The following is a 65,715-nucleotide window of genomic DNA, read 5'->3' on the forward strand; positions in this document are numbered from 1 at the left end:
ACAATGTTAAGAAAAATGGTTAATTGTGAAATTGTACTTAATAAATGCCAGGGACTATTTAAATAACTTTACCTGTATTAAATAACTTTACATATATTTAACTCACTTAATTATAAAAATAAATGAAATGTGGTGAGCACTGTACTGGATAACATTTCCTCAGTAGAAAATCTTGGGAAATCACTCCTGGATTACCACAAATGCATTCATCAGGCTGATCTGTTCTTTTTAATTTCAATGACTTATATTTACCACCATTTGCTTTCATTTGACAATCCCAACCATTCCCCTTTACTGAGATATCACAGTAAATTCTCCCACCCTCAGGCACAATCCAGTACAGCAGAATTTAAACAGATGATTTCAACTCAATTGAAGTTGTCCTTTCCACTATGATAAATTAACCACAGTGGCAACTAGAAAAAATTGTGCCCACAAGAAACCCTTTCAGTGGGATAGAAATGTCCCTTATTTTGATTATAGCAGCAGTTACATGATGAATATGTTTGTCAAAACTCACAGCTATAGGGCTGGGTGTGGTGGCACATGCCTATAATCTTAGCACTCAGAGGCTGAGGGAGGAGGATCACTTTTAAATTCAAAACCAGCCTGAGCTACATAGTGAGTTCAAGGCCAGCCTGGACTGCATAGCTAGACACCCACCACCCACCCCCGCCCCTGTCTCAAAAAAAAAAAATCCATAGTTGTATAACTAAGCCTAAAAAGGATATATTTTACTACATATAAATTATATACAAACCTACATACAAACCTGTTTTTTTAAAAAAAAAAACAGCTGCACCCAAAAATTCTGTCTTCTCCTTGATTTTATAAGTGAAAAAGAATGGACCATAAAACAACAAATCTTTCAGTAAATTTTTAGAGAGAAAAACTTTGTTCAAGACCAGGTAAAAGCCTTTGCCCTTAAAACTCCCTATCTGGAAAAAAAGAAAAAATAAATAAAAGGAATTAATTGGCATGCTTGAATCCCACGTCTGTATTAATCTTGGGTCTCTTGATCAAATTACTAAAAATGAATCCAAATGTATTTGGGTCCTTAAATGTCCAATGCCTCAGAGCTGTGCTAATATAGCAGCCACTAGCTACATGTGGCTATTGAAATTAATTAAAATTTAAAATTAACTTTCTCCAGTGCAAAAGCCACATTTTAAGTGCTTAATCACAACATTTAGCTGATGGCCACCATGTTGGATTGCACAGATGTTAAGTATTTCCATCATCTCTGAAGTGTCTACTGGATGGTAATGCCTCAGAGACCAACCAGGTAGAGCCCTGCACCACTTAATGATGGAGATATGCCCTGAGAACTGCATGGTTAGTTGCTCTTGTGCTGTGGACACTGACTGATATGGCTATGGGGTGTCTCCAGGCAACATAATCTTATGGGGCCACCACTATATATTCAGTCCTTTGTTGAAGGAAATATTATATATATAGAACATGGGAGTTAATGATTTCAGTACAAATTATATGATTATTCTTTTTTTTTTTTGGTACCAGGGATCAAACTCGGGTCTTTGCTCTTGCGTAGCAGGCGGGGAAACCAATGAGCTAAATCCCCAGCTGATTATTCTCAATTATATGATTGTGTACAAATTATATGGCATGTGTCCCTGAGAATCCAACTGAGGAAGAGATGTAAGAAATCAAAATCATCTGAAGATGATACATACTGTAACTGCCCTAGTGGTGCCCTAACAAGGCCACTGGCCTTTTCAGATATCCAGACACCTTCAGGGGCAGGAATATCAACAGAGGTAACCCATGCAGTCATGAAGGGAAGGGGCTGCTATGGCATAGGCATGAGCTCTAGGTGCCTGCCATGGCTTCCAAATACTTCAAGAGAACCCTGGTAAGAGGTTCAACAGCAAGACAAAATAATGGGCTACTTTGGGGGGACTCCTGCTATAATGCTTCATCTAGGGTACTGGCCTCTAGGCCATTATTAGTTGGTTAATTACATTGAAACTCCCTCCCATCAAACCAAAAACTTTGACCTAAAAAAATGGTTTTTCAGCAAATTATGAGACTACTTTACTGTTAAAAGCAGCCACTACAGAACCCCCCTTTTCTGGATCTTCCCCCAAGAAACTACTCTGAGACATGGTGCTATGGTGTGGTTCCTAGGGTGGAAAGTCAATCCTCAATGCAACAGTTTGAGAGATGGGGTGACCTGTCAAGTGATGATGAGCTTGTAAGGCCTCTGCCTTCATGAATGAATTAATGCCATTATGACACACCAAATTCCTCATATATGAGTGAGTTCTCTTTCCTTCTCTCCGTGGAAACCTTCCACCACAACTCTGGAAAACACTCGGCTGTTGCAGTTCAAAAGTGCTGTGGGCTAGTGAGGCACAAGGCTTCCTCGACAGATATGGCCCCTCCGTTTCGGACTTCCCAGCCTCCAGAAGCATGAACATAAATTTCTGTTTGTTGTAAATTATCCTGTCCTGGTACTGTGATATAGCCACACAAAATGCACTGAGCCATTTGGTATAGGAGAATACTAGCTGCTCTCAAACATCTGTAATCCCATGACTCCTTAATAGAACTTTCTATTTTAACTGGGACATACCGACTTCCAGAATAAGTACTAATCTCCCCATCTCCTTTCCAGTTACTTAACTGAACTGATTTGTGTAACTTGCTATATAATGGATTGCTTCTATTTCCCCTTCTTTTCTGCTGCCTGGAATGCAGACATGAAAGTTGGAACTCAAGCAGTCATACAGGACCTGAAAGGAAAGATCTTTGTGAGCCTGATAGAACAACGTAGAAGAAGGAGCCTAGCCAGGTGTGGTGGTGCACGCCTGTAACTACTACACTCAGTGTAGCTACTACACTCAGGAGGCTGAGGCAGGAGAATTACCAGTTTGAGGCCAGCCTGGGCAATTTAGAAGAACCTTGTCTCAAAAAGTCAAAAGGCTTGGGGATACCTAGGGTGTAGCTCAGTGGTAGGGCATTTGTCTGGTCTGCAAGTTCAACTTCAATCCCCAGGATTGCAAAAGTTCTGGAAATACAGCTTAGTGGTAGAGCACCCCTGGCTTTAATGCCCAGTACAGAGACAGAGACAAAGACAGAGAGAGCCCTTGAGCCCAAACCCATGACACTTAGACCCCAGACCAGTGCTGTCTATGGGAGGGGAAAAATAAACTTCTACCTCTGTCAAGTCTCTACTGTTTTCAGTTTTCTTTTTCCCCTTACATGGCTAAGTCTAATGCCAATCAAACAGATCAAATGCTGGGCCTGGTGGTGATCCCAGCACTCAGGAGGCCGAGGCAGGAAGATTGCTGCAAGTTCAAGGCCAGCCTGGGCTACATAGTGAGACCTGTCTCAAAAAACAAAAAGAAACAAAAAAAAAAAAACCATCTTAAGAGTAGACTTTAAAATATAAAAAGGAGCTTGAACGTGTGCTTCACCAGGCTCTAGATGCAGTGACGTGATGCGCCGGCTCCCTTCAGGCTCCCTCCAGCAGCTCCGCACAAGCTGCTTCCCTTCTTGGTAACCAGGTCACCCGAGGCGCCCTTTCCCACCACTCACTGCCATGCGTTCTTAGTGAGAAGCCTCAGGACTCTCTCCATCCATCCGGTCAGGGAGCCCCTGATCTAAACTAACGAGACAGAGAAGGAGCAGGAGACATCACAGTATGTGTCAGTAAGGCTCTCACTGAGTTCAGGGCCATCTCTCAGGACTTCAGAAATAACCTGCATACATCTATTCTCAGGACTAAGCCAGGAGTTTCCCATGATTCTGCCGGGTCCAAGACAGTACTTCCAAAGCATCTGGAGCTGCTACAAACAGCACAGTGGTGATGACCTTTCTACAGCTAGGTGGCGCCATATTGTTACCGTGTCCCCCAGCCATAGAAAACTGGGTCTTGCTGGAGATTTAGCTCAGTCTGCCTTGTAAACTCAAGGTCCTGAGTTCGATCCCAGGTATGGGGCCAGGAGGGCCATGGATGGCTCGATGACCAGGACAGGCCAACCAGACTGCGCTCCAGGAGCCTGAACCGGGAATCCAGAGACCCGGAGGTCCAGAGCATCTCTGCCAAGCGGGGTTCACAGCTGAACTCCAGGAACCAAACACATGAACCCCTGGCTTCCCCAGAAGGGCTTTCCCCTTTCCCCAGTGAGTCATCTCTTCCTTTGAATTCTGAGAAACCACAATATCCTTACAATAAAATTTTTTAGAACTTTGTTATGAATCAGACCTTGCTATTAGAAAACCAAAAAAATTAAGAAGTATGGAGTGTTGACAGCACTCAGGTCAGAAATGTAAAGGGGCCTGACATGGCCCAGAAGCCAGTGTGACAGAAAAACCAAGTGTGAACACAGGACTGAGGGGGCGTGGTCAGCTCCCTCCCCTCCAGTCCCCAGCAAATGATGACACTGAAGGAGGAATCGTCCACTTATGGAGCAAGTGTCCTCCCACTTTGCAGATGAGGAAACCAGTGCTACTGTGCCACCCAGTAAGAAGAAAGATAACCCTGGGAAACTGAATGAAGAAGAAGCCCTTGTTAGAACTATGGAGTGGCCAGGTGTGGTGACACACACCTGTAATCCCAAGGCTTGGGAGGCTGAGACAGGAGGATCACTTCGAGTTCAAGGCCATCCTATACTACACAGTGAGACCCTGACTCAAAAAAAACAGAAAGAAAAAAAAAGAACTGTAGAGGGGCCTCCTGACAGCTAATGTCAATACCATCCTTGGCACTGAGCCTGCACAGTGCTACCAAACCTAGATCATCTGCCACTCACAGTTTTTTGTGCTTTTTTTTTAATCGGACTCCCTCTGTCCCCAGGATTCCAATAAATATAATCTCCCATCTCTGTAAGCCTTATATATCTAGAAAGTGTTTATTAGTTTGGGGGTTTCATTTGCTTCCATACATTTGCAGTTCTGAAAAGTAAAGAAAACCTACAGGTATTAATAAAAATAGCCACAACCGAAAGGTGACAAAGTTGTAAGAAATCTCTCCCGCACATGCAGTCAGGGCCCTGTACAGAGGAAGTGGGAGACCGGAACATGAGCTTTATAAGACTTGCCAGGGTGCCCACCATGCCTTTATCCATCTGCCTATGTCTCAGGAGCGAAAAGGACTTCAGCCTGGAGGTAAGATTCCACTAATAGGAAGAGAGGACAGCGGAAAGAAAACACAGTAACCTGACAGGTTCCCGCCACCCAGGGGAGGCAGGAGTCACCCTGGCTCTCACTGTGGCTGAAAACTGCACATCACATGGCCGCCTGGGGTGGCCCTGAAGGCTGTGACCCTACTGATGTCCCTGTCCGTCATTCAGGAACGAGTGGGACAGGTCTCCCCTGCTCATTTTAGGAGTGGCCGTTCCCAGGAAACTGCTCTAAAGATGAGAACGAAGATTACAGAAAGCCAGGGGTGACTTCTGCTCTTTCCAACAGGCTCGGGACTCTCTGAACCTAGGAAGAAGCCCGCGTGTGGCTCTGACAGTCCTTGCCGACTGCACCAAACTTGAGGAACAGGGGCCCCAGCCCTTCCGCCGCGGCAACTTCTCTCTGAGGCTGCAGGAGCCTGGCTGGGCCTGCCTTCTCTCCGCCCCACCCCCACCCGCTCCGCCCATCCCAAACTGCAAATCCCAGCAAGCCACGCGGCCAAGGGAGGGGGCTGCCCGTGGCCTCCTGGGTGTGCAGCATTCCCAGGGGTAGGGACAGTGACTTAAGCTAAGGCGTCTAGACGTACACGTCATTTCTTTTTTCTTTTCTTTTTTTTACTGCAACTCAGGGGTGCCAAAAATAGCAAGCCAAAGCTCGGCAGCGCTGCGCGGTTAGGAGGCCCGGGAACATCCCCTGTGGGATCTCGCTGCCCTCCCCTCCTCTCAGCCACGAAGACCATCTGCTGGCTGTGGGACGCGTCCTGTCCCGTCCAACTGAGTCCAATCGGATCAGGCATTGCAGCACAGTTCTGTCGTTTCGATCGCCTTCTCAGGCACCCCAATGACTTCCTTCTACGTTTGGGGTTCAAGTTAAACTCCCCTGAGAAGCAGTCAAGACGTTTCAGACCCCACCGCGTCCAACAAGAGCTTGTTCTGCCCCAACCCAAAGGAGTTCCCCAACGCCTCTGCCTGGGAGAGCAGATGATGCGGCCCCGAGGCCTAACTGACCTCTGCGAGCACAGGGAGAGAAACAGCAGGCTGTTCCTCCCCCTGCAATGTGCAGGCATGCTGGCAGGGTGCAAGTTCCGGGGCGGGACACAGCTGAGAGCTGGATGTTTACCTGGGTGCCTGCTGTAGGTAACAGGAGGCAGATGACTCTCCCACTAACCTAATGCTTGCTCGCGTGTCTAACCGAGTAAAAGTGAGGTGAGCCAAAAGCTCAGGGCTCTTTGTCCACTAGAGGCAAGAGCCCCCTGGTCCCCTCACTCTAAGTTATTTCTGTCTCTGTGTCTTTAATCCCCGCTTGTCCCCTCTGGTCTCCTCCAAGCGGGTTGGTCTCCTCCATCTGCCTTTCTCTCTCTCTTTTTTAAAAACTCCCCCATTTCTTTCCTTTTTGCTGCCTCTCTGCTTGAGCTAGGGGCCCAGTTAGAAGCCTCCGTGACCCACAAGCCTCTGGAGCCTCTGCCAATGCCCCAGGGCAGGGCACCAGCGCTACCCACGCCAGCCTCACCCGAGACTCCCACCTCCGGAAGCTCCCTCCCAACTCCTCCTGGGAGTCGGATCCCAGCTTTCCAGAGGGAGGGGAGGGAGACGTCAGCTGCAAGGAGCGGGCTGTGGTCCTGGTGCCGCTGCAGCCTGGCACAGAATCCTCCATAAGCTGCTCCGCGGGGTCGGCTGGCCCAGTAGCTGACCGGGCTCTTGTGGATTGGCCTGGGGACCCAACCGCCGGCTGTAAATGTTATGTGACTAATGCAATCAATGTTTCCGTGGAGAAAAGCCTTCTGAGCCCAGCGCGTCCGACCAAGTGACCTCTGCGCTCTGGGGCGACCTCTGTGGTTTGGCACCGACTGGGGAGACAGCGAAACCGCAGCTCCGGGGCTGGGAGCGGGCGCGAGGCCGGGGCAGGGGAGGAGCTGGACCGAGGCGGGGCCTGAGCGACCCCGGGAGCCGCGCCCCCCGCCGGATCCGGACCGCGGAGGGGCTTCCTCCTCACTCGGCCTCCTTCCGGGCGGGCGGGAGTAGCAACGAGGGCTGGAGGGGGAGAGGACGGCGGGAGGGGTTCGGGGGCCCGAGGGGCCGGGTTGCCCCGCCTGCCCCGTGGCGGACCCAGGTCCCGGCGCCGGGCGGCAGCAGGGGGCGGCAGAGGCAGGAAGAGGCGCCGCGCGCAGCTGAGGTCCCTGCGCCGGGGTCTCCTGCACCCCGGCCGGAGTCGGGTTGGCTCCCGGGGATCAGCAGGAACAGGCCCGAGCGCCCGCTTTAGACCTCGGGACGGCACGTCCGCGCTGCGGTCGGGAGTCCCGGGGGAAGGGGCGGCCTGCGGGACCCGGCCCTGGAGCAGCGTTAGCGGCCAACTCCCGGGCCTGGGGGAGCCGGGCCTCGCTGCGGGAACTCGGGAGGCGCGGGGAGGCCGCCCGGACCGGACAGGACGGGGACCTGACCCGGAGGAGATGGGCGAGGGCTGTGAATATTCGAAGAATGCGGACCCGAATGAACACGAGTGGGCAGCCGGGCTTTTCATGAAGGGACATGAGCGCGAGGGAAGGGGCACGGTGGGCAGAGGTGCAGCAAAGGTCCTGCGGAGGTGGGCTTCACAGCGGCAAGTCTAGGCCGGACCCCCTAAAGTTCCTTCTGGCCCAAGCTCCTTGGGCGTCGTATGGGGGCGGAATCGGGATGCGCACACCCAGCCCCCCTTCTGCACCGGTGTCAGGACCCTGGCCAGCGGGACTCAGCCCGCGCGTGAAGTCACCGGGCATGGGTTTGTGATTCCGCCTCTACCCAGGTGTATGCGCTCTGGGCTGTTCAGGGTTAGGCCTGAGCCGTCCATTCCCAGCAACAGCTCAGCTGAGAAGGGGAGCTGGGTGGGTCTGGAGACACTGAAATGACAACACGAGTACCGAGGCGCACACCGGAGCAAACAATCACATTGTTCAGCCATCAGTCCGCGGGACACTGGGCGTGGGGCCAGGCAGGCTCCTGGTGTCCCCTTCCACCCTTCAGGCACACGTCACCCTTTAATTGTAGGACCAGGGAAGGACGGGGTCCAGAGGAGGGCCTGGGGTGACCAGGATGACAATGAGACCCCCAAGGAGCTCAGGCCCGCGATGCCCCAGCCCGTACGGAAGAACCTCAGCATTTCAAGAACCCGCTGAGTACAGGCCCTCCTACTCCAGGCCTTCTCGGAGGGCGCGGCTGGGTCCAGGAGCAGCCAGGTCCTGCCAGACCCAGGCAGTGCCAGGACAGCAGGTACCGGGTCGGGGAGCCAAGCCCTGGCAGGCTGGGATGAGGGAGCCCCAAGCTGGGGAGTCAGAGCCCTGAGGAGACGTCTGTCCCAGGGTTCACAGTGGGTGCTACTGGGGGTGAGGGAGGTGGGGTTCATCCGGACACCCACAGTCAGAGGAAGGCCCTGAGGCAGAGACGGGTGCAGGCCCACCCTCGGAGAGCATGATTCCAGCATGTGCCGACTTCTGTTGGCGTGTCTCTCTTTATCCTTTCTGTTATATTGTTTTCCACTCTTTAAATAATTAATATAATTACTTTTAAATACAAAATACACAGTGTCCTTTCTCTTCTCTTCCACTTGTTTGGGTGATTGGCAGGCGAGTTTCAAATAAGGCTCTCAGCTCTCTAACGGGGCACAGGCTCCAGTGGGAGGGCCAGGAGCCCCCATGCCACCCCTCCCCAGGGGTGTCCCCAGCACCCAGAGGCATCCTCCCCTGATGGCCCCGACTGGCCCACGGCCCAGGTGGTGAGGAGCCCCGGCGGGAGGTGGTGTGGAGCCGAAGCTGCGCGACGCCGGGTGGGCCTGCGGTGACGGACAGGTCAGACAGAGAAGGTCCTAGCCCATGAAGCAGACTGGGCCCAGCAGCACCCCTCCCCGCCTCGGGGGGGCCCCCAGGTCTGAGAAGGAGGCATCCAGCACCGGCAGCTGCTCCAGCACCGGGGTGCGGACCTCCAGCACCCTGCGGCCATGCTGTGTCTTCAAGGGGAGACGGGGGAGGCAGGAATGAGCACCAGTGCAGCCCCAAACCCAGTGCCAGGCTTGACTTCTCTGAGCACCTTGACTACCCTGACTCGGGATGCACAGACTGGGTGTCAGTGCGCCCCCCTGAGAGTGCAGGTGAGTGCCATGCTGGGGTCTGCACAGCTCACCCTGTGTGACCCTGCACACCCAGGCCAGCCCATCCAGCTCCAGCTCCAGAAGCCTGTCCCCCCCTCCCACCTGCTGCCTCTCGGGAGACCTCCCTCTGGAGGCTGGTTCCTCCCTGCAGTTCCAGGCGCCTCCCCACCTCCTTCCTGCAGCCCGAGGCTGGGGTCCCCCTCCCTGGCTCTCCCGGCTCCCACCTGACAGCCGTCTCTGAATTCCTTGACATAGGGGCTGGTCCCGGGGCTCAGCTCATCCTCATTGGCCCCCCGGAGTCTCAGGGGGCTGTCGAGGGGCGCTTTAGAGCAGGGGTAGGAGACGTCCTGGTGGGCCGAGACACTGAGCAGGCGCAGGAAGGTGAGCTGGACCACACCTACCGGGGAGCCCTCTGAGTCCACGTAGGAGAACTGGAAAGGGACGAGTGCTGAGGCTCACAGATGCTCGGGGTGCAGCTACAGAGCCGGGGCTGCTGAGCCAGCTCATGAGCACAGCACGGGTGGGAGCCAGGTGGCAAGTGTGTGTCCTGAGCCCTCAAGGGAAGGAGACAGTGAGCCTCCCAGGGCAGGTGAGGAGGAGGGAGTGAGGGGCAACGGCCAGGGACCTTGTCACTTAGACCCAGACGGCCCAGGCCCTGAGGGGAACGTGCTAGGGCAGGGCAGGGGCAGTCAGGGCCACCTCTCACCTGGGTGACATCATCCCTGGGTGTCACACACGTCTCCCCGCCCGCGGTAAAGTTGCAGAAGACCCGGAAGGCATCCCGGGGACAGCCCTGATTGGGGTCCACCCAGTACTCTCCTGTTGGGAAGGGTCAGGGGTCAAGGCCAGCGAGCTCTGTGCTCCCAGATGCTTGGCACCACCTGCCCCTCCCTCCCTCTACGCCAAAGCCCCCAGCCCTGCCCACCATCCGCCCACCCTGCCTCCGCTTCCCTCATCACTGGGCCCTGGAGGCTGGCACCCTGCCCAGCAGCATCGCCAGGCCTCCCGAGTGGAGGCGTGTGACATCCCCACACCGGGCGCCCAGCGTGTGTGGCCTAGTGTGGCCGCACATACACACGTGTGTGTCCATCTACTGTGGACACGGCTGGGAGAGCAGGCGGGTGCTGGCAGGGCCAGGTCAGCTGCGCGTGATGAAGGGCTTCCGAGCTGGGGAGCCCTCGGCCTTCAGCCCAGCCCAAGCTCCCGGGAGCCCTCAGCACTCGCTCTGCTCACCCAGCGCCCACCCTGAGGCTGCTCTCACCATCAGGCAGCTCCGGGCGACACAGCTTCAGGTCCTGGCAGGTGCGCGCCGGGCTGGCCTGGGTCCCTGTCGGCCGCCTCATCTGCTCGATCTCCTCCCGCAGGGAGTCCAGCGAGCCGAAGATCTCCTCCAGCCCCCCGGGACTGCCCGGGGCGCCCCCGCTCGGCAGGGCCTCGTCCTCCTGCATCAGGCGGCTGCCGTCCACTGAGCGGCGCACCTTCTTGGGCATCTGGATGGGCAGTGGCTGGATCACCTCGCCCGGAGGGCCCTGCGTGGGGAGGCGGAGGGGAGAGCGCCATGCAGGGACAGCGGCGGCGGCCCGGCCCGCACGGAGCCAGAGAAGCAGGGTCCGCCTCACAACTCACCGGGTGTCCTGGGGGGCCCTGCGCGCCCTTCTCTCCCTTGGGTCCGGCTGGGCCCTGACAAAGGAGTTATGAGGTCAGGAGGGGTCCAGGTCAAGAAGGGTCAAGTGGGTCCCCTGGCTGGGGGAGCAAAGGTCAGGGCTGACGGGGTCACTCACTGTGGCTCCTTTGGCTCCTTTGGGGCCAGCAGGTCCCTGCGAAATGAGGAACAAAGGGAATGGTCAGGGGAAGGACAGGACACCGAGGCATGGAGAGGCAAGGTCACTGTGCACAGGACCCGTGCAGGAGGGGCACGAGGTCGATGGGGACATTGGGAGACCCGGACACAGGGAGGGAAGCGCCGGGGACACCAGGGCTGCTGCGAGGCTGGCAGCTGAACAGAAGTCACAGCGGGGTTCAGGGACAGTGGGGCTTGGCGGTTAGAAGAGGAACAGCAGGGCACTCACGGGGAGGCCGGGAGGCCCTCCGGGACCGACGGGGCCGGACGCTCCTGTGACACCCTGGGGTGTGGAGGGCCTGGGTCAGCTCCATTCCCCACCTGGCCCCCGAGTCCCGAGCCCACCCCAATTCCCGCCCTCCCCCAGACCCAGGGGCATTCCCTCTACCCACCGTCTCTCCCTTCTGTCCAGGGGAGCCCTGAGGGCCGGGCAGTCCCCGGTCACCCTTCTCCCCTTGCTCTCCAGGGGGGCCAATCAGTCCAATGAGACCTGGGTGGCCCTGGAGAAGGCACAGTGGTCACCGAGAGGAGTCCCATGGGTGGGGAGAATGGTCAATGGGCCGGGCTCTAGCTGGGTGGCAGAGCGCAGGCTTAGTGTGTGTGAGCCCACAAGCTTTATCCCAACACCAAAAACGATGGCCGAGAAGACAGAGGAGCAGGGCACAGGGTCGGGGAGTGAGCAGCAGCTGTGAACTGTCCCCGAGTCAGGACCCCAAGGACTGGACGCTGGCCGGCCCCATAGGGTTCAGGCGCGAGGGTGTCGGGAGAGACCCGGCCACAGGTCTCTGTCACTCACCTTCTCCCCCTTGGCTCCAGCATCACCCCGGAGGCCAGGAAGCCCTGGGGGTCCCTGTGGGAGACAGGAAGTCACTCTCCAGAGTGCTGGGAGCAAGCTCTCCCCGTGGCCACCCACTTCTGCCCACTGCCCCGGGCTGCGGCCCAGCCCAGTCACTCACCACAGGACCCGGGGGCCCAGCCTGGCCTGTGGCTCCAGGACGGCCCTGCTGACCCTGCCGATTGGGGAGAGCCCCGGTCAGGAGGAGCACCCCACCCTGCCCCTCCCATGGGCCTTCACCCTGCCCTGCACCCGAGACTCACCACCGAGCCCGGGAGCCCTCGTAGCCCATCAGGGCCGGGTTTTCCTGCCGGACCAGCAGGACCCACAGGGCCTGTCTTCCCCGGGGCACCCACTGCACCAGGATCCCCCTGAAACACAAGAAGTGTGTCCAAAAGAGCAGAGGGAGAGACAGACGGGAAGGAGGGGCCAAACCTCAGGAGGCCTGGAGCAGGAGCAAGTGCAGAGCCCCCCCCCCCGAAGGGCCCAAGTGGGAGAGGTGGCCGGGCAGGCTCTGGGGCGGGAGTGCGAGGGCAGAGGTGGAGGGAGGGGATGATCCAGCCCTGGGGCCGCCCTCACCTTGGCTCCCTTCTCTCCCTGTCGCCCCTCCGGACCAGGCGTGCCGGCAGGACCCTGCGTGGGGCGGGAAGCGGATGAGGCCCTGGGCAGCTGGGCTGAGCTCCCGCTGGCGCCTGTCCTCCTGCACACTCTTGTGCACACACGCATGGGCACACTCACGCGTGGACGTACACAGGCACACACGCACAGGGCCAGGTGACAGGTAAGCACAGGCACCGCTGCACCAGTCAGAGAGAGCTAATACTGAGCAAGCAGCTCTGCACAGTTGCTGGACAGCCTCGCGCCCACATCCCAGTTCCTGTCCCAGCGACTTGGAGCCGAAGCCCTGGCCCCACAGGGACCCCTAGAAAAGCCAGCCCCTCCTCCAGTGTCCACTCTGATTGGCCATAGGTGCCACCTCCCCCCCGCAAGAACACGGAGACCAAAGCCCGGGAGCAGACGCGAGGTTCAGAGGACGAGAACGTGTGCCCCAGCCAGGGCCAACCCAGCACCCGCCACTGTCCGGCCCGCAGCTGCCCCCCGAGGCGTCGGCTCACTCACTCGCTTCCCAAGGGGTCCAGGTGGCCCATTCTCCCCAGTGGGACCAGGGGAGCCCTAGGGAGGGAGCAACGGGGCGGATGAGTGGCCTCCGGCCAGGAAGCCCTGCTCAGGAGCACAGGGAGGGGAAGGAGGCCGCGGGCACTCACGGGCTGGCCTGGCTCGCCGTCCTCTCCTCGGTCACCCTTGGCACCATCCTGGCCCTGCGGGGAGGAAGCCAGGTCAGGGCGGCTCCCAACGCGGCTCCAGTCACCCCGAAGCTGCCGTCCTCCTGGCCCAGCCCCTCCAAGGAAGCCCCGGCCACTTTGCTCCTGGCCAGACTCACCCGAGGGCCGACTTCTCCAGGGGGGCCGGGGTCGCCAGGGAAACCCACGGGACCCTAGGCCAGAGCGAAAACAAGGGTCAGGGCCACCACAGACGAAGCCACCAGGGCAGCACAGATGCCCGGCGGGCTGCACCCTCAGGAGAGGCCCCCGAGTCCTCCCAGCCACCCCGGCCCTGCCGGCCTCCTCAGGCTCCGGGTGCTGACCAGAGGGCGGGCAGGCCTCGCTCTCTCCGCATCTTAGACCCCGCGACCCCTCCCGGGTGGCCCCATTCCCTCCCAGGCACCCCCCACGCTTGGGCACCCGCCCTCCGAGGTCTACACACGCACACGCACACGCACAGGCACGCACACGCACACGCACAGGCACGCACACACGCACGCACGCACGCACGCGCACCAGAACGCCCAGGGCCTCCATTCACAGGCCCCTTCCCCCCCAGCCCCGACTCACAGGGCTGCCCTTGGGGCCATCGCCGCCTGCGGGCCCTTTGGGGCCGGGTGGCCCAGCCTCTCCCGCCTGCCCTGTCTCTCCTTTCTCCCCACGCTCCCCTCGAAGACCCTGGAGAACAAGTGGAGGGTACAGGGGTCTCAAGGGGGTCTGGGAGTTCAGCGGTGCGGCCCTCGGGGACAACGTGACACCCAGCGAGAGTCAGGGGGCAGCAGGGCAGCCAGGGACGGGAGAGGGGCCCTCTGCCCGGCGAGGACCGGACAGCAGGCTCACTCAGGCCGGGGCTCGGGCTGGAGACGCAGCCCAGCTCAGAGGGGTCACAGAGGGGGACAGGTTAGGGAGCCAGGCCCTGGACCTTCACTCACCTTGACGCCTGGCTCACCCTGGACCCCTGGGGATCCTGCTTCTCCTGGCTCCCCCTGAAAAAACAGTGATTGGGGTCAAACCGTCGCCTCTTTCAGTCACTACGCTCCCCACATCTTTCTCTTCTGTACCCCCAAATGACACAGGAAGAAATCCAACCCCACCCCCAAGGCTGACCCATCAGCCCCTTCCCAGCCACCTTCTCTCCAGGGGGACCGAGGTTGCCAACACCTCCGGGGGGGCCTTGGGGTCCCTGAAAAGGGAACAGAAGGAAAAGTCACGGCCTAGCAGAGGCAGAAGCCCGGGTGAGACCCAAGTCAGAGGAACGAGGCAGCCGGGCCAGGGGCAGAGGCTGCAGGGACTCACATCAGCACCGTTGGGTCCAGCTGGGCCTCGAGGTCCTGGGGGGCCGGGGGGTCCCTAGGAGGGAACAGACACATCAGAGACAGGAAGGGGAAGCGTGAGAGGAGCTCCCAGCTCAAGCGTGGATGGGGGCAGGTGAGGGGCAGCAGGCCAGGCCCGGGGTGCTCAGGGGGGCCTCAGTGGGGCTGGGGGGACGGGGTGAGCAGCAGGAAGCGCTGGGGTCGGTAGGGGTCGGACTCACCATAGGCCCCACATCTCCTGTTTCTCCTTTCTCCCCAGAGGGGCCTGGTAAGCCCTGCAGAGGAGTCCAAAGCACAGACCGGGTGACCAAGCCACCAACGCATGGGCCTGGGCAGACAGGTGCCCACAGACCCCCCCCCCAGGGTCCCACCTGCCTCCCCAGGCCCCTGGCCCCGCCCGAGTCCCCACCCACGGGCTGCACACCCACCCCTCGGCCCCTGTCCCATCCCCGCTCACCTGTAGGCCAATGGGTCCTGGGGGTCCGTTGAATCCTCTTGTCCCTTCATCACCTTTGGCTCCAAAGTGTCCCTGGGGCCCCCTAGCTCCAGGCTCCCCATCAGCTCCCTGACGAGGGACAGGGACAAGGACACAGGTCAGGTGTTCTTTATCCGCAAACCCACACAGAGTGGGTGTCAGGCCCAGAGCTCCCGCTCCCAGGCTCAACCCCAAGGGCAGATGAGAGACCGCTGGGGATCGAGAGGGGACAGAGGGGTACTCACCGCGGCTCCGGGCTGCCCCACAGGACCGATGGGGCCAGGAGGGCCAGGAGGGCCCTGGGGAAGAAAGAAGGGTCAGAGGCTCCAATACAGGAAGAGGAAACAGGAGGGAAGGAGGTCAAAGGCTGTGGGGCGGGAAGAGGCTCAGTGGAGAGCACTCGATGGCCCTGGGTGAGGCCTCCCGGGTGTGCGTGCACCCACACCCCCACACCCACACCCACACCCACACCCACACCCCCACAGGCCAGCTCACGGACACTTACGTGTTCACCCTTGTTCCCCTTGGAGCCCTTCTGTCCGGGGTCTCCCACCTCACCCTGGGCGGAGAAGGCAGAGATGTCAGGGGAGGAGACGGTGGAGCAGCGAGCACCTGGCCGGGGACCAGGAAGTCACCCCACGTCGCCCATTCCATCGGCAGAGGGGTCGGCCAGCTCTGGGGTCCCCTCACCTTGTCACCATCGTCTCCCGCCACACCAGGGGGTCCAGCAGGGCCAGGAAGTCCCACAGGACCCTGCACCCCATCGCGGCCGGTGGGACCAACAGGGCCCTTCTCCCCCTGAGGGAAGGGAGGTGAGGAGTCAGGGCCTGGGCTGGCGCTCACCCTCGCCCGCCCCTGCAGGCGGCTCCACCGCCTTGGGCCCTCAGCACAGACCGCGCCACAGCCCGGCACACTCACCGGGACGCCTTTCTCACCCGCTGCTCCTGGGGGACCCTGGGGGCCTGGGCGCCCTGGGGGACCGATGGGCCCCCCTGATCCTGCTCCACCTCGCTCCCCGGGGGAGCCCTAAATGAGGAGGCTGAGTCAGGCCACCCCGGAAGCAGACCCAGCCCACTCAAACCAAAGGCCCTCTGAGCAGCAGAAGCACTGACGGACGTGAGGGGCACCCTGGATGAGCCGGGCTCCTGCCAGGTACTGGTCCCCCCTCCCCTCGCCCCCGCCCCATCCCCGGACCTCGGACTCACTGCGGGGCCGGGAGGGCCAGCTGGACCTTCATTCCCCTTCAAACCAGCCCCACCCTGCGGAGCACAGATGGGGGCCACAGGTGAGACAGGACGCGGGGACAGGAAGGCGGGACGTCACGGGCACGGGCGCGAGGACACGGCTGGAGGATGGGGTCGTGAGGGGTCAGGCTCAGGGGCTGGCAGGGGGCAGGATGCGGGCCGACTTGTGACAGGGCTTGGCTTTGGGCCACACTCACAGCAGTGCCCGGGAGGCCTCTCTCCCCTGGGAAGCCCCTCAGACCAGCAGGGCCATCTTTCCCCGGGCCCCGGGGGGACCAGGGTCACCCTAAAAGGAAAGGAGAGGTGATGAGCCACGTGCTTCTGACCGGGGCAAAGGAACCTGGGTTCCTGCAAACCCCGTTACCTGTTCCTCTCAGCACCCTCACCCTAGACCCGAGTTCCACCCTGCGGTCCTGCACTGACCTTTGTGCCTTCTTTTCCAGCCGGGCCAGGCAGGCCCTGCTCTCCGGGAGGTCCCGGGGGCCCTGGGTGACCTCTCTCCCCCATGGGACCACTCTCCCCTGCTGCTCCCTGGAAAGCGGGCAGAGCGCCGTGATCAGCCCCTCATCTCGTTTTCTGCCCAACGAATCCACCCACCGTGGCCACCCTAAAATGCCCTTCCAGAGCCCTCTCTGCTGCCCCTAGCTGCTGGGACCGTCCTGGGGCGGTGCTGGGCTTTGCCTTCGCAGGTGTGGAGTAACCGCGCCGCCTTGTGTCCCTGCGGGGGAACTGCCTCCACCCCAAGGAGGAGAAACTGGGACACAACCAAGGTTCAGGACCCGGCCGGCCCCATCTCCCATCTCCGGGGTCCGAGCAGGCAAACCAGGGCCGGGTGTGCGTGGCTGAGGGACAGGGGCAGGCAGACCTACCTGGGGTCCCACCACTCCAGGGGGCCCAGGAGGGCCTGTCTTCCCTTGGAAGCCCTGAGGGGACGGGAGCAGGATCAGAGCAGGTGTGGAGAGCGGGCAGAGCCAAGGCCCTCAGGGGCCGCACAGCTGGCGGGGATGAGCAGCCCCAGCGCACCGTGCCAGCGCCCCCTCCCGTGCTTGGCTCCAGACAGCTGTGGGGGTTGAGGCCGGGGCGTCACTTACCACTTCTCCTCTCTGGCCTGGGTGCCCGGGCAGCCCATCCTTCCCCGGGGGGCCCTGGAAGGGGTTCAGATGTCAGGCGAGCCCAGGCAGGGAAGGGTACAGCCAAGAAGGGCTCGGGGACCAGGCGCTCAGTCAGCAGGCAGCTTACCGGGGGGCCTTTGGGGCCAGGGAAGCCACTGGGGCCCTGAGGTCCAGGGAGGCCCTAGAGCAGAGAGGGGCAAGGTCAGGGGCGGAAGGCGGCACTGGGCCGGGCACAGCTCCCACCCGCAGAGCAGGGGCTGCCGGGACACCGGGCCGCACTCACCCTCTCTCCGGGGGGCCCGTGGGGGCCATCACCTCCTGAGGTTCCCTGGGGGGAAACAGAGTCAGCCAGTGCCTCGGCCTGGGGAGGAGGGGAGCAGGGGCTGGCCCTCCCTGGGCAGCGGGCACCAGAGCCCTTCGAGACCACCGACCTTAGCTCCAGACTTGCCAGTGGCTCCTCGGGGTCCCCGCTGGCCCCGCGGGCCCTGGGGAGAGAAGAGGAGAGGACAGCGGTGAGAAACGCGGAGGCCCTGGGAGCCGCAGAGCCCGCTCCTCCCCCTGTACTCACCGTGGGCCCTCGTTCCCCGCGAGGTCCTGCTTTCCCCGACAGGCCCTGGGGGTGGAGCATAGAAGTCACCTGCATGTGCCCCCCAGGCCCCACACTCCCACCAGCCCTTCCCCCCGCCGCTCGCTCCCCCACTTACCCGGGCTCCCTTCTCTCCACTGGCTCCAGGGAAGCCAGGAAACCCCAGGGAGCCCTGGTGGGTGGGAAGCGGGGATGAGAAGTCAGGAAAGGGGAGGATCAGGGTCAGGATGGGAAAGGGCCAAGGGGACCAGGAGAGCCCCCGCTGTCCACGGCGAGGGTCCCTGGGCCTTGCCAATAACTAGGTGGCCTCGGGCAAACCCTGCAACCCTGTGGGCCTCTATCTTCACACCTGTAGAGTGGGGGCCACCTAAAGTTCCCAGGGTACCCTGCTCTGCCAGCCTGCGCTTCCTGGAGCCAGGGACAGGGAGGGAAGGAAGAGGGCGGAGTGGGCGCACATCACCTTGGGACCCTGGCGTCCAGGGTAGCCAGGCAGGCCAGGGACACCCAGCTTGCCCTGCGGAAGGAAGGGTGATTAGGGGCAGGAGGAGCCACAAACGCCACGCCTCCCCGGAGATGCTTCCCACCGGCCCCAGCGCGGCCCTCATCTGCCTCCCTCGGCTGCCCTGCCTGACTCGTGCGTGGTCTGTTCCCCAGAGCAGGTTTCCCCAGCTCTCCTGTCTCCCTGAGCTCTTCAGGCCAGTCTTCGGAAGTCAGGGTCACTGCGATCTAGCACCTGCCCAGCGGCCAGCTCAGCCCGGCTTCCCTGGCACCCAGGACGGGGCTCTCACTGGCTGCCCAGCAACCCCACTGCTCCCCACGCACCCCCTCCTTGCTGCTCCAGGCCTCCTGCTTCCCCGGGCCGCTGCAGGGCAGCAGTTGGGGTCTGCACCAGCCTGCCTGGGCTCAAGGCAGGCTCTGCCCTTGGGGGCCAAAGGTCAAGGTTGACGAGCATCAAGGTCCCCGCGCCTCTGCAAAGCCTCCTCTGCAAAGGACCTGGCACCTGGCTCGCAGGCCCAGCAAGCAGTTAGCCGGCCACCCGCCAAGGCCGGACCTCAGCCCCTGTTGCACGCTCCCCGCTCAGATGCCTGCTGCCTTGCGCCTCCAGGTCTCCTCCCAGCCCATCGGAGGAGGGCTTTTCCTCCACTCCTTAAGCATCTCCCGCAGCCCATCACCAACAGGCAGTGCCGCAACTGAGGGACGCGATGCACACAGCCGGGTCTTCCGATTTCTCTGGCTGGCGCCCCATACCCCACTCTGGTTCCCGGGCCACGCCTCCCCCCCCCCCCCGAGCCCCAGGTGTTCACCTTCTCGCCCATGAGTCCAGGGGGCCCAGGGTCTCCAGTGGGTCCCGTGCGTCCCTTCGGCCCCTCGGGGCCATCTTCTCCCCGGGAGCCAGGAACTCCGACCTCACCCTGAGAGTGTCATGGCAGTGAGAGTCAGGGACCAGGGACTCCAGCAGGAAAGGCAGGCAGGCACCTCTGCTGTAAGGGGGTGGGCGGGGCCCCACAAGCTGCCGCCGGACAGGGAGCCCGGGGAGGAGTAGGAGGCGAGGCCAGCATGGCTCGGAACGTGGCGTCCCCACACCGCCAGGACTGGGCTCCAAGAGGCCACTAGGGTGTAGTGCGGGGCTTCTACTCACCCTGTCACCTTTCACGCCCACGTCACCTTTGAACCCGGAAAAACCATCCTCGCCCTGCAAGATGGAGGTGGGAGCACACCCAGATGGTGGAGGGTCGGGGACAAAGGTGGGGGCTTTCAGAGAACACGGGAAGGCGGGCTTCGGGAGCTGGAGGACGTGTGGAGCAGCTGCGGGCAGGAGGCGTGTCGGGGAGCTGGGCCATGCTCACCTTTTCACCTTTGTGACCCTTCAGACCCCGAATTCCATCCACACCCTAGAAGAAGAGGGGTGCAGGGATGGAGCAGTCGGGGGATGGAGGCTGGGGGAAGGGCCAGGCCCCTAGGACCCCAGCTCACCCCCCTGTGCTCAGTTACCTTGACACCTCGAGGTCCGGGGTATCCTAAAGGACCCTGAGGTCCAGACGGGCCCTGCGGGAAGGAAGAGAGCCACTTATAAAGGTCACCAGGGGTCAAGAGAGATGGGAACACTCCAGACACTGGAGTCTGGACAGGGTGACAGGACACGGGACTGAGAATATTGTCAGAGTCACAGGAATGATGAGAAAAGGAAATCCAAGGACTTTAGGGTGCAGGCCCCTCAGGAGGTAAAGGGAGGCATGGAAGATCTCACCTGGTTTCCTTTGGTTCCAGGAGGACCTTCCTTCCCGGGATGACCCTAGCAGAGGGGATGCCTCGTGTGACTTCTGGTCCGTGTCACCTCCCTGCACCTCCCTACACTCCTTCCAACCCAAACCCCCTCAGCCTCACAAAGCCAGCCGACAGGCTGGGCACCTCCAGTGACTTCCCACACAAGGGACCATCAGGCCATGGTCACTGAAGGAGCCTGCAGGTGAAGGGCCACGGGAGAGTCGGGTTGAAGGGGGGCCACTCACCGGGAGTCCGTCTGAGCCAGGCATGCCGGGGAGCCCTGCCTTCCCTTGAGGCCCCTGCAGGAAGATGAGCAGATTCGGGGTTGCTAGAGGGCTTGGGTCTTAACCGAAGCTGAGGCCCCAGTAGACATTTGAAGCCCTTCTACCCATCCCTCAGAACCCCCTGGCCCCTGCCCCTGGCCACTCACCTTCTCACCACGAGGGCCAACGGCACCCTGAGGCCCAGGGAGACCCTGCACACAGCAGAGAGAAGTCACGGGGCCTGCAGCATGGCTGCTCCCTCCAGCCACCCTCGGCATTCCCATTTCCAACTGAGCAAGCCTGCGAACCCTGGGTTTCCTGTCCCCACTCACAGTCTGACCCACTGTGAAGCCCCAGGGAAGTCACCACAGCTGGAGAGGGGCAGAGGACCACTCACCTGGGTCCCAGGGGTGCCCTGCTGTCCAGGAGGTCCTGGCTCTCCCTGGGGTCCCTAGACACAGGTGGCCAAATGGGAGGCAGGAGATGCGACAGAACAGAAAGGGCAGGGGTCAGATGGAGGTGAGCAGGGCCCTGTGGGCACCTTGGGCTGGGGGCTGGGCCTCCAGGCCCCTCACTCACCAAGCTGCCTTTGGGCCCGTGTGGCCCGTCCAAGCCTCGGACTCCCTGAAACACAAGAAGGGCGTGAGCAGGCAGGAGTGGAGCTGGGCCTGGAGGAGCCTGCAGTTTCTGAGAGGCCCGGCCATTCCAGAGGACGGACGGGGCAGGTACTCAGTGCCAATTCTCCCCAACCTAAGCGAGCACCGCGTGTGGACCTGCAGGCGAGCTGGGCCTGGGGTGCACGGGTTTGAGGCTTCCTGTTGTTTGTTTTGCTTTGGCTCGGCTCAGAGCCCTGGGTGCACTGGGCCACATGGCCCTGCAAGTGCTCCTGGGGGTGACAGCTGAGCGGGGACAGGTGGGACCGGAGTCGGGGAGCTCACGGGGAGGGGCAGCAGGTGAGGCAGCATCGGGGCGGGAGTTAGGAAGGGTGGGGAGTCAGAAACTCACGCACCGGGGACCCAGGAATTCCAGGGGGGCCTTTGGGACCAAGGAGCCCTCGAGGTCCCTGCATTCAAGGTTGGGAGAGGAGGCAGCATGAATGAGAGAGAAGCAGCGTGTCCCCGGCCTGACTCCCCGGGAGCCGCCCGGCCGGCCCAGCCTGACCCCACTCACCGACTCTCCAGGCAGCCCCCGGGGCCCGGTCTCCCCATCATCTCCCTGGAGGAGGAGGGTGGAGTGAAGTAGCCCCTCCTACCCCGCTCTGTCCCCAGCCCTGCCCTTGCCACGACGCTTACCTGCTCTCCATCCTCTCCAGGGGGCCCAGGAAGGCCCTGGGCGCCAGTGTCACCCTGAAAAATGGGGAACAGTTAAGAGGGGCTTCGAGCCCCAGCACTTGCAGACACTGAACCTCTTTCACTACCCAACTGATGTCATTCAGGGGCTCCCACTGGCCCCCAGCCCTCTTCCACAGAGATCCCCACCTGCCCCCACAGAGTTGCCCCCGGCCCAGAGCCAACCCGCCCCCAATACACCTACCCTGTGCCCCTTCTCCCCAGGTAGCCCTGGGAGGCCGTCAAAACCTCGATCACCCTAGGAAGGAGAGGGGCAGCCAGAGTGAGGGTCCTTCACGCCACCCCGCTGTGCCCTGGGCAGGGAGAGGCTGCACCCTAGGGACGTGGACAAGTAAGGGGCCCCACGCCTGTTACCTTCACCCCAGGTTCTCCCGGCATCCCTCGGGCTCCGTCAGCACCCGCTCGGCCCTGGAGGTGCAGGGAGGCGTGAGGGCCAGGAGAGGAATAGTCCTGCCACCTCCAAGCCCTGCCCCGCAACACCCATCCCAGCCCCGGGGTGCTCACCCTCCGTCCAGCCTTGCCGGGGGGCCCTGAGAGTCCCTGAGGTCCTCTGGGGCCCTGGTGAGGACAGAGACAGGAAAAGGGTTAATGGACACAGACGGGGCGCCCATGGGCGGGGCACTGGACGTAGGCACTGACCTGGGGCCCTAGGTCTCCCAGCTCTCCTTTCAAGCCAGGGCTCCCGGGCTGTCCCTGTGAAAGAGAAGAGGGGCTGGCCGTGCTGAAGGACACACCCAAGAGGGACTGCAAAGCCTTCCCCAAAGAAGCAAAACTACTGGCAACGTGCTTCCTTTCCAGAATTATCCATACCTCCACACACAGAGAGAGGAAACTAACACACTCACCAAGGGCCCAGGGCGGCCTGTGTATCCCATCGGGCCAGGGGGTCCACGGAGCGCCAGCTAGGGGAGCAGGGAAACAGCAGGGCTGAGGCGAAGGCAGCTGGAGAAGCTCAGGATACCCCCTTCCACACCTCCCACTCCACAACTTAGACTTACGTCCTCCTGCTCCTTCTGAGCCCTTCCCGCCCTCCTCCCACTCCAGCCCACCCTTCCAGCCCCTTCCCAGGGTCGCCCCCGCCCTCCTCACCCGTGCCTGCTGCAGGATTGCCTGGGCCTGTGCCTCCTGGGCCGCCAGCACAGGGCCCTTGTCACCCCCACTGCTGCCAAACCGGAACTGAGGGCCAAGGAGAAAAGCCTCGGGTTCACATCCGGGAAATCCATGGGCCCTTCCCAGCCCGAGGCTTCCTCCTGCACTTCTGCCCCCTGCCCCAAGTTCTAGGAGACCCCGCGCCTTCTCTAGCGTCTTCCGTGAGTTCCAGGCACTGCTTAGACGCTTTCAGAATCCCAACTCCCATCCTCCTCCCCATTTTCCAGCCTCTTCCTTCCAGAAGGCTCCTTTGGTTCTAGACCCTCCTTGAAATATAGGATTTTCTGCCTGGTTCTAAGATGACCCAAGTAGGTTCCAGAAGAGTTTATGTGTAGTTCTAGGTCCTCTAATGAACCCGAATCCTCCCACCCCAAAGATCTCTCCCTATGGCTGGATCACCCTTAGAAATTCCCATAGCTCTGCTGACTTTCTGATTCTTGGGGTACAGCTCCCCAGCTGTACCCATGAGCCCACTCCAAAGCCCAGAAGGCAACTCACTGGGAGCATGAGGGAGGTGCCAGGAGGGCCAGGGGCACCATCAGATCCAGGGAGCCCTGCTCGGCCAGGGGGTCCCTGGAGTGGGAAACAATAAGAATACACGGGCAAGTTTATTTGCATAAGAGGATGTTAGGGCCTTGACATCATTTTGAATCATTCCTCAGCAGAATAAATGCAGACTTCCCTAGATCTTCCCTGAGCCCCCTACCCCTTGGGGAAAGGCAGCTGAGATACCAGGTTACTCCACTCCCCGACCAGATTATGCCCTCCTTTCTGGGTGCCTGGGGAGCACAACCACCCATCCAATCAGTCAGCTGGTAAGGAGCTACTGCATGGCCACCCTCGGGGTACAAATGGCTCCTTTACAGCTACCCTCCTTCCATGCCCCACCCACAGAACACTCCCTTACCCTCTCTCCAGGGTCTCCAACTGGGCCCGGGTTCCCCTGGATACCAGGGGGACCAGTCAATCCCTGAGGAACAAAAGAGCAGGGAGTTAGGTGCGGGCATCAGACAGAAGAGGGATGTTGTCTACAGAACCAATCTGGGAACCTGAGAGCTTTGCTTGGAAGGCCTCCCTGGCGTTCTGAGGAGCAGGCCCGGGCATATTCAGGCAAAGCACAGCAGAGCTGCAGGAAAAGCCTTCAAGAAAAGAAGGGAGGCTGTGGTCACAGCCACACTCACCGCAGGGCCTTCTGGGCCAGGGGGTCCCTCCACGAGCATGCCCTGTGGAGTCAGAGGTTAACAGTCAGGAGCCGCAGGACGAGTACCCCCAGCCCTGCTTTCTTCTCTTCTTTCCTCCTCCCTCGGCGCAGTGACAGATGTAACTCACAGGTTCCAGCACGGCAGGCTCTCCCTTCTCTCCCTTTAGCCCCCGGGGTCCACGGGCAACCTGAGGGAGACACACATGTAACCCCCAGCGGGGCCCATGAGCAGCCGGAACACCAGGACGGCCCACCCCAGTTCCAATCGTCATCCTCCCTGACCCTGCTTACAAATTTCCTAGCTCTTCTCAAAAACTCCACCCTTATAGACTTCCCACGCCTGCCAAAGACCTCAGGGGTCCCCCCCCCCACACACACACACACACGGGCTCCCAGCCACACCTCAGCAAACACAACTTAGTCTCCTTCACGGCTTCTTCCTCTTTCTGGGTTTTCAAACCCTCAACCTTCCCAAACGCCTTTCTGGAGGATCTCACGCTGTCCCCCACACTCCCTCTCACCCCAGGAGCCCTTAGAACCCAAGAGGCTACCCACTTCCTTGGCCCACCAAGTAAGAACCTCTCTGAGACGGCGGAAAGATTTTTATTTGGGGTAAGGGTAAGCATGGACCTATATAAGGATATGATGAACGCTGAGTCTTTCTCTAGGAAATAGAAGGCATATGTCCTCATACCTAGAATCTTACTTAGGGTTTCAAAAGGTTCACAAGTTTACACACACACAGACACATGTACGCACGCACGCACGCACACACAGGCATGCACGAGACTTGGCATCCAAAGTTCAAGTAGATCTGGAAAGCTCTTCCACTGGTGCTCCATACTCAGGTCTCGTAATACAGCTCTTGGGCTCATGTACCTAAGGCCCCGAGCAGACCTGCAGAAGCTATCTGCTTCCTCTGACTCTCATTTATACTCAACCAAGGCCTCTCCCTCCCTTCCACACTTCTCCAAACTCTAGGGCCCAAACCCGCCAAGCACAGGGAGAATGGGAGACATTTAACACCACCCCCAACTCTCCCAACAAAGATCTTCAGACTACCCCCTCTTCCTGCACCCTGACCAGATAGCAATGATCAGTTCCCAACTCTCCCAAATCCCAGGTCAACCCTAAACCCCCAGAAGCAGGCATAAGGGAAAGGCAGCAGAGGGTTAAGGATGGCAATGTTAGAGCAGGGAAGTGTTAGGTGGGGCAGCAACGTAGAGGAGGCAGCCATTGCTGCAAGGCTGGCAAAAGATGAAGTGGAGCAGACAGGAAATATTTCAACTGACAGGGAGTGCTCAAAGACATGAGAAACTACCAAGGGAGACAAAACAAGGGACACATGCTTGGAAGCAAGAATGATGCCAGGGCCAAGACAAATTAAACATAGCCAAGAGGGCTAGAAAACCACCCAGATAAACAGGAAGTGGTTAGACAGACAGGAAGCAGCCCAGAAAAGAGGATCCAGAAAGCGGACCTTCAACAACAACATGGCTGCCATGACCCAGAGAGAAGAAAGATTCACAAAGCAGATTAAAAATGACTCCTGCAAATGGGATTATGACAAAGAAAAGCAATTCTTTCAGGAAAAAACACAAACAGCAAGGCTAGAATAGATAGGAAATAGCCATGAGAAATATCTAGGCCCACAATGGAAATGTTATGATTTGGATAATCTGAGATACACAGAAAGTGTCTTATTGTCAGAGGAAACTGTCCCAAGACCGTATGAAAAACCAGAGTCAGAACACAAATAATAAATGACATCATCACCAAGATGGATGCCATGGCCAGAGAGGACAGGAAGAGACAGATAAGAAGTGACCTATAGGTTAGAAAATGTGACAGAGAAAGTTAGGTCATTCGGCAGCAATATGGACAAGAAATTCTTTCGATCAAGAAGAATTGATAGAGACAGACTGAAAACAGACACAAGGCAGTTGCTTACTGACCAAAAGCCTTATGAAATCCAGCTTTAGACAGGATTGGCCAAGAAAGACAGAAAGCGGCCACAGAACTAAAATGAAAATCTCAAGTGCCACAGGCAAAAGGATCCGAAAGGAGACACGGGGCGAGACATTTGGCAAGGGAAAGCAAAAAGTAATCTTTTCAAGCAACATAGACATCTGCACACGGAACATGGCAAACCACCAATGGGAAGTAGCTCACAGCCAACAGTGACCAAAAACAACAGGAAGCGATTCTTGCAGCGCCCACTGGTGGTCAAGAGTGGAAGAGCTCCCCTCACTTACGGCTCCCGAGTGGGCAGTCTCCGCAGAGAGGGCAGGGCCAAGCTCCGTCTCCTCACGATAGTCATCCCCATAGCCATAGGTGTAGTCGTAGAGCCCTGCTGGGGCGTTTGTGCCACCCTCCCCATGTTCCTCTGCCAGGAACCCTTCGGCTGTTGGGGGGACCTGGAGATCTGTCCGCTCCTTCCCGGGGATGGGGAGGAGTGGATGGGGCATTAGGGGTGGCAGAAGGTTACCCTCGAACCCCACATCTCATAACTTCTAGCCCAAAGGATCCCGAAGGTAACTGGCATTGGAATTTCTCTCCCCAAGAAGAGCAAGGGGAGTGGCTGTCTAGAAAAAGGATGACCATCAGAGGCCAAGACCGCGGAGAAATCGCCAGAAAACGGGCCTGGCGGGGGAATGGTGAACAAAAGAAGAGGGGCCGGAGGGCCGGATGCAAAGGGGAGTCCATGGGCATAACGGAGACACGGGGCCCAGGAAACGGGAGTGGCCCGAGGGGTGAAGAGACAGGGTGGGGCGCTGGGGGAGGCACGAGTGGCAGCACCGGTCAGGAAATGGTCCTGGGAAGGGGAACAGGAGCAGAAAGGAAGCCTGGGTGGCCCCAGCATGGAGAAGAAGCTGCTCTGGCATCAGAGCATCACAAGGAGACATGGACAGCAAAGGAAACCGCTGTACTTAGACAGCCGAGCAGGCCCACACGTAGGAAGGGACCGGAAGACAGAGGGCCAGGAACGACCGGGACGGGTGGCAAAGAGCTCTCCAGCCAGCGATGGGGCGGCTCAGCGGGACCACGGGCTCCGGGTCTCAGATGCCCACGGACGGGGGTTACCTCCTCCGGGAGCGGCAAGGGGCTTGACTCCGGGGCTCCTTCCTCTTCACCAGGGGTGGGGTACTAACCCCAGGGAGAGGCAGAGAGGAGAAGCAGAGGGGAGGAAGGCAGAGGTTAGCAGGCGGAGGCCCAGCAGCCCCTGACCCGCCCCTCCCGGGGCAGTGTCTGTCTGTGCTGAGGTTGGGGGGAATCGCAGATCTTGCAGCCCCTTTCGAGGGGAGACAGAGAATGAGGCCCCGAAATCTAGTTTCGGGGGGCAGAGATCCGGATGCCCCAGCTCTACCTGCCGGTAGCCGCTGCCTCTGGTCCTGGGGGGGGCCCGGGCAGTGGGGGGAGCTGCCTGCCGGGCTGGTCTGGAGGGGGGAGGCTGGCTCTGTGCTGACCCAGAGCCTCCAGCTCCAGGGGGCTTCCGGCCCGCTGAGGGGGGCGCCTGCCGGGCCGCGGACCTCTTGGCAGGTGGGTTAGGCTTTCGGGGAGGGGTCCGACGCCCCCTAGGGGAAGGGGGAGCCCTGCGGTTGGGGCTCTGAGGCCGCTGCAGCAGAGAGACAGGGGAGGGGCGGTAAGTAAACCTTCATAATCTAAATATAGGGCGTCTCTCCCGGGAACTGGGGAGGGAGGGGAGGCAGCCAGGGCGTGGTAGAGGTGGGCGGAAGGGGAGAGGCGAAGGCGGAGGCGGAGGCGGAGGCGGGCCCCTCCCTCCCTCGTTACCTGACCGTCAGGGGCGGTGCCCCTGGTCTTCTCGGCGTCGTAGGGAGGCTCGTAGTCGAGGTGGAGAGGCTCGGGGGGCTGGGGGGAGGGGAGGGGCGGGAGGAGGCAGGAAGGGGGTGGGGGAAGGCGGGGAGGGGAGACAAGATGGTTTGGGAGTCGGGAAACGGGAAACGGGGGGCACGGAGTTGGGAAACAGAATCGAGGAGAAAGCAGAGGTTGGGGAGGAGAGGGTGGGTCCCGCTCCCGCGGGGGACAGAAGCAAACACGCTGAGGGGATCGAGCCTTCAGACCGCAGAGCACGGAGCCCAGCGCTAGCTGTCAGCCGCCCGGCCAGGCCCCGACCCAGCTCCCTTCCCGCCCCTCCACGCCTAGCCCTGGACCTGGACCCGCGCGGAAGGGGCGCCCACTCCCTCCTCCAGACGGGACCCCCTGCCCTGCCCGGTCCCTCCTCCTGGCCCGCCCTTCCCTCTCAGCTCCCTCCTCCGGTCTCCCTGCTCTGCGTTCCGCCCCCTCCCAGGCCCACCCTGCCCCGTCCCCAGTCTCTTGATTCAGGAAAGCGGTGGGACTGGGTCAGGGTGAGACGCAAGCGGGGAACACGGCCCCGGCCAGAGCCTTCGCGACAACTTTTGATTTCTGAATGAAAGTTAAGAAGTTGATGAAAGAGGACTGGGATGCGGGAGGGGACGGGGAGGCGTGGCTGGGGAGAGGCGCTCAGGACGGGAGCGGCCAGGCCGGGTCCGCCGCCGCCGCCGTGTGCGGAGTGCGCATGCCTGGGCCCGCCCAGTCCCTCACCTGTCGCTGGGGTTCCTGGTTTTGCGGTCTGTGAAGCCTTGACGGTGGCTGCTTTGGCGATCTCTGGGCTCTGTGCGACTGTTTGTTCCGAGGTCTCTCCCGCTGGCTGCCCTCACATTCCAGATCCTTCTGTTCACAGGACTCATAGGCAGCTTGGACTCCAGGAACAACGACAAGCTTCTGCACATCGCCCTGCCACGACGCGGGGAAGGAACGTGGAGGGAGGCAGAGACCCAGCGGGAACAAGCCGGGCACAAAGGGAGGAGGCCGATCCCCGGCAGGGCTGCATAATGGGAGTCACTGCCAGCCTCCCCGGTGCCCCGCGGACCTCCATACCCTGGGAAAGCCGCTCAGACTAGGGTCTCCGTACCGCAGCGTTCTCAGGCGCATTCCATTCTGAACTGCTCAGGAAGGAAATGACCGCCCAGGGCCACTCAGAGTGGCAGAAGGACTAGAACTGAGGCCTTCCAATTTCAAGTTCAGCTCTTTGCTACTCCCTGACCCCGTGGTGATCCACGAGCCTTTTCACGGTGGCTTCTGGAGACTGAGGCCCAGCCTTAGCTCCCTTGGCCTTAGAATGGCAGTCATGATGAGCACTCTCAGGACCTCCAGAAATGGGGCAGGAGAACCTCCTTCCCTACTCCAGTGGCCCTGACTTGTGCCCACACTTGATGCTTGGATACCTGGCCTTACACTGTATTGGGGGGATATTGTCTCATCTCCAAAGCCAAACTGGGAATTCCCTGGGATGATGGAGACCTTATCTTATTCTCCCGGTCAGCTGGTATATAGAAAATGTTGCCTGTCTGGGGAGGAGAATGGATGGATGAATGGATAAGTAGATGGGTAGATAGGAAACTAAGTGAATGAGGGCTCCAGTATATGACTGAATGGGAGTGTTGATGAATAGTGAGTGAATGAATGAATGCAGAGTGGTGGGTGAATGAGGGGGAGGCACAGAGCAGACAGATGCAGATTTGGGGGCAGGTAGATGGATGGGATTTAAGATGTGTGTATATGCATGGCTGCGTGGGGAGTGGATGGCTGAGGAGATGTGTGGGTGAATGCATTGGGTGAAGAAGAGGTAGAGCTGGTAGAAGTACGGGTGCTTGGATGGACACAGGGATGTGTGTGAGTGTAGATGAGAGGGTAGGCAGGTGACTTAGTGGACAGACAGTAGTGTGGGTTGAAGAGGATGGACAGACTGACGGGCAGTTTGAAGGAGGAACTGGCTGAGTGAGGGAAGGATGGCCAAGTGGTAGACGCAGGCCTAAATGCATGGACAGGTGAGCGATTACGTGAATGGATGGGTAGGTAAGTGGAGGGTGAGGGTGGTAGTCATGCACGTGCGCACGGTGGACTGGTGGGTCACTGGTGAGTGAGTGGGTGGGCGAGGCAGGTGAACAGATGAAGACCAAGTGCGGGCCGGGGATCTAGCTCAGTGGTTCCGCCACCTGCCTCGCAAGTGCAAGGTCCCAAGTTTGATCCCCGGTACCAAAAAAAAAGACTAAATCCCAGAGAAGTGGCTATGGACAGTCCAGCTATATGAGCTCTCACGCAAAAAAAAATAATAGCCCTAAAATGGAAGATAGAAATAAAAATCCACGAGAGGATAAATGAAGACCTGGGGAGCAGGAAGATGCTGTGAAGAAGGCAGAGCGTGGCTGGCCCAAGACACAGGACCAGGCTGGCTCCTTTCTCACACTGCTCTCTTACCTCAAAGACTTCTTCATCGAGGACACGGGCCCCGAAGATGACCACCCCTCGGGTGTCCAACACCGGGCGAGCGCTTCGGGGAAGGGGCCGGGTGACTCGCTTCTTGCAGTCAACGATGAGGGTGACAGATTGCCCCTTCACAGCCACGGCCACCCGGTGCCACCTGGTCGTGGGCAGGGAGAGGTTCGAGCGATTGGCCCAAAGGGGGAGTCAACAGGGTGGGGAGCAGCTGGTGGAGGCGCAGAAGTCAGCGATAACAGCGGTAATCACAACTGTGTGTGCACCACGCTCGCCATGCCAGGCACCACGCACTTGACCTTCACAATTCTACCCTATTATGTCTGCTTCACAAACCGAGGAAATGAGGCTCAAAAAAGTTAAGGCATTTTCCCGTGGTGGTACAGGGTAGTGCTACATATGCAACAGGAAAGAAACTCCAAAGCAAAGCCCCGGGCCTGGCATGACTGGCATCTGGGCAGGGCCCATGTGCTACGTGGTGAAAAGGGTCGCAGGGTTTCCCAGGTTAGGGATGGGGACCTGGGCACCTTCTCCTGAGAGTGTGGGCCAGGCAGGCCAGGGAGGCCAGGGACTCACTTGCCGTCCGCAAGGCTGAGGCCCCAGAAGACCGGCTGAGCCGGGGGCTGGGGCCGTCCGGTCTGGTCCTCATACAGGAAGCGGACTGGTCGGCCAAGCTCCAGGCCCAGCTGCTGGACACCCTGGTCACTGTAGAGAGTCAGGAGGGGCACCTGGAGGCCAGGCCGGGTCCGGACAACAGTCAGCAGAGAGAAGTCTTTGGGAAAGCCTCCTGGTACCCAAGAGAGACAGACACAGACAGTGAGAGGGGAAGGAAGACACAGGCCCTCCCTCCCGGGGTCCCAGACCCCATCCTGACACGGGTACCCGGGAAGAGCTGGCGGGTAGGTGCGCTGAGCTGGGCAGGCCGAGACACTCGGTAGGCCACATCAGCTGGACAGACGCCTCTCGCCCTCCGGACTCCATCAGGGAGGGAGGGGAACCGCAGGGCCCGGAGCAGGTCCACAGGGGGCGCACCTGAGAGGGGAAGGAAGGAGTCAGGAGGGGACACTGGGCTCAGATTCCCTGGAAGATGAAAGCCGCCTCTCCCTGCTTTCTTTCTTTCTTTTTTTTTTTGGTACCGGGGATCAAACTCGGGACCTGCTGAGCTAAATCCCCAGCCCTCCCTTGCTGTCCCTGTGTGGATGAGGAGCATGGTACCTGCAGGGGAAGGCTGCACTGGCCCCGGACTGGGCTCCATGCCCACACCCCCATTGCTCCCTGCGTGCCTCTCCGCCTGGGCATCTCTACCAATGCCTCTTAATACCTCTCTCAACGCCATCTGGCTCTCATCTCCCTCGATCTGTGTCTCTTATTCTTTTTGTCTCCACACCTGTCGGTCTTTCTGTCCCTCTGTGTCCTCTGTCTCCCTGTTTCCCTCACATACTGCCAGTCCTTTTCTCTTCCCGACTTTTCCCTCTCTCTCTCTTTCATTCCCTTTCCATATCTCCCTGTCTGCCTCTGGCATCTGTCCTGTCTCCAGCACAAACAACATCTGGGCGATCGATCATCCTGGGCACAGGAGGGGCAGGGGGGCCACCAGGGAGGGAGCGAAGAGGCAGCTGTATGGGAGGGGGCTTCAGGCTGCTTCCGATCCTGGCTTTGGGGCGTGGGGCCACACTGGCCATGCTGGGGAAGGAGTCGTGAGAAAGAGCTGTCCTGGGAGCCTGTGCCCGTGGCCTGGGAGATGGACTAGGGGCCCGGGGAGGGGGCGGGGGTGGGGGGCTGAGGCTGCCACGCAGGACAGCAGCAGGGCCAGGGCCCGGGCCCAGAGCCACACATCTGTGGATCCCATCAGAGTCTTTGCCCAAAACCCGGGCAAGCTCCCCCACACCTGGAATCTCAGCCCCCCACCACCTGAGGCCCAGAGGTTCCAGACAGCCACCAGCCCGGACTACCCAGACCCCGGCGGCCTGGGGCCAAACCCCGCGGCAGAAGGAAGGTCACCTCTCCCTGGGTTAAGGTTTCTCACACCATCAGCTCCAGGCTGGAAAAGTCCCAAAGCGAGTTCCAGCAAAACGCGCACAGAAGTGTGCGGCAGGGCAGAGGCCGAAGCCATGAGGAGAGCACAGCGGGGCGGGTGGGTGAGGCGAGGCGAGGCGGGGCGGGCGGCAGAGAAAAGGCCCTTTGAGTCCAGGAGCCAGGAAACCTCGGCCCTCCGCCCCCGCCCCGCCCCGCCCCGCCCGAGCCCGGCCCGCGTGTGGCAGCTCCGCAAACACCAACACACAAGGGCCGCTTTGACAGACCAAGGCGAGCGAGAAGACAGAGACCCACAGAGACCCCAGGCCAAGGGGACCTCGCCGCCCGCCTTCCCGAGGCCGCGAAGGACAGCGGCGCCGCCTCTCCCTCAAGACCGACCACCGACCGAGGAGCGCGGAACTCGCCCTGTCCCGGCCGCACCTGCCCCTGCCGGCAGCGCCCCTCACCTCTGAGTCCCCGGGCGCCCCGGCCCTAATCTCAGGACTCCGAGGAGCCCTCCCCCCACTCGCCCCAAGGACGACGGTCACCTCGGCCAGCTGGGCGGGGGCTCCCAGGTCTGCACACCCGCGCTGTCCCGTCCCCAGCCCCGCTCCTCAGAGCGCGGAAGTCCTGTCTAATCTAGTCTAAACCCTTCCCGCGGCCATTCTGTTTCCTCTCCAACACAGGAGAAATGAATAATCAAGTTATAATCAGCCCCAGTGTTTCCAAGAGTTGGGGCTTACTCCGGCCTAGGACCAAGTGCTCTCTCGGCCTCCTGCCCTGATATCAAATCCCCTCTCTTCAGAACCAGGACTCTGGGTCCTGGGGGAGCAGGGAGGAAAAGATGGGGGCTGTGGACACCAGGGTCCCAGGGGGGCCGGCCGAGGGGGCGGGGCGGGGCGGGAATGCAGAGCGGCTTCGGCAGGGACACCTGATCCCGCGTCCAGCGGCGTCCTGTTGGCAGCCGGCCCGCCGCTCCCCAGAGCCCGCCGCGTGGCAGCATGGAGGGCACGGGGGGGGGGTCCCGCCGTGGACACAGTCGAGGCGCCCTTCCCGCTCTGCTTCCCGAGATGTTCACCCGCCTCCCTGCCCATCAGCTCTGGGTTCCGCCACCCAGCGTGAGCCACGCCTGGACCACGCTGGCCTGGCCTCTCCAGGCCTCTCCGAGCACGCAGGCGGGCGTCCAGGCCTCAGGGTCTGCGACCGCCCCTGTCCTTTGCCCTTACCTGCCCTTCCCCAGTCCCCTCCGGGAGGGAGGGGCGCCCTCCTGGCTCGTGGGGACCCGAGTGCGTGCCCCCAACCTAAAGCTGGGCGCCGGCCCCTCCTCGGCGATGCCCCCCATCCTTCCGGCCGCAGCTGCCTCGACAGCCGACGACGGGCGCGGCTCCGCTCACCTGCCCGGCCCGGGGCGCCGCTCAGCCCCAGCGCCAGCGGGAGGAGCAGGAGGAGGCGGCGGCAGTGGCTGCCCCGCTCCATGGCTGGGCGACCCGATGCCAGGTCCCGGGACCCAGGGACGCCCGAGGCCGACAGCCGCAGCCACAAGCAGCTCGGCGCGGGCCCGGCGGAGGGAGACGCTGTCCGCGCTGCCGCGCTCCGCAGCCCGGCTCCGTCGAGGCTCCGCGCTGCTCCCTCCCTCCGCGGCTGCCGCTCCTGTGCGACCCCGCTGCCCCGCGCCTGGCCAGGCCCCGCCCTGTCCAGCCCCCGCCTCCAGCCGCCCGCCCACAGCCCTGCGGGACCCCACCCTCGACCTCCACCTGGGCGGGGGCCTCCTCCCTTCCCTGCCCGCCCTTCACCTGCGGCCCCTGCTCCCCGCAGGGAAGGGACGCGAGGGCCTGCACCCTAAGACCCTCTTATTCCGACACTAGCCCCTCTTTGCGTCCCTAGCCCCTTCCCATTTAGCACCCAACGTCCCGTCACCCCAAGATCCCAGCGCCCCCTTTCCGCGGAATCCAGGGCGGGACTTTGGGCACAGTGGGCGGGAGAGGCAGTGCTGGGGGTCCCACCCCACGCCCACTCCACTGGGTCTCAATTACCACGGTCGCCCCGCCCTGGCTAATTACAGAGCCGCGGGCGGGTATTTATAGACCAGGTTATAGATAGCGCCCCGGCGGGAGGGGTCCGAGGGGGTACAAGGGGCGGGACCAACAGGCTACGGAAAGGGGGGCGCTGGGTGAGGGAGCCCGAGGGCCAGGTGAAAGGGACCCAGAGGCGTGGCTAGGGAGTTGTCCAGGCCGCGGGTGGCTCCGGAGAAAACGGGTCACTCGGGGACGTGGGCCGCCTCGGGCGGGCAGCGCCCAGGGAGGCCGCCCGCGCGCCCCCTCGGACGGGCACGGCGCCGGGTCTGCCCGGAGCCCGCAGCGCAGCCGGAGAAGAGGCCGGGCGAGCGAGGCGCCGCCGCCCGCTGGCGCTGGCAGGGCCCGGGGAACAAGGCGCCTTTGAGAAGCACCCGCCCCGCCCCGCTCCGGGCTGGCACACCCCCTTCCCCCTCCCGACAAAGCGCCCTTGTGTCCCCCACCCGCGTCCGCCGCGCAGGCCCCGGGGAACCTCGGCGCCGAAGCGTCAAGGGAGCCCCTCGGATACTACCCCCCCAAGCCGATGCCACGCTGTCGGCCCCCGCAGATTCACCTCAGTCCAGAAAAGATCGATCTTAATTTGAAAGCGATTTTATGTGCGAGGGAGAGGGGAAAGGACCCCAAGAGACTCGGGGCAAAATTCATGCAGCCCCAGGCTCCACAGACTGGTGTCTCCTCGCAGTTATCAGGCCAGGATCCGGGGTGACCAGCACTTAGCCCGGGCTGGAGAAGAGCTGAGAGGATGGACCCCCCCCCCCCGCCCACTGCATCCATCGACCAGCCTGGGCCTGGGATCCCCGCCCAGGCCCTTCCCGGGCAAGGCCAGTGCCCGGGAGCCCCAGGGACAGACCACCCCAGGGCCCCTTGCCCAAATACCCATGCCACCACTGGCATTTCTTAGTCAACCTGGGGAAGTACAGTACTTCTTTGAGTCTAACTGCAAGTCTTTATCCTCAGAAGGAATTTGAAATAGATGGGCTCCCTCATGGCACCAGCCCCTCCACCACCTTCCTGTCTGACCGCAGGAGGTGATGCAAGCAGAGCCTGGGCCAGGATGTGACAGCCCCTCCCTCTTCCAGTGGCCCCATGTGCCAGGTCTGGGAGGAAGGCGGCCTCTTGCGCCCACCGACTTTCAAGTCAGTCTGGGGGCCTCCCCCAACACCCACCTCTGGGGGAGGTTCCCCTTCTCCCCTCAGGTAGCGGGGAGGTCAAGCCAAGGAAGCAGGGTCCTCGGAGCAGAGCCAGTGCTCTGTGATGGAGGAAAGACAGGGTGAGAAATCACCCCAAACCACGGGAGACCCCAACAGTTTAGACTCAAGGCCGCCACAGGGAGCCGTGCAGGCCCTCAGGGACCTGCACCCCTGACGGGATACCAAGCACGACCCTTGGAGGCTCGGTGGTCGCCCTGGGGTCTGTGCCGTGCTCCTCGCCTGAGGTTCCATCTGGGAACGCGGCCCCTGCCACCCTGCCCCAGGACTCAAGTCCCCTGGAGGGCGCCCCTCAGTTGCCAGGAGGGGCCTCAGGCCAACTGGTGGGGAGCCTCGAGCATCTCCATGAGGAAGGTGTCGATGGGAGTGTCACCAATGAGCTTGAAGAAAAACAGATGCTCTAGACACTTAAGGCCGATGGACCGGAGGGCAGGAAGACGTAGCAGCAGCTTGGCAAACCTGGGTGGAGGAGGGAGAAGGCGGGTGAGGAGGCGGCACTCCGGCCCCGAACAGGCTCCCCTCGCCCTCGCGCCGGGTCCTCCTGGCCCGCTCACCGTCCCTGCTGCTCAGGGTACTTCTGTTTGCAGTAGGTCTCCAGTGACGCGTACACTTTCTCCCGCAGGACCTCCACCTCGCTGGGGTTGGACAGACCCTTGGCATCTGCAATGCAGGGAAGACACACAGACAGACGAGATGTGACCATAGGATCCCCCTTTAGGGCTCCTACTTGGCCCCTGCCTGATGCCTGGCGAGGGAAGCCGGGCCCCCTGGGTTTGTGGGATGGGATCAGAGAGGGTGGAGGCAGCTTTTTCTGGCGTTGGCTGGGAGATTCCGGGCTGAGGTCTTACTGAGGGGCGGCTGGGTAATTTAGGAGTCTCCGGAGCAAAGGAGGCACCAAGGCTGCCTTGATCTTGAGGGACAGGGCTGGCTCCTTACCTGGGTTAAACAGAATGATCGCCCGCAGGCAGCCAAGCTCTGTCTTGTCCATCCTCATGTCCCGCATTTTGGACACTAGCTCTGTCAGCACCCTGGAGAGGGACCTGCAGGTCACTCAGAGGTCACCGCTCAGCCAGCCTTGGACTCGGACCAGCCTACAGCCCCACCCCCTGGGCTCACAGGCCAGCCCAGGCCAGGGCCACTGACCGGTCGAAGATGGCTCCCACGCCTGCAGAATGGGCCGAGTTTCGGTGCACGTGGAGGCCCGTGGCAAGCAGGATCCCATCCCGGACATCAATGGACCGGTGGGAGAAGGAGGCGATGAGGAGCTCATTCCAGCCTAGGAGGAACAGCAAGGGTCAGGAGCCAAGGGTCAGGCGCGGGGTCAGGGCACATCAGGGGAGAAGAAAGAGGTGGCCGGGCCAGCAAGCTCGCTCCCTGAGCATGCAAGGGAAGGCCAAGGGTCACCGGCGGTCAAAAGGCCACAGGGGGTCAAGTGCCAAGAGGTCAGAGGGCTTCAAGGTCACTGACCTGCCCGTAGCAATATGACCTGGTCATCCAGAGGCAAGGAAGAAAAGTGGGGGATCCTCTTCGCCCACTCAACAAGGGTGAACAGCTGTTTGTCAGCTGCCTGACAGATATTTGTCACGGGGTCATTTGGCTGCAGGGGAAAGGGGATGACTTATGGGAGGTCTGGAGGTACACCGGGAGTTCCCGGTAAGAAGATCCGACACCCCTCCTTAGATATGATCTCCCTGCAACCCCACCTAAGCCGATCCCAATAACTCGGGCTTCTCTCCTGGCATTCATGTAAACCGTGATTGCTTTGGGACTCGCCAGTGGTTCTGCCAAGGGCAGTGTGGATGGAGCGAGGGGCCACACCCACCTCAGCCCTCTGAGGCCTTGTGAGGCAGCACCGCAGTCCCGGTCCCGGGCAGTGGAGAAGGGCAGGGGACAGGACAGACCTAGAGCCCCTCCCCCAGCCCGGGGAGGTCTCGAAGGAGAAGGCCGATGCTGCCCCATCACCCAGCACTCACACTGCTGCCGCCGCTACCCCCGGTTCCCCCGGGACTCTCAACGCCCTGATCACTCTTCTGCTCCACAGCGAGCTCTGCCTCCAGGATCCTGTCCACGGGCATCTCCTCAGGGGCTCCCCCAGGCCCCTCCCCATCGCCGTCCTTGTCCTTCCCCCGCTGCCGCTCCTCCTGCACCGCTGGAGGGTGCGGGGAGAGAAAACAAAAAGTCAGCGGCCAGTCACAAGGGGTTCTCAGCCATTCTGGGGTCTTCTCAGGGTCTGATGTCTCCGGGAGGTATTTATAACAACTGGGGCGTTCACTCGAAAAGGTGGACCGGGCAGTCTGCAAGCAAAGGTTATGAGAGGGCGGACCCAAGAGGGCTATAGAATTAGGGAGGAAGCCAGCGCTTAAACAGGCACACTGTGTACCAGGAAACGTGCGAATGAACATGCTTTGACAGCTACTGAAATCTAAGGGACCTGTGAGCTCCTTCCCACTTTTAAAGACCAAAGACGTGGGGCTCAAAACAGTTCAATAGCTTGCTTAAATTCACACAATACCTCGGCAGGCCACGCATCTGAATCCAAAACACCTGGCAACAACGCACATGCTCTCCTGACTGAGGATCACAGCAGGACAATGGGCACTGGCCTAGGGATTCAGAGCTGCGCTTTCTGATCCCGGCCTTGCCAATCTTTCACTGCAGGACCTCGGGAAAGCCAGGCCTCCTCGGCCTCCTCCCTTTGAAGGAGGGGGTGGTAACAAAGAGACCCTGAAGAGTTTCTCTCAGAACTCTAGGCCCAGACCTAAGAAGATGGAGACGCAGAAGAGGGAAGGTAGCACTGAGGTCTTCAGTGAGGTCTGCAGCTTAAGGAAGCAGAGGCTCAGGGGTGAGAGGGAAGATCACAGAGAACCAGAGACAGTGGCGAGGAGGGACCGCTGTGGTGGGAGAGACACAGAAGCCCATTGTCACTGAGAAAGGCTGTCCTACCCCAGGACTAGACCGGGCTGAGATTGGTCCTGGTGGAGGCCACAGAAGCATTCACAGGGAAACTTAAGGGAAGAACCAGAGCAGGGTACTAAGGGGAAGCACGAATGAGAGGAGGCGCCAACATCGCCCCCTGGAGGACAGAGGGAAGAGTTCGGCATCCTCGACAGGTACACAAGCTGAGGTCCCAGTGCGGCAGGGCCTGTGGCCGGGAAACCTGCGTGACAGGCCCTTACCCTCCCTCTTCATGCCGGTGGCCAGGCACTTCTGATAGCGGCAGTACTGACAGCGGTTCCGCTGGCGCTTGTCCACCGTACAGTCTTTGTTGTCCCGGCACGAGTAGGTCAAGTCCTTGCGGATAGTGCGCTTGAAGAAGCCCTTGCAGCCCTCGCAGCTGTAAACGCCATAGTGTTTGCCTGCAAGGGTATGGAATAGCAGTGAGAAGGCTGCATGGCGACCTCCTCCTCATCGTAAGTCTCCTACCAATCTTCCCCAAGCCAGGCTCAATCCAAGTCCTCCCTGTGATTGCCAAATACAGACGAGGAACCAGGGGAGGGATGGCGAGCCCCACCCTCAGTCGGAAATGCTGCACTGGCCACTCTGTCCCTCTGATTGCCCTTCTTCCATGCCATATCTGAGCCTCAGGCTCCTCGGCTCCCCCAGCCTCCCAACCCTAGGAGCCAGGGAATCCCGCAGGTGACTCCCGGCCCAGACTCCCTTCCCTGTGCCTACACTCTAAGCCCCGTACCTGAGCTTCGGTCCCCGCAGATTGCACAGAGCCGTTTGCCAGCCCCAGGGCCACCTGGAGGGGGTGGACAGTGCAGGCCCCGGACCCCTAAGACTGGTGGCTTCACATCTTCAGGGGTGCCAGACCCACCCCCAGGGAGCGACACTGTTGAGTTAATCTGGGATGGGGGAAATAGGGAAGTCATAGGGAGACGCGTTGGGAAGGATGACCTCTCAGAGGCCATGGAAACCATCCCCTACCACTAGGCTGGGTCCTGCCCTGCCCATTCCAGAAGGCGTCAGTTACACGGCAGTCTGGTGAAGGGCCATCCTGGGACGGAGCACAACCCCAAAGAGTACAGACATAAACAGTTCTCCCCTAAAACTGGGCGACACAGTGATCCTGAAGGGTACGTGTCTTGGAAGGCCAGATGGGATCAAAAGGGCAGAAAATCACTGATAGCTGAAAGGGATATCAAAAATATTGGGGGAGGGGGTTAAATAGTTACAGGCTTGAGGAGGAAGCATGCACTGAAACATCAGCCACCTCAGGAAGAGCAAGGGTTCTCACAGGGACCACGGGCCTGCTAGAACTAGAGGACTGGAAGGTCCATGGGCCATGAGGAAGTGCACAAAAGTATCTGGGGTTACAGGGAAGTGAAGTAGGGAGGCAGTAAGTGGGTCACAACCTCTCACCTGGGGGCTGCTGACAGGCCCGGAGAATCCTGGGGGAGCTGGAGGGGGCAGACCAGGGGACCCCATGGAAGAACTGATGACTGGGAAAGGGGAGCCCAGGGGAGGGGGTGGCATTGGGGGTGGGGGTGGGGCTCCAGAGCCTCCAAGGGATGAGGCTGAAGGGGGCAGTGGAGGTCCAGGAGAAGGGGGAGGAACCCCCTGGGGAAGGGGATTTGGAGAGGAGCTGTCCGGGCTTCGCGAGTCTGAGGGAGGGTACACAGGGGCAGAGAGACACACACAGAGACAGGAGAGAGAAAAAGAGTATGAGTCTCCAATCATCCACCTGGGGACTTCAATTCTCCAACACCCCCCACCTAGCCCTCCACCCACCCCAGGCACGATGCCCAAGTCCAGAAATATTCCCAGTCGTGAAACAGTTTAACTCCTGTGGTGAGAACAGGGGTTGACTGAAGAGAAAGAGAATATATCAGGTGAGAAAGCATTCCAGCAAAGCATCCGAATGAATACCAGGTCACCCCACGCCGACCTGTCTCGTGGGTGGGGCAGCACGTGGGGTAGACCAACCAACCCTCCATTACCACTTAGAGCAGAGAGCCAGAGCGTGCAGAGGAAAGAGGCGGGAGAGAACCTCCTAGGGAAGCAGCAGCTGCCTTCCAAAGTCCAGAGTCCTTAAGCTCAAGGCGGATCGTGTCCTTCCCACGCCCCGGACCTCGGGCGAGGGGCCTCGAGTGGCCTCGGCTGGGAGGGCGGAAGCTCCCCCTGCCCGCCCCGCCCAGCCCCGGGGAGGGCGCTAAGGCCCTCGGGAGGGAGAGGGCGCGTGTTTACAAACAAGGGGGCGGGAGCCGGGCACAGCGCGGGGAGGGTATGGGGGAGGGGTGCAGACAGCGCGGTCCCTAACTCGCCTGCCGTCCGTTCGGACACTCACCCCGCCCTCTGTCGCCCATCCCGTCCCGTCCAGCCTCCCCCGGCTCCGGCTCCGGGGTTTGTTGTTCTCCTGCTGCCGCCGCCGCCGCCGCTGCCGCCGCGGGACCCAGCCAGGGCCGTCGCCGCCGCCACCGGGACGCGACCCCACAATGCATTTCTTTTCGCACCCCCACCGGCCCACACTGCCCTGCGGCATGCCGCTGGGGGAGGAAGGGCGGGCGAGCGGCCCAGGACATGACTCCTGGCTGAGTGGAGGGGCACCGGAAGGGTGCCAGGGATTCCCAAGGACCGACCAGGGGACTAGCTGAGCACGAAGGAGGCCCAGAGGAAAAGACTCTGGCCTGGGTCGGGTCGAATTAAGCGCTTCGCTGGGCTAGGTACCGAAATGACAGCACCGACATGGCAGCCATCTTTGTACAGACGGGAAGTCTCGCCTCTAGTTCCCGCCCCCTCGCCCAGTTGGAAACCCAGAAGGCAGTCTCCAGCGGCCTGTTAGCCGGCCTCGCCCACCCTCCCCTCAAATAACCTCACGCTCGCGCACGCGCGCTACCACCGTAGGCCTTCACGGCTTCCAGGGTGCCGCCATATTGGTAAAGGTACGGTATTGGGGTGGAGGGAGATCGGAACTTCCTGTTCTCGCGGGAGCTAGAGGCGTGACTGCCACGTCCGTGCAAACCGGGAAAGGAGAGGACCCCGGAGCCGGTGAGAATTCCCTGCTTTTCCCTACTGTCTTTTCCAGGCCTTTTCACCAACTAATGGGTCATAGAGACGAGGCCCAGAGAGTCCATAAAGTGGCGGATTAAAGGCTAGAGCGGGGGGGGGGCTGCATCCGTAAAGGAGGTCGGGATTAAAGAGAACTGGTGTTGGGAACAATGTGGGTGGGGACGGAATGGAAAGGGGGAGCATCCCATAGAAGTAGACGGAGGGCACAAGCGGATTAAAGCGGAAACCCCGTAGGTAGAGTTGAGAGTCAAGTGGAATCGTTGTCTCTGTCCCTCTGGTCAGCGTGATGGCCAGCGGCCTGCGGGCCCCACACTGGGTGGCAGTGGGACTGCTGACCTGGGAAGCCTTAGGGCTGCTGGTGGCCGGACACGGGGCTCATGGTGACTCGCATAAGGACGTGCAAGAGGACTTCCCTGGCCACAGCCACAGGCACTCACATGAGGATTTCCACCATGGACACAGCCATGCCCATGGCCATGGCCACACTCACGAGAGCATCTGGCATGGGCACACCTACGGTCACGACCATGAACATTCACATGAGGACCTGCACCATGGCCATGGCCGTGGCCATTCCCATGAGAGCCTCCACCAAAGAGGACATGGACATGACCACGAACATAGCCATGAACACAGCCATGGAGGCTTCAGGGAGCCTGCGTCCCTAGGCATCAAGCATGACCTGGACACTGTCACTCTCTGGGCCTATGTGAGTCCCCAGGGCATGGGGGAGAGAGGAACTGGTTCTGGATTGTTGAGAAACTCCACAACATTCACCCTTACTTTCCTTCACCAGGCACTGGGGGCCACAGTGCTCATCTCTGCAGCTCCATTTTTCGTCCTCTTCCTCATCCCAGTAGAGTCAAACTCCCCCCGACATCGCTCTCTGCTGCAGATCTTGCTCAGTTTTGCTTCTGGGGGGCTCCTGGGAGATGCCTTCCTACACCTCATCCCTCATGCCCTGGGTGAGTAACCTCTGCACTGTGCTTCAAAGTTTAGATTGTTTTATTCATTGAGAATAAAAGGTTCCTGTCTCCTCTGTGACCCCTGGAAGGTCAGCCCTTGGGTGAGGTAGTCAGCACTGTGTGGTTTCACAACTCCAGGGGTGCTACCGTATTGGTAAAGGTATTGGGCAGTGGGAGAATGGAGCTTCCTGTGCTCGTGGTAGTCCCTCACCTTCACCTGGCTTTCTTCTCTCCTTCCTGTAGAACCTCATTCTCACCACACTCTGGAGCAGCCCGGACATGGACATTCACACAGTGGTGAGGAAGAAACGTGGCTACCAGGGTCAGGGTGCTGAGGAACGTCTGTCTTTCCTCGCGCTTCCTGTCCTGCACTTGAGGAGGACACTGGGACCTCCATGTCCCTTAATGTGTCAATGCCTCTATTCCCAGGCCAGGGCCCCATTCTGTCTGTGGGGCTGTGGGTTCTCAGTGGAATTGTCGCCTTCCTGGTAGTGGAGAAATCTGTGAGACATGTGAAAGGAGGACACGGACACGGTCATGGACACGGACACGGTCATACTCACAAAAGTCACGGACATGAACACCAGGGTGAGCCCAGGAGCGACTGCACTGAAAGCTGCCTTGCCCCCCTGAGGATCCCCTCCTGTTATCCCTGTCAAGAGGAGCAGCCTGCCCTTTGAGGACATGTCAGAAAATTTCTATTCTCTGTTCTGACCAACTCCTTTCTTCCTTCAGAGCAACCTTCAAAGGAGAAGCCCAGCTCCGAGGAGGAAGAAAAGGAAGCAGGAGGATTGCGGAAGAGGAGAGGAGGGAGCACCAGGCCCAAAGATGGCCCAGTGAGACCTCAGAGCCCCGAAGAAGAAAAAACAGGTTCAGGTAAGGGCCAGAGACGGTGATAAGGTTGAGCCAGGGTCATCATGGTGAGTGAGGCACTGGGAATGTGATGGCAGGCGTCAGGGAGACCTGAAGGGCTGCATGGGAAGAGGTCTCTGAGGGCAAGTGGGACAGTGGCTGACCAGGACTGGGACTGGTGGTAACCAACACCGCTAATTGTTTTTCCTTCCTGTCCTGTACAAGACCTGCGTGTGTCTGGGTACCTGAACCTGGCTGCTGACTTTGCACACAACTTCACCGACGGCCTGGCCATTGGTGCGTCCTTCCGTGGGGGCCGAGGGCTGGGCATCCTGACCACAATGACTGTCCTGCTACATGAAGTGCCCCATGAGGTTGGGGACTTTGCCATCTTGGTCCGGTCTGGCTACAGCAAAAAGCAGGTTGGTGAGATGTCCACCAAACATAGTTGCCCTAGGGTCGGGATGTAGCTCAGTGGTGCCAGACCTGCCTAGCAAGGGCAAGGTCCTGAGTTCAATTCCTGGTACTGAAGGAAAAAAAAAACATTGCCTTAAACACATATCCCTGCTCACTCACCCCAAGCCCAGGACTGCCTCTCATTAGTTCCAAACAGGCTGTACTGTTACTGGCAACAAATCTCTAGAAGTGAGGAGGAAGAAGTTTCTTTGTCCTGTAGCTCAGCTCTTTATTTGTTTTTTGCAGTACTGGATATTGAACTCAGGGTGTTTGCACTGAACTACATTCCCAGCCCTTTTTGCTTTTTTATTTTGAGAAGGGATCTTGCTAAATTGCCCAGATTGGCCTTGAACTTGAGACCTGCCTTAGCCTCCCAGTGCTGGGAATACAAGCCACGGTGCCCAGCCTAGCTCAGTATCTCTTGAAATTTAGTCTGTAAACTGTCCGAATGGTTTGCAAGTGGTCTTCACACAGACACATCCTACTGAATCAGAAGGCTCTGTGGAAAGAACCTCTTTGATTTCTTAAGGTTTTTCAGGAAATGTGTTTTAGAAATCCCCTCCCATTTTTAACTAGCTTTTTAGTTTCCAAACACATGCACCCTACACCTGTGCAGCTACCCCCTGCCAGCCACATCTAGACCACTGCTAATCCTTAGCCAATGCTGAGTGCCTCTCTCTTTCCTGTCCACCAGGCAATGCGTCTACAGCTCCTGACTGCAGTAGGGGCATTGGCAGGCGCGGCCTGTGCCCTCCTCACTGAAGGCGGGACAGTGGGCAGTGCAAGTGCAGGTGGTGCTGGTCCCGGCTGGGTTCTGCCGTTCACTGCCGGTGGTTTTATCTACGTTGCAACCGTGTCCGTGTTGCCTGAGCTGTTGAGGGAGGCGTCACCTTTGCAGTCACTTCTGGAGGTGCTGGGGCTGCTGGGGGGAGTCCTCATGATGGTGCTGATTGCCCACCTCGAGTGAGGGGTGGGATGGCGGCCCTACCCCTGCTCCAGACCTCTCCCCTGACTCCAGGGCAGGGGTCTCTCGGGGGCGCTGGAAGGCCTGGGCAGAACATCTGCCAAAGTAAGCTGTTGAAACCTAGGAGAGTGGTGACTTGGGGATCAGAGGGGCTGTGGAGGGGAGAGAGAGGCCAGAGGGACCAGAGTTGGGCACTGCCTGACCAATTGATAGCTTGGGGGATAAAGGAGGCCTCAGAGAAGGCTGAAAGGGAAAGAGGTGACAACAGCCCGGCTGCCCTGGCCCCACTTGTTTTCAGAGGACCAGGCTGCCACATGCTGGGTTCTCTAAGGTGCACCTCCCTCTCCCACCGCTGGTGGAGGCGTCAGGGAAGACCAGAGCACTGGACCGAGGGGCTAGCAGGAGGTGACCGGAGTAAACATCAATCGTGCGTCCTGATTTGGGGGTGATTTGGAGTAGGGGTGGGAGAGGGTTAGTTGGTAATCTCCTAGCCTGATTTGTTTTGTTTCTATTCGTTTTTATATCACTGTTTAAATCGGGGGGGGGGTGACCGGAAATAAAGTCCTCGGCTCTTCCGCCCCACTTGCAGTCTTTGTCTCCTTGGGGGGAATGGGGCCCCTGGTCTCCCCCACTGCCCAGGCCCCCAAACGCTGGCGTCTGGCCACGCCCCCGCGGTGGGAGGTCGGCCGCGCTGGTGGCCGCAGATGGCCTAGGGCTGGGGGGACTTCCTCTGGCCGCGGCTTGGCCTTGCCACGCCCCCTGCGCGTTCGGATTGGCCCGGGGCGCGGAGTGCCCGCCCACCCACGGCCCGCCATGACGACTCAGCTCCGGCTCCGCTCCGCGCTGGCCCTGGTCACAGGTTGAGGGGTCCTCTCCCAGGGCGGGTCGGGGGTGGAGTGATGTCAGGGGCGCGCCCTCAGACCCCGCGAGCTCCACGGCCTCTGACCCGTTGCCCCAATTTTACTGACCTTGCGCTCTGACCTCTGACCCCGAGCCCCCCTCCGCGCGTTCTCCCACCCAGGTGCGGGCAGCGGCATCGGCCGAGCGGTCTGTGCGCGCCTGGCCAGAGAGGGGGCCACCGTGGCCGCCTGTGACCTGAACGGGGCAGCGGCGCACGAGACGGTGCAGCTGCTGGAAGGGCCGGGGAGCGCGCAAGGGGCGCCCCGCGGGAACCACGCCGCCTTCCAGGCTGACGTGTCCGAGGCCAGGGCGGCCAGGAGCCTGCTGGAGCAAGTGCAGGTGAACGACGGCGACGCTGCCCCACTGGCCTTGGCTCTTTGTGGTGTTCTCGTGTGTGACCCCCCCCCCCCGCAGGCCTGCTTCTCTCGCCCGCCATCTGTCGTTGTGTCCTCTGCCGGCATCAACCAGGATGAGTTCCTGCTCCACATGTCTGAGGATGACTGGGACAAAGTCATAGCTGTCAACCTCAAGGTGGTGACCCCTGAGCCTGTAACTTCTGTCCCCGGCCCCAGCCCGGGCCGGGAGTTGGAGGAGGGCTGTCACCGGGCTGACCCTCCAGCCTGTCACCCTCTCTGGCCAGGGCACCTTCCTAGTCACTCAAGCTGCAGCCCAGGCCTTGGTGTCCAGTGGTAGTCATGGCTCCATCATCAACATCAGTAGCATCGTTGGCAAGGTCAGCTAAGGGGGTGAGGTCAGCCCGGGGCACAGAGACCAGCCCCTTCTTGAGAGTCCCCTCACCCTAGATCTCCCTCCTGCAGGTGGGGAACATGGGGCAGACAAACTATGTGGCATCCAAAGCTGGTGTGATTGGGCTGACTCAGACCGCAGCCCGGGAGCTTGGACGGTGGGTCGGACACCAGGGACTCGGGGGGACCTCGCAGAGGCATGTAGGGCCCTGAGGGAGGGGTCAGCATTCTGCCCAGAGTCACCAGCCACTCTCCCTTCCACAGACATGGGATCCGCTGTAACTCTGTCCTCCCAGGGTTCATGACAACACCTATGACTCAGAAAATTCCACAGGCAGTAAAGGACAAGGTAGGAGGCTGTGGGTAGAGGAAGAATAGGTTGGAGACCCAACCTCTCTGGGCTTGAGCTGGGCATGGAGCATGGCAAGCAGACGTTGATAAATGTCTGAAGGATAAAGACAAAAGGAGAGAAGCACACTCTTCAAAAAAAAAAAATCGATAAAAAACCCACATGTGAATGTTTCCTTACAGGTGATCGGAATGATCCCGATGGGACACATGGGGAGCCCTGAGGGTGAGCACCGAGTGGGCAGGTGGTCCTGAGAGGGGCTGAGTGAGGAGATCCCAAGTGCTGTATCTCTGAGGGTAGCACCAAGCCTGGGTGGCTGCTCAGGGACCACAGACGTGAGTGGGATTCTGCCCCTCGTTTCTGTAGATGTGGCAGATGTGGTTGCTTTCCTGGCATCTGAAGACAGTGGATACATCACGGGGGCCTCAGTGGAAGTCACTGGTATGAGGCCCATGTGAGGAGGCAGAGGGCAGAGAAGTGGAACCCAGACCAGATGGGAGAGCAAGCGAGGGGAGCCTGGAGCCACTGGGAAGGGCGGAGGGTCCCAAGGCCGGGACAGAAGTGGGCACCCCGGCCCATTTCACTCTCCACCCATGCATCTGCCCCAATGTTCCTGCCCCTCCCAGGAGGCCTTTGGATGTAACAGCCTCAAGGACCCTGGACTCTGCTCACTCCCCCACCACTCTGCCTGGCCTCCTGCTGACCAGGACTCTAAGTTCCCAGGCTACAAAAGGGGTGGCAGCGTATGGCTCAAGAATGCTGAATATGGGGGGCAGGGGTGCTTGTGACCCTAATAAATTCCAAATCCTCTTCCCTGCCACCTCCGGTTCTTCTTGTGTCCAGGCCCTCAGACCCTTCCCCACCTCCCCCTCTTTCCCTTTCCCTAAGGATTGTTCCCTTTCACTGCCTGGTCTCCCAGGGCAACCCCCGCCGCCGGGTGTGAGAGCAAAGTGTATGTCACTGTGTCTGCGTGACACTCCGGGTCTTTTTGGAGGGAGGGGGTTCTGCCCCACCCCCTTTCACTGGCTCCAAGGCCAGTCCCTTCCCCCCCAAGCCTGGGTCCTGATGGTCCCCCAAGGGTGATTTGTTCTTGGCCCCGTGCTGGTGTCCAGTCTGGCCTGGGAAGGGGGCGTTGGAACAGGTGGCCCTCCCCCATCCTCTCCTTTCTCTCAGTCCCCCTCCCCTCTCGCTCCACCTTACAATAGCTGCAGCCGGCCTGGGGTCGGACGGGGGGATTAGGGGAGGGGGCCAGGATTAGGGGAATGGACCAGCCGTGAAAGGGGCTGGAGGAGAGCAGAAGGGAGGGGGCTGGGAGGAGGAGGAAGAAGGGGAGGGGGTCCGCGCTAATCGACTCCGGCGCCCACATAAGGACTGGCCACGGACAGAAGGAGAGGACAGGGAAGTAGGGGGGAACTGGGGTGGGGGGCGAGGGGACCCGCTGCTGACTTGTCCCACAGACAGGCCACCCCCTGGCAGCCTCAGCCCAAGTCCTAGAGCCCCACCTCGCCCGTCAAGGGCGCTTTTTCCCGGTATCCCTCTCACTCCCTGCCCTCAGCGGGGATGGCCCTGCTCCTTCCTCTTCTCTCGCCGGCGGGCCCTCTTCCTCTACTTGAGAGTCCTGGAAGGGGCTGCTGCCCACTCCCACTCCCACAGCAGACACCGCGTCCCCACCCCCACGCCCCTTCCCCGCGGGGGGTCCCGTCGCCCGTGTCCCCGCTTCCGCGTGGTCCTGGTCCTTCCGCGCCCCCTCCCCGCCCGGGCCGCGGCTCCTGATTGTCCAAACGCAATTCTCGAGTCTCTGGCTCCGGCCGAGAGTTGAGTCTGGACGTCCCGAGCCGCCGCCCCCAGACCTCGAGGGGAGAGCGGGTCGGAGGGCTCAGAGGGGCACAGCGGGGCCCGGGTGGCGAGGGGGATCGCGGGCACTCGGGATCTGGCTGCCTTCTCAGGACTTGAGGGCTGAGCAGCAGGGGATCTTTGAAGACTTTTCCCGGGACTCCAGACTGGGGGGTGCGAAGTTGTTGTGCGGGGGGGGGCGCCGGGGGGGAGCGCCCCCTCTCCCGAAACTGTCCCCTCCCGAGTCCGGCGACCCCCGGCCCCGCCCTCCGGAGCGAGGCCGGGGTGGGGCCCGGGGAAGGGGACGGCGGCGGAGGCGGCCACACGACACTCCGGGGCGGGAACAGAGGTCCCCCCACGTGGCGGGGACGGCAGGCGGGGAAGCCCGGGGTCCACGCCGCGTCCCTCCCGCCCGCGAGTGGCGGGCGACGTCCCGGCCGGCGGGGGGTGGAGAGCAGGGACAGCGGAAGTGACGTAGGGCCGAGCGCCCAGCCATGGCGGCGGCGGTGGCGGCGGCGGGAGCTGCTGTCTGAGCGGCGGCGGCGGCGGAGCGCGCGGACTCGTCCCGGAGCCCCGGCCTGAGCGGAGCGCGGCGGCGGCGGAGCGCGGACCCCTGAGCGGGGTGAGGGGGGCGGGCGGGGGCGCGCAGGGCCGGCGGGCGGGGTCTGCGCGAGGAGCGGCCCCTAACCCGCCTCCCGCGCCCCTTCCCCCTCCCCAGCCTCCCTGCGCCCTGGCGGCGGAGTCCCGGTGGGGGGTCTGTGCCCGGTCACCATGACGACGCCGGCGAATGCCCAGAATGCCAGCAAAACGTGGGAACTCAGTCTGTATGAGCTGCACCGGACCCCGCAGGTGATGAGGGTCCTCCCGGCCGGCTTCCTCCCTCCTCCCGGACCATTCTTTGCCCTATTCTGCCCACCCTGCCCAGTTCCACAGATTCCCTTGCCCTACCTTGGAATCACCTTAATCTTTTTGAAGCACTTTTACATTTATCCCATCTAATCCTCAGAGCAGCCCTGTTACAGAGGTAGACCTAATATTGCTATCTTCATTTGAAAGATAGCAAACAGGTGCCGAAATCACCTTCTGTGCCCCTCAGTTCCGTGTCATAGGTCAGTGCTTACAAGACAACTTGGGACTTGATGACATCCCCATCACATACGAGCACAGACACATGCACACTCCGTGCTGAGTCAGTGCAGTGGAGCCTCAGAACCTACATTTCTAATGCACTCTAGTGGATTTAGATCTACTTATTGCCAAGACCACACTTCTAAGAAATTCCATCTTCTCCAGGCCACACATCTGTGCCCCCACACCCCACCCTAGGCCTCTCACCAAACCTCAGGTCCTCCTGTCTCAAAGCTCCTTCTCTTAGTTAATGGTCCCTAATCTTTCTGTTCCTCATTTTCTCCGAGCCAGTAGCCCCTCTCAGAAGTCCCTTCTTCCTCAAGGGGCCAGTGTGGGTACTCACATTCTGCTGTCTCACTGTAGTATTTCTCAAAACTCCTCTCCAGTGAATCACTTGTTTCTAACTCCCTTTCCCTTGACCCACCACCACCTTTCCACTCCTTGATGCTCCAGGAAGCCATCATGGATGGTACGGAGATAGCAGTTTCCCCTCGATCGCTGCATTCAGAACTCATGTGCCCCATCTGCCTGGACATGCTGAAGAACACGATGACCACCAAGGAGTGCCTCCACCGCTTCTGCTCTGACTGCATTGTCACAGCTCTGCGCAGCGGGTAACCAGAGGGACGTATCTAAGGTGGGGAGAAGGGGGGGCCCCTCGCTGATCCTACCTGGCCGCACCGGACTGTCTGTCTCCTATCCTAGGAACAAGGAGTGCCCTACCTGCCGGAAAAAACTGGTGTCTAAGCGGTCCCTCCGGCCAGACCCCAACTTCGATGCCCTGATCTCCAAGATCTATCCCAGCCGGGAGGAGTACGAGGCCCACCAAGACCGAGTGCTCATCCGCCTCAGCCGCCTGCACAACCAGCAGGCACTGAGCTCCAGCATCGAGGAGGGGCTGCGGATGCAGGCCATGCACAGGTGTGGGACAGGTGTGGGGGTCAGGAGAGCCACAGCCCGGCTGGCAGGGCAGGCCCCTGGGTCAGACTCCTGGAACTGTCTCTGCTGCCTGCCGCTTCTAAGCCTCAGCTTCCCAAGAGCTGCCCACAGCCTGGTGGTTAGGCCTGGAGATCATGGTGGTAATTGCAGCTTCTTAGGTAAACAAGCGGCACTGTTCCTCTTAAGAAGAAACTGGCTCGCTCTCTTAGCTCCGTAGACATTAGAACAATAGAGTGAGCCTCTCTGTAATGTGTGTCCAGATGCAGACTTGATCCGGGAGGTCTAGAGTGGGGCCTGAGAGTGTGCATTCTGTAAGCTTCAGGCGGTGCCTATCAGCTGGCTCTTGGAGCACACTTTGAGTGGGAGAATCCATGATCTCAAGCAAGTTTCTCAACTTCTCTACGCCTGTTTCCTCAGCCATATGTCAGAGATCAACATGTAGGGTGCTGGGCACATCATGATCATCATTGAGATTTCCTCACTTGCTTCATTCTTTGACGTTTCAAGCCCCAGTGCTTGTCCTCAGTGCTTTCTAACCAGAGCTCCTTGCTTCTACAGGGCCCAGCGAGTGAGGCGGCCGATGCCCGGGTCAGATCAGACCACAACGATGAGTGGGGGAGAAGGAGAGGCCGGGGAGGGCGAGGGGGATGGAGAGGATGTCAGCTCGGACTCCGCCCCTGACTCGGCCCCTGGCCCTGCTCCTAAGCGGCCCCGTGGAGGGGGCGCAGGGGGCAGCAGTGTGGGGACAGGGGGAGGTGGTACTGGCGGGGTGGGTGGGGGCGCCGGTTCTGAAGACTCTGGTGACCGGGGAGGCACTGTGGGAGGGGGAACCCTGGGCCCCCCAAGCCCCCCAGGGGCCCCCAGCCCCCCGGAGCCAGGCGGAGAAATTGAGCTGGTGTTCCGGCCCCACCCCCTGCTCGTGGAGAAGGGAGAATACTGCCAGACTAGGTGAGAACCCACTTTCCGGACCTCTGAGAAAGCACAGCACACAGATGTCCGAAGAAATGGGCTTCGACCAAGCCCAGAAGCCTTCTGGAAAGTCTCCCCTGCCCTGTCCCCATTTGAGGCCTCCTGTCTCCTCACCCCCCAGGTATGTGAAGACCACTGGAAATGCCACCGTCGACCACCTCTCCAAGTACTTGGCCCTGCGCATCGCCCTTGAGCGGAGGCAACAGCAAGAGGCGGGCGAGCCAGGAGGGCCTGGCGGGGCCTCTGACACTGGGGGGCCTGATGTGGGCGGGGGGGAGGCCGGGGGCGGCCTGGAGGAGCCTGCTCTGCCCAGCCTGGAGGGCGTCAGCGAGAAGCAGTACACCATCTACATCGCCCCCGGAGGTGGAGCATTCACGGTGAGCGCCTCCTGCACTGCACCCAGGGGACAGGAGGCCAGGGGACCGGAGACCAGCAACCGGGCCCTCACCCTGCAGCCTTGCTCGCTGCTCCTCTCCGCTGCTCGCTGCCACCTCCTCTGTCCTGTCTCCCTCACTCTGTGCATTCCTGCTCCGCGCATCCCTTTTCTACTCTCTGCTTTCCTCCTCTCTTGGTCACCTTTTCCCTCTCATCCACTTCCTTTTCCATCTTCAACTTTGTCCCTGTTGCTCCCATCCCTCCCTAGACGCTGAATGGCTCGCTGACCCTGGAGCTGGTGAATGAGAAGTTCTGGAAGGTGTCCCGGCCACTCGAGCTCTGCTACGCCCCCACCAAGGATCCAAAGTAACCCCACAGGGGACAGCCTGACGACGGGGACAGTGGGGTGTCCCTGTGCCCCAGCCCACCACCCCAGCTCCTTCATCTCCTGGTGCCCCCAGCCCAGCCAGCAAGAGGACACAGTTGAGGACGAGTGGCTTTTATACAAAGTGTCTATATCAGATTCTTCTATATTGTACAGCGCGGGGCATGCGCCCCCACCCACCGCCTTTTCTATTGCCTCCCAACCGCCTAGCCAAGGTGATGAGGAAGGGGAAGAAGCCTCTCCTCATGCCTTCCAGCAACAACAAACTCGCTTCTTTTCCTCTTTGAACCCTGCAGTTCTGTGTGTGTTTATCAGGGGTGTACAAGAAAAGGATCGGGAGGGAAGCCTAGAAGTCATGTAGAGTCAGCCTTGGAAATGGGGAGGAGGAAATGGCCAAGGCTGTTCATGGCATGGAAATCCTGTTTTCCTGACTCCCCCAAGTTAGAGAATAAGTACAAAAATAGAGGGGGATTATCCGTGAAGCTGGAAGAGAGGCTGGAGAGTGGAGAGGTGTCGAGGCAGGGGCCCACCTCGCCCCTAAAAGCTGAGTTGCCCAGGCTGGAATCAGATCCCAGGCCACAGAGGAAGGCGGGAAATGAGTGCAGAGTGCAAGCTCTTGGTAGACTGGGCCGAATGGTGATGTTTGCAGGGAGATAATTCCTTGTCACCACGAGAAGCTGGTTTCTGTGAGTGGAAAGAAAAGAGGCATGCCGCTGGGGACAGTGACGCTGCGCCTGCTTCGCACACACAAGGTCCTGAGTTCGATCCCCGGGACCAAAAAAAAGCAGGTGGGGATCAAGAAACGCCCCAACTCGAAATCCTGGCACCCGGACTGCATCCCGTCCCGAAGAAGGGCGGGCAGGACTGGGGGCCGCGGTTACAGGAGCGCGCGGCCAGGGCGGGAGGACTCGCGGTCGGGGCCGCGCTGTGCCGAGGCAAAGGAGCCGGGTGGGGGCGGCAGGGTGATCCGCTGCTGCGGCCTGGGCCTCGAGTTCCGCGCACAGGGCTGGAGCCAGGAAGACCGATCGCCCTAGACACGCAGGAGGCACAGCCGCGCCCTCCACCCAGCCCCTGTGCCCCTCACTTCCTGTTTCCGCTGCCCTGGATGCCCCAAATCCTGCCCTCACCCGGTCCCGTGCGTCAGCCCAGCAGCGCGCGGCGCAGGTGAAACAGCTCGGTCTCTCAACTCCGGAGACAGGCAGCCGCCCTGGGGTCACTCGGCTGCGCCCCTCAAAGGGTCCCTGGTGCCCGCAGGCGCAGGCGGGCATCCTCCAAGCCGGTGAGTCCCGCAGGCCCAGTGCTGGCGCGAACCCCGAGCCCGGGCCGCAGAAGTAGCCGACAGCCACTCCCGGGCAGGAGCCCCTCCACCCGCCCCTGGATCCCGAGCATCCAGGGCGCGGCGCCCAGGACGTGGGGGAGCAGGCAGGTGGACCTCATCCCCGAGCTAAGGGGCAGAGGATCCGAGGGGCGCAGCCTGGGGAGACCCGAGGGAGCAGCATGACCCGGGCTGCTGGAGGCCCCCACACCGCCCGCCTCTCAGTCTCGCGCTGCACTCCCGCCCGTTTCTGCGGGCGCCGCCCCCCCGCCCACGTGACCGACCACTCGCAGACCCGGCTGTTGGGGTGACCTCCCGAGCACGGCCCTGCGCAGGCTCCCCTGCACCCCGAGGAGAAGCCACTGCCCCTGCCCGACGCCCTCTCGCCAGTGCGGGGAGAAGGGGCAACTGAGTCCGGGGCGCAAGGCTCCGGTTCCGTTCCGCCCTGCCCTCCAGTCCCTCCCAGCCGAGCCTGCGCGCGGGCCAGGCGACGCACGCGAAGTAAGAAGCGGACGGCGCTGTTTCCGAGGACGGAGCCGGCCCAGCGCGCGGGACAGAGGACGGAGGAGGTCATCTTGGGGTCCGAGGGGCCCGGGTTCAGATCTTCGCCCTGCCCTACACCACCAGATCTCGCTTCCGTGTCCTCAGCCGTGAAACGGGAAAATAAGGGGTTGGTGTGGGGATTTAATACAAGCACAGTAACGTTCCTGACCTCACTGCACCCCGCGGGGATGCCAGGCCGCAGCATCAGCTCCTGCCGGGAACTTGCTGGAAACGCACCTTCCGAGCCGAGCCAGGGCTGCGCACAGCCTGCATCCCCGGCACTCTGGGAGGCTGCGGCAAGAGAATCGCAAGTTGGAGCCCACATGCAGCTCAGGCCAAAGGCCCTGGGTTCAATTCCCAGTGCCGGGGGGGGGGGGCGCATTCTGGGGCCACCCCAGATCTCCTGCGAGGAAGGTTGTGAGGTCTCGGGACTGCAACAGCTCACGCCTCGTGTGGGTCTGACTGCTGATGGGCACGCGCGTCACGCCCGAGGACCGCTGCGTCCGCGGTCGCTCTGAGAAAGGCTGGCTGGTTTGCTTGGCGGGCTTGTGGGTTGATTTTTATGGTGCTGGGGACAGAACCCAGGACCTTGAGCGCTTCTCCCGAGCCACACCGCCGGCAAGGCCCTGGGGGGTCTTCACCCTGTGGAGCCGGAGGGGCCTCGAGGAGGAGGTGCCGGAGGGGAGGTGTGGGGGAGCCTCTGTTTTCTTTCCCTTCCCTCCCGTCTCCTCCATTTTACCTCCCTCGGGCTTCTCAGTCCGCAGCCGCAGCAGACCCCAGAGTGAGAAGGGGGAGGCGGAGCCTGAGGACAGGGCCCTCCAGGAGCGCTGGCCGCCGGGAGAGGCCTGAGGCAGCCCTGTCCTTGCCCAGCCACCCTCGGTTCCCTGGGAAACTTCCCACAGGTCCCCCACCAACTCCAGGGAGAAGGCAAGGGTCACCGGCGCCTCCGAGCTCTTCTTCATAGGCCCAGGTTGGGGCCTCCCACCTCTGACTCCGCTTCCAGCTCCCCATGGGGCTCTCCTCTTGGTCCAGTCACCCCCCACCCCGGCCAGGAGCCACGGAGATGGAGGAGAGGACAGGACAGACCCCAGCTTCTCGCCCACTGTGGCCCAGCAAAAGGCAGGGACCTGGAGGCAGAGATGGAGACCAGAGGAGGGAGCCGAGGGAGGCCGGAGAGGACTCGGGGAAAGGAGAACTGGGCTTTGCGACGTAAAATACAAGGAACATCCTAGAAAAGCTTATCATGAAGCATCCACAGAGGGCCCACTTGTTTCCTCTTCCAGTTGCATCTTTTTCCCCAGCGCCGCCAAGGTACCGAGCTCCAAACAACTGCCTCACGTCCCCTGCTCTGGGAAACTGGTTGTAAACAGACCAGCCAGCTGCCCCCCACTGTGCCCCGGGCAGCCCATTCTGGGCCTGACAGGGAGCTGTCTTCCCTCACCTCGGAGTTCCTTCAGGGAAGTTACTGGCGTGGGGGACTGTGCAGCAGCTGCATGGCTCCTGTTGATGGTACAGGCTAAGTGAGACCTGGTGCTTGTATTAACTGGGTATACTTTTTGGAACTTGGCAACATTTCCACTATGATGTATCAGGTTGATAACTGATACATGCAAGAAGCAGCTAAATACCCTTGAGTAAAAGGATCACTTGGGAGATGGCCCATGAAGTGGCCAGGTCTGCAGAGGCGTGGATTTCGGCAGTTCTGCGCTAGCAACTCCACATGAACTTAGCATCTACTCCTGTGCTTATCGGCGGCGTAATCGTCTCTCAAGTCTGTCTGCTCTGTCCCTCCACCTCCTCCGCACAGCCACCCCTGGGAACACTCGGCTCTCCCCCCCCCCATCACGGGCGACAGGTGAAGCGCCTGGATTGGCCTTCTCCAACGTATGCTGCCCAAGTAAGAAAGGGTTTGTTGTGTTTTCAATACTAGAAGTTGAACCCAGCGCCTTTGCACTTAGCCACATTCCCAGCCCTTCATTTTTATTTTTATTTTGGTACCCGGGGTCGAACTCGGGACCTTGCACTTGCGAGAGCAGGCAGTGGAACCCCTGAGCTAAATGGCGGCCCCACCTTTAGTTTTCATTTTGAGACAGGGTCTCACTAACTTGCTAAATTGCCCGGGCTGATCTCCAATTTGCAGCTCTCCTGCCTCGGCTTCCCACAGTGCCAAGATCACAGGCGTGTGCCACCACACTCCGTTTCAGATGAATCTTTTTAAAATGCAAATCTGATAGTTTCAGTCACCCAGTTTAAACCCATTCAAAGGTTTTCCACTGATCTTCGGTTACAGACTCCAGCCCTTACTGGGCTCTCAGGACCTGTGAAGCCTGGCTCCACCCTTTCAACCACGCTGCCCTCCACCCGCTCCTGCACCCTCCAGTTCCTGTCTACACCGCAGTTTCTCCTGCAAGAACCTGTGGAGCGGCTGGACCACAGCCCGCAAGCCTCCTGGCTCTGCGCCTCTCCTAACTCCGCTCCAGGCCTTGCTGCATCCTCGGGGAAGCTCCCCGCCCTTCCTTCCGGGCTCAGAGCTCTCGCACCGGGAAGCGGGAAGCGCTTTCCCGGGAGACAGGGGCACTGGGCAGTCGCGGATTTCTAGGAGACCGAGGTCTGCTTCCCACAGCATGAGCTCCCTGGGGCGGGGACTGCGACCCAGATGGGCCGTCTCCGTCCCGGGACCCAGCCCTGGGCCAGCAGACACAGGCAGAACCGACGCCCGCGCGCCGGGCTCAGGGGCCGGGGCTTCGTCCTGCAGGACTTCAGAACGGGTGGGTGGAGCCACCATTCTCCTGGGGAGCTGCTGCTCAGGGCGCCCAGGACACCCTTACTCCTTCCGACTTCCCAGCATCATCCGGGCCTTCTCCATCCCACCTGTGAAACCCTCACCTCCTGCCACATCTCGGTGCACCTTTGTGGTTCTGCTTCACTGGCCTCAAAAAGCAGCATGGAATAAAAGACCTGAGCACCGGATTCAGAATCAGAAATTTTGGATTCAATAACTAAATTAAGCCAGGTGTGGTGGCGCACGGCTGTAATCCCAGCACTTGGGAGGCTGAGGCAGGAGGATCACCTCTAGTTCCAGGCCAGTCTGGGCCACATAGTGAGTTCAAAACCAGCCTGAACTACAATAGCAAGACCCTATCTCAAAAACAAACAAACAAAAATAGCCCAATAACTGAATTAAATGTAGTAGTGCTGGGACCCCTGGCAGAGTGTTAAACCACTCTGAAGTTCAGCTATTTTGTCTGTAGATTGGGGAAAAACTTCAGAATCAAGTAGAACAGAAGAATGTTTAAATCTAGCCAGATGTGGTAGTAATCTCAGCTATTCAAGAGGCAGGAGGGTTTCAAGTTTGAGGCCAGACCTGGGCAACTTAGTCAGACTTTGTCTGAAAGCAAACAAAAAAAATTTTTTTTTAAACTGGAAATGTAGCTCAGTGATAAAATGCTTGCCTGGCACACCCGAGGCCCTGGATTCAGATCACCAGTAACAAACAAAAATGCTAAAGCTCTCTTCCCCCTATCAGCTGAGAATACTGGATAAAATAAAAAATTAAATGCATGCTTGCAACTCAAAAGAAAAGTAAAACCCCAGGTGCTAGAAAAAGAGAAAACTGAAAACCAAGGATGAGCTGGCTGTGAAGGGATCTCTGCTAATTAGTAACTAATGGCTGGGGGTTATCAGCCATCCAAGGACAAAGAATGAGGCCTTGGTCCTGAAAAGGTGAGGAAATTAGATGACAGACAACGAATGACGATTCAGAAAGAAATAGAAAAACAAGCCAGGCGCGGTGAGCACAGCTTCATGCCAGCATCCAGGGACAGGGGAATCATGGGAGTTTGGGGCCAGACTGGGTACATGGTGAGACCCTGTCTGGAGAAAGAAATGAAGAAAGGAGGGTAGGAAAGGCGGACAGAGGGAGGGACGGAGGAAGGGAGGAAGGAAGGAAGGAGAGAGAAAAGCTGAACAGACATATAAATTCTAAAGATTTAAACAAGAAGTTAGAAATGTGCAAACATGCAGCACCCAGATGGTTTTTCAGAAGTCTTCTGGCAATAGTTAAGGGAATTGTTTATTTGTTTACTCACATAAACCACCCCACACATCATGAGTAAGGGGCCAACCGTACTTCTAAGACTGAAAGTCCTAAATAAAATAATCCAGCGGGGTGTGTGTGTGTGTGAATACACACATGTGTTTATGGAATGATGGTACAGGGTTCATTCTAGGAATCAGAAATAGTCTGATTTTAAAAGTTAGGGCTGGGGATTTAGCTCAGTGACACCATGCCTGCCTCACAAGTGCAAGGTCATGAATTCCATCCCTGGTACCAAAAAAATAAAGTTGTTAATGAGGCTGGGTGGTAGCACATGCCTGTAATTCCAGCACCAGGGAGGCTGAGGCAGGAGGATTGCTATGAGTTCAAGGCCAGCATGGGTTATATAGTGAGTTCAAAGCCAGTCTAAACTACTATCTTACTTTTCTTCATTGCTGAGACAAAATACGCAACACCCAAAGTTAAAGGAGGAAAGGTTTATTTAGCTCACAGTGTGTAGAGGTTTCAGTCCATAATCAGCTGGCTCCAAGGCAGAGTGGCATGGCACAGGGGCATCACAGAGAAAGACTTCATGGCGGGCAAAAGACAGCAGAAGCAAGCAACAAACTATAAGCAACTAGCTGCAAGCCTCTTTCTGTTCCTTCTGTTGGACCCAGACTACCTGCCCTTAGGGTGAATAGCACTCACACCCTTAATCCTAGCACTGCAGCATGACTCACAAGCTCTAGATCCAGCCACCTCTGAAAAGTCCCACTTGTGACCACATGTGGCTTTGGGGGGACGTCTGGACACAAGCCATAACCTTCTACCCCTGGCCTCCCAAAGACTCAAGTACATCCATTGCTTTGGAAAACTAAGTGTAAAGACGGAGGCCTGGGTGACCTCTCCTTCGGACACGAGAGGAGATGGCACGCTGTGGGCCAGCACGCTGGTGCCAGCCAGTTCCAGGGAGAAAGTCAACTGCAGCTGAAGTCTGAGGAAAGAAAATGCACATTAGGGTGCAGTCCCCCAATGAGGAGAACCTGCTGAACTTTCCTCAGCCCTGGGTCACACGGTTGTTTGCTTCTCTGTGTGAGCCTAATAAAAGTGAGGAGCACTCCCAGTTCCAGGCCCTTTGTCCACTGGAGGCAGGAGCCCCCTGACCCCTTTTTCAAATTATCTTTGTGTCTTGTGTCTTTAATCCTCATTCGCTCCCATTCAGGACAAGCTTGTAGGCTGGCTCCTACCCTTCATGCAAAAGGCATTGAGTCCGTCTCTAAGAGTTGCCAAAGTCCATGAAGTTTCAGAGTTGCTGAAAAGTCCAGGTCCCAGGTCTCCTCTGAGATTAAGGCAACTCTTAGCTGGGAGCCCTGTACACATGAGGGTTAAACGCTTCCGACATTCAATGGCACAAGATAGACTTTACCACTCCACAACGTACAGATAGGGGAACACAAAGGAATGGGACCAGAATGAGTCCAAAACCCAGCAGGGCAAACATGAAGTCCCACAGTTCCACGTCCTGCATCCCCGGCAATCTGTGGCAAATTGTGAACTCCAAAGCGCTTGAGTAGCTCTGCCCCAAAGCCCTGCTGGTTGTTGGAGCTCCGATGGCTTCTCTCTGGGGCCAGCTCTGCTCCTTCCTTGCAGTTTTCCTCAGACAATCACACTCCTGGCTTCGCCAGTCTTCTGGGGTCTCCACTGCACCTTCAGCTTCACCCTCACGGCTTCACACTCCGCCCTCTCAGGCACGCTGCCTGCCTCCCAGGCCTTCTTCTGAAATCTGGGTGGAAGCCTTCCTGACCCCACGACTCTTGCATTGTGTAGGCACCTAAAACTAGCACCACGTGGATGCCACCAGGGTCTGCCACAAGCTGGAGCCATAGCCAGGCTTTCTCTCTTAGCTGTAGGGGTCGAGTGCCTATGAACCAAGTCCTGCGAAACAATTTCCCTAGGCCACTGCCATTTCTGGAACATGGTGCTCTGGGGCTGTCTTTACAAATTAAAAGTCTTTTGCAATTTTGAGGCTGCAAAGGCTGGAGTCCTGCTGCTTCTTGTGATGCCTTCAGGCCACCTTTTCTATTCTCCTGTTCCTTCACAGTAATCAAGATTTCCTCTCCTCTATCTTTTCAGTCCACAGCTTTACTAGTACTTCCTTTCTGGCCAAACCAACAATGTTTTAAATTGTTGTCCTGGGCCCTTTACTCTTGATTCTCAACATAGATCTGGCTAAAAGCCCCCAATAGCAGCCATACCATGGCCTCAACATTAGACTGCCTTAGGGCCAGGGATTTAGCTTAGTGGTTCCGGTGCCTGCCTTACAAGTGCAAGGACCCGAGTTCGATCCCCTGTACCAAAAAAAAAAAAAAATTAGACTGCCTTGAAATTTCTTCTGCAAGATTAATTAGTCTGCCACCCTTAATCTCAGCTCAGGTAAAGTCTCTGGACATAGCCAAAATGTGTTGGGAGCCATTCTACATAATTTGGGGGGGAAATCATATCATAATTAATGATTAGGGCTATCTGAGGCCTAGTCTTCTTGCCTGGGAGCCAGCTATGGGATGCAGAAACATAACTCTGCTTTGCCTCTTGTCACAACTGAGGCTTCAATGGTCCTATGATGCTGTGACTCTCAAGGACAAGAGTATATCAGCTGAAGACATGCTGGTTCTTTGAGAATTGAGTAGTAATTTAAAAAGAGAGAAAGGTTTCACCTGGGGAGGGACAAATTTCTATCAGTTTAACTAGTCCCACCTACTGTTGTAAGAATGTTTTGCTCATCTGGCCATCCTCATCAGCATAAGATCCTCATCATCGTGGGATTACCACCACCCTCTGAGTCATCTGATACTCCCCCCGATTTTTTTTGCGGGTGTGGGGTGGGGTACTGGGAATCTAACTCGGGACCTTTTGCTTGTGAGGCAGGCGGTGGAACCACTGAGCTAAATCCCTGGCCCTTCCCTCCAATTATTGTATGAACCCAATAATAGTGACTCACTTGGAGAGTCTTTGTCTGATGCATTGACTTCCCAGGCCCCCATGTACTATAAAGTTATGCAAAACTCTATTGTCTTTTGTTAGCCCTCACCATTACCCTTTCTAGGCAGTCAAGAAGTGCTGTACAATAAGACAGCCCCTAGTCTTGCCTCTATTTTTTTTTTCCACAGAATGTTTTGTTTTGGAAATGTAAGTTTGTGCTGCTGGGCTCCTGCCCAGTGTATCAAAATGGTTTGTGACTGGTTGCCTTTGCTACCGTATGGGCCCTATAAAGTGTTTCTCTGCCATGTGCCACCCTGCCTTGGAGCCAGCTGGTTATGGACTGAAAACTCGACCAACTGTGAGCTAAATAAACCACTTCCCCTTTAACTTTGGGTGTTGGGTATTTTGTCTCACCAGTGAGAGAAAAGTAACTAACACAGAAATTTGGTACCAGAGAAGGGGCATTAACCGGCCATGTGGCTCAAGAGCCTTTGAAACTGGCTTGCGGGAAGGGGAAGAATTAGGAAAGATTCAGAGACGATGGCTGAAGTAGAACCGTTCTAGAGAAGCTTGCTGTTTTCCATGGGCAATTCTGGTCAGAGCTCAGAAGACCAGAAAGCCAGTAAAGACAAAGTTTAGGAGGTTTCTGCTGGGAAGAAGGACTGCATTGGCTGCACACTCCAGATGATGTGTTATGGCTTGGCAGAGAGTTTGTCTGCATTTTGCTCTTGTCCAGAGACTGCCTGAGACTGAGATTAAGGGTGGCGGGCTAATTAATTTTGCAGAAGAAATTTCAAGGCAGTCTAATGTTGAGGCCATGGCATGGCTGCTGTTGGAGGCTTTTAGCCAGATCTATGTTGAGATGAGCAAAGAGCCCAGCAGAATGATTTAAAACGTTTTGAGTTTGGCCAGAAGGGAAGCTCCAGTAAAGCTGTGGGCTGCAAAGATGGAGCAGAGAACTTGGTTGCTGGGAAGGGACAGGAAAATAGAAAATGTGGCCTGAGGGCATCACCAGCAGCAGCAGGACTCCAGCCTTTGCAGCCTCAAAACGGCAAAAGTGAAAGACTTTGCTTTGAGAAGAGAGCCCCAGAGCACCATGTTCCAGAATGGTGGTGGCCTAGAGAAGTTGTTCCTCAGGAACAACTTTAGCCAAGAAGGAAGCCTGGCTACAGCTCCAGCTGGCAGCAGACCTTGCCATCATCCACATGTCATGGATTTTAGGTGCCTGCACAATGCAAGAGTCGTGGGGTCAGGAAGGCTTCCACCCAGATTTCAGAAGAAGGCCTGGGAGGCAGGCAGCGTGCCTGAGAGGGCAGAGTGTGAAGCTGTGAGGGTGAAGCTGAAGGTGCAGTGGAGACCCCAGAAGACTGGCGAAGCCAGGAACGTGGATCATCTGAGGAAACTTCAAGGAAGGAGCAGAGCCAGCCTGAGAGGAGCCACGGGAGCTACAACCACCAGAAGTGCTGCAGAGGCAGAGCCACCCAAACCTTTTGGAATTCACAACTTGCTACAGATTGCCAGAGATGCTGGAAGTGGAACTGTGGGCTTTAATGTTTGCTCTGCTGGATTTTGGACTTGCTTTGTTCCCATTCCTTTGTATCCTCCTGTAGCTTTTGGAATGGAACTGTCGATCTTGTGCCCCTGAATGTTGGAAGTGTATAACTTTCTTTTCATTTGTACCGAGGCTCGCAGCTAAGAATTTACCTTAAATCTCAGAGGAGACTTTGGAACTGGACTTTTCAGCAGTGCTGAAACTGTTAGGACTTTGGCAGCTCTTAGAGATGGACTCAATGCCTTTTCCATAAAGGAATGTGCATGGGTCTTTAGGGGGCCAGGGGCAGAATGTTATGGCTTGTGTTTAGATGGCCCCCAAACCTCATGCAGAAGAGGTGCGTTTTTTTCAGAGGTGGTTGGATCTAAAGTATATGATGCTGAGATTAACGGCATGTGATTATTAAACCACTACATCTGAGTGATTGGATTGGCACCGCCCTAATCCCGGGAGTCTGAGTAAGATAAAAGGAGCAGAAAGACACTGTTAAAGTTTCTTGTTGCTTTTGCTACCATGTGTGTGCCATGTTGTTTCTCCTCTGCTATGCCCTTTTGCCATCTCTGCCTTGGAGCCAGCCGATTATGGACTGAAAACTCTACGAATTGTGAGCCAAATAAACCTTTTCCCCTTTTAAAAAAAAAAAATGGTTTGTGACTGTCTGAACTGTGTGACCTTTCAGGAATGTTCTCTGCCCCAGACAAGAAGGTTGTTAAGCTCCACCCCCTCTCAGGAGTGTTCTGTAACTCTGCCCCTTTACTTCAGGAATATTCTGTAACTCCAACACCCCCCCCCCCCCCCCCGCTTCAGTGAGCATGCTCACCTACCCTGTAGATCCCTATATAAGGAGGGTCTCTTTTCTGGTAGAGCCCTCAGACTCCTCTGAGCTCACCAGGGCTAGCGAGTGTAATAAAGGTTTTGATCCACCTCTTCAAACTATGAGAGCTGTGACCCAGAACTGCTTGCTACATTGATCTGTAAAGCTCAGCTGTGCCTCAAAACTGTGTTCCAGAGCCTCCATGCTGGGCTGTAAGGCTTAGCTGTGCCTTCTGAGCTGTGACACTTAGCTGTGACACTGAGCTGTAACAGTATTGATCGCCCTCCAATAAAAATGCATACAAACTTTCTGCCAAGGCATAACACACATCATCTGTAGTCCCAACAGCCAATGCAATTCTTCTTCCCAGCAGAAAACCTCCTGAGTCTGGTCTTTACTGGCAGCTTTTCTATCAGCTTTCTGATCTTCGAGCTCTGACTAGAATCTCCCATCAAGTACAGCCTCAGGTGTTCCAGGGCTACTTTTTCAGCCAGCGTCTCTGAACCTTTCCAAACTTTCCCCATGTGCTGGTTCCAAAAGCTCCTAAACCACAAGGCCAGATAATGTCATGGCAACGACCCCACTTCTGGTTTCAAATTCTGTCTTACTTTTCTTGTTGCTGAGACAAAATACCCAACAATCAAAGATAAAGGGGGAAAGGTTTATTTGGTTTACAGTTCTAGAGGTTTCAGTCCATAATCGACCGACTGCAAGACAGGGTGGCAGGGCAGAGGCCCATTGCAGAAGAGAAACAGATCATGGCAGAAAGAAGACAGCAAAAGCAAACAATCGACAACAGCAGCTTCTTTCTTCCCCTTTTATATTCTGGCTGGGCTACCTGGCTTAGGACAAGTGCCAAACCAATGGACTGATTTAGTAATCACATCCTTAATCCCAGAACCACACACTCTAGATCCAGCTACCTCTGGAAAGCACCCCCCATGACTGCATGAGGTTTTCTGGGGACATCTAGACACAGCCATAACAAATCCACAGCAAGACCCTGTCTCAAAAGTTATTAATGATATTTACACCATTAACACATTAAAAGGTAAACATATGATTATCTCAACAGGTGTGGAGAATTCAGTGGATAAAGCCTAACACTAAATCATGATTTTAAAAAAAAAAACACCTAAGGTTGGCAATGTAGCTGTGGTGGAAAGCTTGCCTGGAATGTGCAAAGCCCTGGGTTCAAGCCCCAGTTCAGGAAAAACAAACAAAAAAAATCTAGCTGACTAGGAATAGAGAGACATGTCCAAGTCAAGATGAAGACACCAGTTTTTACTGTTCTGTTCAACCGTGTGCTAGGAAATGCTTTCAATTGTCACAATAAGAAAAAGAAATACGGGCTGGGGATTTAGCTCAGTGGTCCCACTGCCTGCCCTGCTCACTGAAGCAGGGGGTGGAGTTACAGAACATTCCTGAGATAAAGGGGTGGTGTTACAGAACATTCCTGAAACATATGCTTGTGAGCATGCTCAATGAAGCAGGGGGTGGAGTTACAGAATATTCCTGAGAGGGGGCAGAGCTTAAGAGAACATTCCTGAAAGGTCACACACTTCAAACTGTAACAAACCATTTTGATACATTGGGCTCGAGCCCAGAAACACAAACTTATTTCCAAAACAAAACATTCTGTAGAAAAAAAATAGAGGCAAGTGCCGGGGATTTAGCTCAGTGGTGCTGCTGCCTGCCTCGGGCCTGAGTTCGATCCCCGGTACCAAAAAAAAAAAGAAAATTAAAGAATAGACTTAAAAAAAAAAAACTGGAGGCA

At 58.9% G+C, this 65,715-nt stretch overlaps 5 protein-coding genes and 1 long non-coding RNA gene across 14 annotated transcripts; 3 read left to right on the top strand and 3 right to left on the bottom strand.

The window, feature by feature from the left end:
- Nucleotides 1-8,052: 8,052 nt before the first annotated feature.
- Nucleotides 8,053-34,197, bottom strand: Col11a2 (collagen type XI alpha 2 chain). The gene is given in 68 exon segments (XM_013072941.3): nt 8,053-9,123; nt 9,489-9,695; nt 9,971-10,083; nt 10,526-10,793; nt 10,891-10,944; nt 11,046-11,081; nt 11,334-11,387; nt 11,497-11,604; nt 11,901-11,954; nt 12,061-12,114; nt 12,203-12,310; nt 12,519-12,572; nt 13,059-13,112; nt 13,205-13,258; nt 13,381-13,434; nt 13,832-13,939; nt 14,194-14,247; nt 14,391-14,444; nt 14,558-14,611; nt 14,796-14,849; nt 15,032-15,139; nt 15,295-15,348; nt 15,555-15,608; nt 15,740-15,847; nt 15,968-16,075; nt 16,255-16,308; nt 16,491-16,558; nt 16,561-16,579; nt 16,717-16,824; nt 17,163-17,216; nt 17,385-17,438; nt 17,533-17,586; nt 17,689-17,733; nt 17,837-17,890; nt 17,974-18,018; nt 18,110-18,163; nt 18,452-18,505; nt 19,296-19,403; nt 19,631-19,684; nt 19,839-19,883; nt 19,984-20,037; nt 20,240-20,284; nt 20,502-20,555; nt 20,687-20,731; nt 20,917-20,970; nt 21,099-21,143; nt 21,529-21,582; nt 21,690-21,734; nt 21,812-21,865; nt 22,053-22,106; nt 22,223-22,276; nt 22,373-22,426; nt 22,508-22,561; nt 22,714-22,770; nt 22,958-23,044; nt 23,516-23,590; nt 23,925-23,987; nt 24,199-24,240; nt 24,347-24,406; nt 26,474-26,653; nt 27,303-27,365; nt 27,586-27,834; nt 28,011-28,088; nt 28,803-28,994; nt 30,519-30,681; nt 31,113-31,323; nt 31,419-31,568; nt 33,944-34,197. Coding segments are annotated over 68 exon segments (5,457 nt in total). The 5' UTR covers nt 34,026-34,197; the 3' UTR covers nt 8,053-8,982.
- A 999-nt stretch (nt 34,198-35,196) lies between these two features.
- Rxrb (retinoid X receptor beta) lies at nt 35,197-41,546 on the bottom strand. 7 transcript variants are annotated; one of them, XM_004846828.4, is made up of 10 exons: nt 41,117-41,546; nt 40,192-40,433; nt 39,518-39,674; nt 39,006-39,185; nt 37,803-37,978; nt 37,297-37,426; nt 36,973-37,105; nt 36,766-36,857; nt 36,384-36,489; nt 35,197-36,288 (listed from the first exon to the last, which is right to left on the bottom strand). In XM_004846828.4, the coding sequence occupies exons 1-10, from the start codon at nt 41,349-41,351 to the stop codon at nt 36,141-36,143; spliced, it is 1,599 nt and encodes a 532-aa protein (XP_004846885.1). In that variant the 5' UTR covers nt 41,352-41,546; the 3' UTR covers nt 35,197-36,140. The 7 variants fall into 7 exon arrangements, with proteins under 7 accessions (XP_004846885.1, XP_004846884.1, XP_087066579.1 ...); XM_004846827.4 differs by having other exon boundaries at nt 36,766-36,869; XM_087210453.1 differs by lacking the exon at nt 41,117-41,546 and adding an exon at nt 40,820-40,997.
- A 129-nt stretch (nt 41,547-41,675) lies between these two features.
- On the top strand, nt 41,676-45,657 carry Slc39a7 (solute carrier family 39 member 7). 3 transcript variants are annotated; one of them, XM_004846834.4, is made up of 9 exons: nt 41,676-41,817; nt 42,121-42,547; nt 42,635-42,803; nt 43,047-43,100; nt 43,233-43,391; nt 43,539-43,679; nt 43,881-44,077; nt 44,806-45,021; nt 45,374-45,657. In XM_004846834.4, the coding sequence occupies exons 2-9, from the start codon at nt 42,125-42,127 to the stop codon at nt 45,482-45,484; spliced, it is 1,470 nt and encodes a 489-aa protein (XP_004846891.2). In that variant the 5' UTR covers nt 41,676-41,817; nt 42,121-42,124; the 3' UTR covers nt 45,485-45,657. The 3 variants fall into 3 exon arrangements, with proteins under 3 accessions (XP_004846891.2, XP_012928332.2, XP_004846892.2); XM_013072878.3 differs by having other exon boundaries at nt 43,296-43,391; XM_004846835.4 differs by lacking the exon at nt 45,374-45,657 and having other exon boundaries at nt 44,806-45,265.
- On the top strand, nt 45,657-47,890 carry Hsd17b8 (hydroxysteroid 17-beta dehydrogenase 8). The gene is made up of 9 exons (XM_004846836.4): nt 45,657-45,934; nt 46,097-46,314; nt 46,390-46,506; nt 46,616-46,708; nt 46,794-46,879; nt 46,986-47,070; nt 47,253-47,295; nt 47,437-47,511; nt 47,697-47,890. Exons 1-9 carry the CDS (start codon nt 45,685-45,687, stop codon nt 47,711-47,713), a joined length of 984 nt encoding a protein of 327 aa, XP_004846893.3. The 5' UTR covers nt 45,657-45,684; the 3' UTR covers nt 47,714-47,890.
- A 1,487-nt stretch (nt 47,891-49,377) lies between these two features.
- Ring1 (ring finger protein 1) lies at nt 49,378-52,987 on the top strand. Its single transcript, XM_004846826.4, has 7 exons — nt 49,378-49,525; nt 49,622-49,752; nt 50,485-50,645; nt 50,737-50,952; nt 51,529-51,918; nt 52,061-52,316; nt 52,583-52,987. The coding sequence occupies exons 2-7, from the start codon at nt 49,675-49,677 to the stop codon at nt 52,682-52,684; spliced, it is 1,203 nt and encodes a 400-aa protein (XP_004846883.1). The 5' UTR covers nt 49,378-49,525; nt 49,622-49,674; the 3' UTR covers nt 52,685-52,987.
- LOC147828325 (uncharacterized) lies at nt 52,798-54,256 on the bottom strand. The gene is made up of 2 exons (XR_015450995.1): nt 53,827-54,256; nt 52,798-53,383 (listed from the first exon to the last, which is right to left on the bottom strand). It is a non-coding gene; the product is annotated as an uncharacterized LOC147828325 (long non-coding RNA).
- Nucleotides 54,257-65,715: the final 11,459 nt, after the last annotated feature.

Source organism: Heterocephalus glaber, unplaced genomic scaffold (genome assembly GCF_053883595.1).
Source record: "Heterocephalus glaber isolate CG9 unplaced genomic scaffold, H.glaber_assembly_v1.0 deba00001141, whole genome shotgun sequence".
Classification (NCBI taxonomy): Eukaryota; Metazoa; Chordata; class Mammalia; order Rodentia; family Bathyergidae; genus Heterocephalus; species Heterocephalus glaber.

Bases quoted from the DNA above. Each gene is read 5' to 3' on its own strand.
- Rxrb (XM_004846827.4), bottom strand. From the start codon at position 41,351: ATGTCCTGGGCCGCTCGCCCGCCCTTCCTCCCCCAGCGGCATGCCGCA. The intron at 39,186-39,517 runs GTACGGGGCTTA...ATACCCTTGCAG, and splicing joins CTGCGGGGACCGAAGCTCAG to GCAAACACTATGGCGTTTAC. The intron at 37,106-37,296 runs GTCAGTGACCTT...TGTTCCTCCTAG, and splicing joins GGTCATATTGCTACGGGCAG to GCTGGAATGAGCTCCTCATC.
- Slc39a7 (XM_004846834.4), top strand. From the start codon at position 42,125: ATGGCCAGCGGCCTGCGGGCCCCACACTGGGTGGCAGTGGGACTGCTG. The intron at 42,548-42,634 runs GTGAGTCCCCAG...TTCCTTCACCAG, and splicing joins CTGTCACTCTCTGGGCCTAT to GCACTGGGGGCCACAGTGCT. The intron at 43,101-43,232 runs GTGAGGAAGAAA...CTCTATTCCCAG, and splicing joins ACATGGACATTCACACAGTG to GCCAGGGCCCCATTCTGTCT.
- Hsd17b8 (XM_004846836.4), top strand. From the start codon at position 45,685: ATGGGGCCCCTGGTCTCCCCCACTGCCCAGGCCCCCAAACGCTGGCGT. The intron at 46,315-46,389 runs GTGAACGACGGC...CCCCCCCCGCAG, and splicing joins GCCTGCTGGAGCAAGTGCAG to GCCTGCTTCTCTCGCCCGCC. The intron at 47,071-47,252 runs GTAGGAGGCTGT...GTTTCCTTACAG, and splicing joins CACAGGCAGTAAAGGACAAG to GTGATCGGAATGATCCCGAT.
- Ring1 (XM_004846826.4), top strand. From the start codon at position 49,675: ATGACGACGCCGGCGAATGCCCAGAATGCCAGCAAAACGTGGGAACTC. The intron at 49,753-50,484 runs GTGATGAGGGTC...TTGATGCTCCAG, and splicing joins AGCTGCACCGGACCCCGCAG to GAAGCCATCATGGATGGTAC. The intron at 50,646-50,736 runs GTAACCAGAGGG...CTCCTATCCTAG, and splicing joins GTCACAGCTCTGCGCAGCGG to GAACAAGGAGTGCCCTACCT.